Source organism: Rana temporaria, chromosome 3 (genome assembly GCF_905171775.1).
Source record: "Rana temporaria chromosome 3, aRanTem1.1, whole genome shotgun sequence".
NCBI classification, from domain to species: domain Eukaryota; kingdom Metazoa; phylum Chordata; class Amphibia; order Anura; family Ranidae; genus Rana; species Rana temporaria.
This window is the reverse complement of record NC_053491.1, coordinates 380,914,313-380,986,401: the sequence shown is the minus strand read 5'-3', so window position 1 is coordinate 380,986,401 and position 72,089 is coordinate 380,914,313.

Genomic DNA, 72,089 nt, shown 5'->3' with positions numbered 1-72,089 from the left:
ACTCCCATATAGGTTCATGCACATGGACACAGACAAACAGCTATTTCTTGGGAATACCAAAAAGTTGAAATCTGCACAAAAGTTTGGTAAAATCAGAGGGGAAAATAATTATTTGATCCCCTGCAGATTTTGTAAATTTTCCCACTTACAAAGAAATGAGGAGTCTATAATTTTTTATCACAGGTGTATTTTAAATGATAGAGACAGAATATGAACCAAAATCCAGAAAAAAAAAATTATACAAATGTTATAAATTGAGTTGTAGTTCAGTGAGTAAAATAAGTATTTGATCCCCTACCAACCATCAATAATTCTGGCTCCCACAGACTGGCTACAGTATGTGCTTATGTGGTACAGTCCTATCAATTTAAGAAGGTGCTCCTAACAACAACAACAACTCAATATGTGTATAAAAGACACCTGTCCACAGAATCTCTTTCTTCCATTCAAACCCACCATCATCGGCTGTCAAAGGACATCAAGGACAAGATTGTAGACCTTCATAAGGCTGGAATGGGCTACAAGGCCATCAGCAAGAAGCTTGGGGAGAAGGAAACAACTGTTGGAGCGATTATTTGCAAATGGAAGAAACCCAAAATAACCATCAATCGCACTTGGTCTGGAGCTCCATGCAAGATTTGAGGGATCAGCCCAGAACTACATGGGAGGAGCTTGTGAATGATCTCAAGGCAGTTAGGACCATAGGGCCAAATCCTCAAAAGAGATACGACGGAGTAACTGCTGTTACTCCGTCGTATCCCTGGTCCTAACTATGGAACTGATCCACAGAATCAGTTTCCCATAGTTAGGACGAAGATCCGACATGTGTAATTGAATTACACTGTCAGATCTTAGGATGCAGTACCGCATCCGCCGCTGGGGGCATTTCGCGTCGAAATGCCGCCTCGGGTATGCAAATTAGGACTTACGGAGATCCACGAAGCTTTTCAGCTTCGTTTTTTCTCCGTAAGTTTTATTTTGCAAACGTAAAATTAGGGCTGCTTTTACAAGGTGTAAACTGTTTACACCTTGTAAAAACAGACCTTTCTTGCTAGCGACGCAATTTTTTTTTAATTTAAAATTTTTTTTTTTGGCCCGACGCAACTTTATTGTCCCGTCGCGATCCACAAAGCCCGGCGTAACGTAATTTCGCGCTATGCACTTTGTTAAAATTACGTCACGAGCATGCGCAGTACGGCCGGCGCGGGAGCGCGCCTCATTTAAGGAATCGCCCCCTGGAGAAGAGGAACGCCTTGCGCCGGCCGGATTTAAGTTACACTGCTCAAAATTTCTAGGTAAGTGCTTTGTGGATCGGCACCTAACGTGGAAATTTTGCGGCGGTGTAACTTAAATCCGAAAAGTTACGTTGCGCCTCTTCTTTGTGGATTACCCCCATAGTCTCCAAACAAACCATTGGTAACAAAATATGCCACCGTTGATTAAAATCCTGCAGCGCCTACAAGGTCCCCCTCCCCAAGAAGGCACATGATCAGGCCAGTTTGAAGTTTGCCATTGAACATCTAAATGATTCAGAGGAGGTGATTAGCGAATCAGAAGAGCTATCCTGGTTTCCCATAGCAACCTGGTTCTCCTTCCTTGTGTTAAAGGTAGGACCTACCTAGTCTCTAAGGGCAATTAGAGCCTTTGTACCTTTTGTAAGGTTTAATCCTTTCGGCTGGCCAAATTTTATATCATCATACATATTTGTTCCTAGATAATGATTTATTATGAAGGCAGAAGTCTCATACGTGTGGCAGTCTGTGTTTGAATTGCCATAATGTCACTTTACTAAATAATCCATTGTTACATTCCCTCTCTATCCTGCGGCTCTTTATGCTGCTCTCATTTTCTGCATGATATAATAACATGGTGCGATGAAAGGCTCTATTGTCATTGTTGGGAAATTGTAAGGGTTTCGTGTCTACTTGAGGGGTAGACAAAGGACCGTAGAATCGAGAAGCCAGATGGAGAAAGTTTGGAAACAGCCGTCAAAGAATGAACACCTATCAGGGAATTAGTTCAATAAATTCACAGGGTATTTTCCAAGTCATCATGAGCAAATGAAGAGACTTCCCTAAATGATCACCTCCTGGCTACACGGAAATCGATCTGGGAGTTGCTCACAGTATCCAGGAGGTGTTGCCGCTGTGCTAAATTTGGAATGCCCTCTGGTTTTACTTTTATTCCAAGTTATATTTAATCCATAGCCAGATGCAGCAGGATGTTATGATGCTTCACGTGCTCCTAGGCAGGCTTGCCCAGAATTTTATGTGATTCTGTTTTTTACAACCTCCCTCTTCTGTTCCAGTTTGTGAAGATCAGGCTAAAGAGCGTTCAGAAAGTAGAACGAAATAGATTATAGCGAACACATACAAAAATGACATTAAATCCTGCAAGGCTATTTAAAAAACCTTAACATATTCAAAAATATGGGGATTGGTCACACCATATGGCCATACAGCGCTAAGCCCACTACTGAAGTAGACAGATTTACTCTGTCTGGATAGATATGGATGGTGGGCCCTTGTTACATTTACTGGCTCTGGCCTTAACACTGTTGCTCTACTGGCACCCTACACTTAACGTGAACTTTACACATACCTCCCAACTTTTTGAGATGGGAATGAGGGACACCTATCAGCAAAAGTATGCAGGCATAGGACACACCCCTTGCCAGGCCCCCTTAAAGAAGAATTGTACACAAAAAAGGATTGGTTAAATCCACAAGTGCTTTTTTTTACTACTACTATTCCTCTATATTGGCTTTTGTAATTTACAAATGCAGAAATTTAGAAATCAGATGAAAGGTTTAGTGCTGGAAAACACTTTTTGATAGATAAAAAGTGCATTTTATATATATATATATATATATATATATATATATATATATATATATATATATATATATATATATATATATATATATGTATGTATGTATCAGACCAAAATGAGGGACACATGAGGAGGAATGAGGGACAGAGGGACACTGTTTCAAATCAGGGACAGTCCCTCGAAATCAGGGACAGTTGGGAGCAATGCTTTACATAGTTATTGAGGAAACATTTAAGGACATAATTGATGACTTGGGGGGAAACTAATAAGACCCCCCCCCCCCAGTTTACAATCTTTTGTTTGCACTTTTTCAAACAAACCAAATTTTGAAGATGCACACAGTGGGTCAACATGTGCTATCTGCCATCTCGGGATATCTATGTACGTGTTTGCACCCACAAAACATGTCCATTGATCACCTATGATGGCAGATAGCACATGTTGACAATAGGGATCAGGAGGGAAATACCCATTTTTAACCCTAAAAAGACTATGTGCATCTTCAAATTTTGGCTTGCCCATCTTATTATGGACAGGTAGACAATTTAATAAAATTTGAATGTCTGGGTTATTGCCTAGAGGTTTACATTGTTGTATTTTGTGGTATGTTTTTTTTTTTTTTTTTTTTTTTCATTAAAAAAATGCCAGTTTATGGCAATTAAAAAAAAACATGTGTGTGAATATGCACAAGGTAATTTTTTTTTAAAAAACAACAACAAAGTGTGTCTTGTTTTTCTCAAATCCCCTAGAACTTTTGTTGTGTTTAGTTTTGGTGTTACCAGTGAAATGGTTGTTAGTTCATAAAGAAAATACACTTGACACTACAAGTAGTACACTAGAAAAACTATGATATGATATTCCACGTACTTATCCTGGACTGCATGGGCACTTTTGGGGGGGCAAGCCAGTACGGGCATGTTCTAGGCCCGGCAAGGCGATTTCAGCTGAGGTAAGTCCGGCCTCGGGCCCAACTGTGGTCATATACGTTGGAGACTGTCTCTGTAGAAAATTATGGAGAATACAGCAACAAAAAAATATATAGTTCCATTTATATTCCGCCATGTGCATAGAGGTTAAAAACAGGCGGAACCGGCTGGCCATTATCCCAAAGGCGTTCTCCGCAACTCTTTGGGCTCTGGCCAGCCGGTAGTTGAACACCCTCCTCTCTGGGGTGAGGGTCCGCTGGGGGAATGGCCTCATTAGATGCTGTCCCAGGCCAAAGGCTTCATCAGCCAGAAATACAAAGGGGAGTCCTTCCACATTCTCTGCATCTGGTGGCAATGCAAGGTCATCACTCTGTAGACGAAGAGAAAACTCTGTCTGCCTGAAGGCTCCCCCATCTGACATCCGGCCATTCTTCCCCACATTCACATAGAGAAATTCATATTGTGCTGACACCACCGCCATCAGCACAATGCTATGAAACCCCTTGTAGTTGTAGTAATGGGAACCCGAACAGGGTGGTGGCACAATGCGGACGTGCTTCCCGTCAATGGCTCCACCGCAGTTGGGGAAGTCCCACCGCGTAGCAAACTCCGATGCCACAGTCTGCCATTCCTGTGGCGTGGAAGGAAGCTGTGGAATCAAACAAAATAAAACAAAATAGTACTTTTGCACATAACATTGCAAGCAGATTATACAAAAACATTATTGGCCAACATCATTATAACATTTATTTTAAGGAGCATTTAAATACAAAAATAGAAGACCCAATTATTACATTCCTCACCCCCTCTGATGGACCATTGTAACATTTTTAGGGGAAGGGGGCTAGATGAGTTTGGGACCTCAAAAAAAAAAAAAGATGAAGCTATACTTTAAAACACATTTTGGGGGGGGGGATAAAGCACTGCAATGGATCTTACAAAATACATTGTTAACAGGCTAGGCTAGGTGTGTTTGGGCCCAGGATAGCATGCTGGAGAGGTTAGTGAAGGGAAATATGCATGTAGGCCAAAAAAGGAGCATTAAAAGCTTACAGCATGCATGGGGGCAAAGGGGACATTCACAGCATATTACAATCATGGTAATTAGGGAAGGAGTAAAAAAATACATTAACATACATTAAATACAAAGAATGTGATATTAAAGGAGAAAACTTACCTTCATTAAAGTCCTCCTGCAGGACTTGTATAATGGAAGAACAGGTATCTGGGATTATGAGGCCCAGAACCTGGGTGGAGATGCCTGTCGTGAACTTCAAGTCCTGCAAGCTTCTCCCAGTTGCCAGATAGAGTAACGTGGCGACTAGCCTCTGCTCAGCGCTGGTGGCATCCCGCATAACGGTATCTTGCCTGGTGATATCGGGCAACACCAAAGCCAAGAGCTGCTGGAAAACGGGGTCAGACATCCTAAGGAAATTCCTGTAATCATCAGTATTATTCTCCTGGATCTCCTGCAGCAGAGGCATGAGAGAGAATTGGTTCCTACAGAGCAACCAATTCTTGGTCCATGAACGCCTCCTCGCCCTGTTCATGGCCTCGTCTTGGTCTAAAACAATAAGACCAACACACACCGATTGCAAAAAACAAACTCTACGACGAGCAGGTGCCTGCAACATGGCTCGAAAACGAATGTCTAATTAGAACGAATTAACTAAACAGAACGCACTGAAGAACAGCAAGTCTTACAGGAACGCACTGTAAAACAAATACGACCTGACTACACGCCATGAAAGACAAAATACAAGCCCACAAGCACAAACTGAACCACAGAAAAACGATAAAAAATATAAATAATAAAAATGCTATAAATCTATACCCTATTTTGTACACACTATGGCCCGGATTCACGTAGATCGGCGCATATTTCTGTCGGCGTAGCGCATCTCATATGCGCTACGCCGACGTAACACAGAGAGGCAAGCAAAGTATTCACAAAGCACTTGCTCCCAACGTTGCGCCGGTGTAACGTAATTTCGAAGGCGTAAGCCAGCGTAAGTGTAAGTGGGTGTGACCTTATGCTAATGATGGTCTGAGCGTGGAGCAGTGTTTTACGCCCGGCGTATCATGAACGGAGCATGCGCAGTGACGTGGGTGTATGATCGCTCCCCTGTGCGCATGCTCACAACTACGCCGGCGCAACTTCCTGGGATACGCCGGCCCACCGGCTTACGCAGAGCGCATAAATACGCCCAGCCATACGCCCGTCCGGCGCAAAAGTACATCCTGCTTTTTCCCCTCCCTGAAGCAAGGTACTTTTGCTAAGCGATGGCAAATGTGGAGTCTGAGAGGGACAGGAGGAAAAAATAATTCTCCCCAGATGAGAAGGCTGTCCTCATCTCTGCCATCGAGAAGTATAATGTCTTCCTCCATGGCGCACAGAGTGGCCAGACCAGCAGGGCCAAGAAACAAGAGATCTTGGAGCAGATCACCGTTGATGTAAATGCCCTTGGGCATGAGTCCCGGACCAGTAAGGACATTACGAAAAAAATTAATGATCTGCGTAGGCTTGTCCGGGATAACATGGCCGCCATCAGAAGGCACCAGAGGGGCACAGGGGCGGACCACCATGTGCTGTGCGGTTGTCCCCGGAGGAGGAGGTGATTGCCAGGTGTCTGGAGAGGGAGCAGGTAGAGGGCCTGGAGGGCTTTGACTCCATTGACCAGCCCTTGAGGACAGATAAGTGTTTTTTATCCCCCATCCGGTGTGTAGCATGTGAGGGGGTGGAAGGGAATATGTGACAAGTGTGTGGGTCCACCAACATGTGAATGCTTTGTGTCATCCACAGATGTGCTGGAGGGAGCTGGGCCATCTGCTGCCGGTGGCCGTCCCACGCCATCATCCCCGGAACATCTGGCTCAGCCTGACCCCCTGGGAAGCCAAGAGACAGCGGTGGAGGGGAGTGCCCACACCTCTCCTCTAGAGGTGGTTGAGGAGGAGATGGTGGATATGGATGAGGAGGTTTGCCTCTACTTTGAGTAGTCTTCCCTTTTCCCCGGGCCCTCACAGACCTCCCCGCCCATCAGTGGAACCCCCTCCTGGGCTACCCCATCCAGGGGAACCCCCTCTCGGGCTACCCCATCCAGGGGAACCCCCTCCCGGGCTACCTCATCCAGGCCTGGTACGTCCAGACGGACACAACCGGCTACTTCCCCTAGGAAGGCTCTGGCCAAGGCTCTGGCCAAGACTGGACCGGCCCACTGTGGCAATTGTAGAGCTACAGGCAGAGGTGAAGAGCCTGGGGAGGTGATCCAGGCAAATACTGCTGCCATCCAGGAAAATACTGCTGCCATCCAGGCAGAGGGTCGGATGAACAGACGCCACCAGCGGCACACCACCACCCGCCAGCTGCGGATGCAGGCTCAAACAAATGCGGTCCTCACCCGCATCGCCCTTGCATTGGAGGGCAGGCAGCCAGCCAGGGAGAGACCAGGGGATGATCCTCCTCCTGATGGCCCCCACCCGAGGCGCCCTCCAGACAACTGAGGAGCCAGAGCCGTGGCACCAGGCGTAGCCCACGACAGGGCAATTGAGTGTTTTTTTTAATGCTTAGAGTATGAGCTTATTTTCTTTTTTTTTATGCTCAGAGTATGAGCTTATTTTTTTTTTGTAGTGAATGCACACAGTGAGGAGTGCAGGCTACAGTGAGACTGGTGTGTGAATGTGTGGGTGACAAACCTGCCAGCAAGGCGTGTCACCCTGGGTCGTCAGGGAGAGGTTATCCCCACGACCGTTTGAATGTGGTATGAATGGACAGCAACACCATTGGGGCCTTGGCGCGGCGTTTCTGCTCCCAAGTCCTGCATGGTGGGCTTGGGCTAATCCAATGTGAGGTGGATGTGGTGTGTGTGAGCACAGGACCACACTGGTGTGCATGAGTGCATTCTCCTTGTGCCATGATGAATGTGTGTGTTTAACGTGCGAAGATGCGTTCCACGAGGCAACTCCTGACTGCTGTTCCCTCAGCAGATGGGGTAGCCTCGGTTAGGGGGGGACTGTGTGGTTGGGGGGTTAGGTCATCACATATGTCAATCTCCAGGCCCTTTCTCATGGCGTAGTTGTGCAGCATGCAACATGCACTGATGATCTGGCACACAAAGTTTGGGGAATACCACAGGGTCCCCCCGGACTTATCCAGGCATCAGAAACGGGACTTCAGGATGCCAAATGTGTGCTCCACCACTGCACGGGTATGTATGTGTGCAGCATTGTATCTTCTCTCTCCTCTGGTTTGGGGATTCAAGTATGGAGTCAGGAGATGGGGCCCAAGTGCATATGCCGAGTCACCTGGAAGGGAAAAGACAGGAGGATGTTAGTCGTGAATGTGCCCCTCGTGATGTCTGCATCATGGGGTCGGACAGTCATGCCTGACTCCTATGTCACTCACCAACCAGCCAGCTGTCCCTGTACACGTTCTGTTCGAATTCTGTTGGGATGTTGCTTTGACGGTATATGTAGCTGTCGTGGCTGGCCCCAGGGTGTTTGGCACGGACGTGCCATATGAGGCATTGGGCTATCACCTGTACGTTGATGGAATGCCACTGCTTACAATTGCGGTATATGTGCTCTGTGGCACAGGGGGGCCGTAGTGCCACATGTGTGCAATCATTGGCCCCCACGGTGCGTGGGAATCCTGCAATTCTGTAGAAATCCTGCATTGCCTTCTGCCGCAGGTGCTCATGGGTGGGCTTGATGATGTGGTGGGACATGCGTGTGAGGATTGCGGGGACAACCTGGTGCACACATCTGCTCATGGTGGATTGTGACATCCCAGACACGACTCCACTTGTACATTGAAAAGATCCACTTGCAAGGAAATGCAGTGTTGCCAGTACCTTGACCAGTGGCTGCACTGCATGTGAGCGTTGTGTCTGGCTGGTGATTTCATCATGCAGGGCTGTGGCTAATTCCAGGATGGCATCAGGGCTGAATCTGAAGATGCGATACACCTCCGCGTCCCCCATGCCAAAGACGTTCATGCGCGTTCGGTATATCCTCTCCCGTGCCCTCCTACGTGCCTGTGGACACAGTAGTAGTGCTATGACCATGGCTGCCCCTGGCATGTTGGCATACAGATGTGTTGTCCTGCAAGTGTGGTTGCTCAGCTCGTCCGTAACGGTGCTGCTGTAGCTGCTCTCCAGCTGACCTGTGCACGTCTGTTGCTGAGTTACACCTCCTTTATGAGGAATAACTTTAGGCCGGACGTACAACTTGAGCGCACACCGCGTAGCCTGCCCCGGGCGCATGTACATTTGTGAATCGCCGTATCTCCCTCATTTGCATATTTGAATAGGAAATCAATGGGATCGCCAGATGCGTCCAGCGTAAATATGCGCCCACGATACGCATCTAGTTCTGTGGGCACAGCGCACAGATACGAGGGTGCATATTTACACTTACGCGGCGTATATCGAGATACATCGGCGTAAGTGCTTTGTGAATCCGGGCCTATAACTTTTGCACAAACCAATCAATATACGTTTATTGCAATTTTTTTACCAAAAATATGTATAAGAATACATTTTGGCCTAAACTGAGGAGGAAATTTGTTTTTTTCTATACATTTAACTGACAACTGGGCAATTGTCAGTTAAAACGACGCAGTACCGTATCGCAAAAAAAATGGCCTGATCATTAAGGGAGCAAATCTTTCTGGTCCTTAAGTGGTTAATAAATTAAAGAAAAACTAAACAGTAAAGTTAACCCAATTTTTTGTATCATGTCAAAGATGATGTTACACCGCAAGAATCGTGATCTTTTTTCAAAGCAAAAAAATTGTGATTCTCATATTAGCCAGAATCGCACAGGTGTGTGTGTGGGGGGGGGCAGCTGAGAGTGTACAGGTGTGTGTGTGTGGGGGGAAGATGAGTGTGTACAGATGTGGGGAGCAGCTGAGTATCTACAGTGTTTTGGGGGGCTGAGTGCGTAGACATGTGATGGGGGGCTGAGTGTGTAGAAGTGTGAGTGGGGCTGAGTGCATAGACGTGTGAGGGGGGATGAGTGCGTAGACATGTGAGGGGGGCTGAGTGCGTAGACATGTGAGGGGGGCTGAGTACGTAGACATGTGAGGGGGGCTGAGTGCGTAGACGTGTGAGGGGGGCCGAGTGCGTAGACGTGTGAGGGGGGCTGAGTGCATAGAGGTGTGAGGGGGGCTAAGTGCATAGAGGTTTGAGGGGGACTGAGGTTATAGAGGTGTGAGGGAGCCTGAGTGCATAGGGGTGTGAGGGGGCCTGAGTGCATAGAGGTGTGAGGAGGACTGAGTGCATAGATGTGTGAGGAGGGCTGCATGCTTAGAGGTGTGAGGAGGACTGAGTGCATAGAGGTGTGAGGGGGACTGAGTGCATAGAGGTGTGAGGGGGACTGAGTGCATGGAAGTGTGAGGGGGACTGAGTGCATAGAAGTGTGAGGGGGACTGAGTGCATAGAGGTGTGAGGGGGACTGAGTGCATAGAGGTGTGAGGGGGACTGAGTGCATAGAAGTGTGAGGGGGACTGAGTGCATAGAAGTGTGAGGGGGACTGAGTGCATAGAAGTGTGAGGGGGACTGAGTGCATTGAGGTGTGAGGGGGACTCAATGCATAGAGGTGTGAGGGGGACTAAGTGCAGAGAAGTGTGAGGGGCACTGAGCGCATAGAGGTGTGAGGGGGGCTGAGTGCATAGAGGTGTGAGGGGGACTGAGTGTAGAGGTGTGACAAAGGGGATGAGTGTGTACAGGTGTGAGGGGGGCTGAGTGCATAGGGGTGTGAGGGGGGCTGAGCGCATAGAGGTGTGAGGGGGGCTGAGTGCATAGAAGTGTGAGGGGGACTAAGTGCAGAGAAGTGTGAGGGGCACTGAGTGCATTGAGGTGTGAGGGGGGCTGAGTGCATAGGGGTGTGAGGGGGGCTGAGTGCATAGAGGTGTGAGGAGGGCTGAGTGCATAGAGGTGTGAGGGGGGCTGAGTGCATAGAGGTGTGAGGGGGACTGAGTGCATAGAGGTGTGAGGGGGACTGAGTGCATAGAGGTGTGAGGGGGACTGTAACGGCTACCCAAGTAGTGTGAGGGTCTCAGCCGTTGGAGACGTCCTTTTCCCTGGCAAAATGCGATATGCAGGTACCGCCGCTATATCCCATCGAACGCCCTTCCAAGAAACGAGACGGGCTACGTTTGCAGAGTCAAGCAGACTGACTTTATTTGCCACATTTTTCCTCCTTATATCTGGTTACAACTGTACAGAAACAAATGACACTCCCCCCCCCCAGGGGGGACTTCAATACACACACACTTTGAAACAATGACACTCCCTTGAGCCAATCAGCCGCTAGCCGTTTTGGCTCCTTAACTTGATCAGACAATAGAATTCAATTAACCTTTAAAACAATTATCACACTCACACATAATCCCCCTCAGCAGACACCTCACAGGGGGGCTGTTTACCTCCACAAAAGAGAGGTAATGAAAGAGCAATGAAAGAGACTTGTCCAATTAACCCTTTGAGCTCAGAATACAATGTGGTACATCCAATTGTGACAAGCCATGCAGTTCCTTGTAGTCCTCATGAAGATTATAACTGTCCCGGCAGCATAGTCCATGATCCGTTACACTGCCCCCCTTTTGTGGAACACTCCGGCAGACCCGGATTGATCCTTTTCGGATCAACTTGGGGATGTCCGGTCTGCTGTTAGGGTAAAAGTTCCGTTTGCCTGGACAGTCCGTCGGCCTTCCCATTGGCTTACCAGGTCGGTAGCTGATGGTGACGGTGAATAATAGAATTCAATTCTGGAACAGTCACTTGCTTTGCTCTCTCAATGGCTCCCAAAACCTGTTGCTGATGCTCTTGGGACAGATACGGCACCACCTGGATGCAAATCCCATTTAATCTTTTGACAATTTCCGCATGTTTGTGCATTTCAATGTTCAAGCCATGGGACATCTCATAATACGTGACATAGTGTCGTTGCATCTCTGATTTCTCACTGGCCAACTTGTCACATTCCCATTTTAGACTGTGATATTGTGCCGGATCTACAGTACATGTCGGGGAAGGTAGTCTTACCCGGTTCTCAGCAGCAAGTGGGTTGATTCCAGCAACGCGGGTGGTCACGGCACAAGCAGCAGCAGGTGTAGGTAAATAAGCCGAAGTCAGAGGGCCAATGTCGTTGCCCAGCACCACCTCGGCAGGTAGGTTGTCCATGATACCAACTGTGGTCTTTCCTGACCCGGCTCCCCAGTCTAAGTGCACCCGGGTGGTGGGTACGCGAAATACAGCACCCCCTGCGACCCGGACGGCAACTGTGCGAGTGGACACGTTCTCTGGCTTTACCAGATGTTTTTGAATCAGAGTGATAGTAGCCCCGGAATCTCTTAGGCCTTGTGCTACTTGTCCATTCACTCGTACCTCCTGACGGTGATGCTGACGGTTATCCGGAGAGGCCGCTTGTATTGGGTCTGCCTCATACCAAATTCCCAGACATTCCTCAGGGCCCCCCTCGGTCTCCAGGCAGTGGGCCGCAGAGGGACGTGATGGAGTGACCTCTGTGTTGGGTGTTGTGCGTCTCCAATTGTTATTTGTAGCTCTCAAAGGGCAATAACGAGCAATATGTCCAGTGTCGCTGCAGTGATGGCACGTCACCCTAGGCGAATCCCGGGGGTAGTTGCTAGGCCCCTGAGGACGTGGTGGGACTGGAGCCCGAAACTCTGGGCGTGGGGTGACGGTTGGAGTACGCGGTTCTACCTTCTGAGCCAGCTGCATAGTACTCTGGCTTACTTTCCTTGTCTCCGCGTACTCATCTGCTAGCCGAGCCGCCTCGTTTAAGTTAGCGGGACGGCGATCTCGTACCCAGTCTTGTATGTCTGCGGCCAGGTCTTGAAAGAAATGTTCCATTAGGAACAGCTGCAATACTTCCTCCCCGGTGTTGGCCTTGCACCCTTGGACCCAAAGGGATGCCACCCTTTGTAACTGGTTGGCCCATTCCATGTGGGAGTCCACAGCCATCTTCTTGGACTCCCGGAAGCGCCGGCGGTAGGCTTCTGGAGTTACGGCGTATCGGGTTAGCAGCGCCTTTTTAACTTGCTGGTATTGTAAAATATCCTCTGGAGCAAGAGCCCGAAAGGCTTCATTGGCTTTGCCCGACAATTTCCCCGACAAAATAGTGACCCATTGGTCTGGTGGTACCTGGTGTAGTGAGCACTGCCTCTCAAAGTCCGCCAAATATCCATCAATTTCCTCCTCACTTTCTACAAAAGCTTTAAATGCAGTGAACAGTATTTTCTTTCCTGTAGCAGCAGGTGGGGGGGTAGGAACTGCAGGTGTAATGGGCTGTCTCGCTCTTACCAGTTCCAGTTCTTGTCCCCTCTTCGTTTGTATCTCTTCCCTTGCTTCCCGGAACAGCTGGTTGATAAGTTCCACGGACGTTTCTGGATACAAGGATAATCTCCGCTGTACAATCCCAATAATTACATCTTCTTTGCTGACAGGTGCAAGGGGCTCCGTTCCTTCCATGGATCCATCCATTTCGTCCAGCTCCAGCAGGTCAGCTATCAGCTCCGTCCGTGGTCTGTTGCTGGCGCTCCTACCACGACTCTCCAATAGATCTTTTAGTGTGGATCTTTTCAGCCTGGCGTACTGCGACTCCATTCAGCACTTGCTCTTTGGATAAAAGGACCATCCCACCGCTGCCAACCTATGTAACGGCTACCCAAGTAGTGTGAGGGTCTCAGCCGTTGGAGACGTCCTTTTCCCTGGAAAAATGCGATATGCAGGTACCGCCGGTATATCCCATCGAACGCCCTTCCAAGAAACGAGACGGGCTACGTTTGCAGAGTCAAGCAGACTGACTTTATTTGCCACATTTTTCCTCCTTATATCTGGTTACAACTGTACAGAAACAAATGACACTCCCCCCCCCCCCAGGGGGGACTTCAATACACACACTTTGAAACAATGACACTCCCTTGAGCCAATCAGCCGCTAGCCGTTTTGGCTCCTTAACTTGATCAGACAATAGAATTCAATTAACCTTTAAAACAATTATCACACTCACACATAATCCCCCTCAGCAGACACCTCACAGGGGGGCTGTTTACCTCCACAAAAGAGAGGTAATGAAAGAGACTTGTCCAATTAACCCTTTGAGCTCAGAATACAATGTGGTACATCCAATTGTGACAAGCCATGCAGTTCCTTGTAGTCCTCATGAAGATTATAACTGTCCCGGCAGCATAGTCCATGATCCGTTACAGGGACTGAGTGCATAGAGGTGTGAGGGGGACTGAGTGCAAAGAAGTGTGAGGGGGACTGAGTGCATAGATATGTGAGGGGTACTGAGTGCATTGAGGTGTGAGGGGGACTCAATGCATAGAGATGTGAGGGGCACTAAGTGCAGAGAAGTGTGAGGGGGACTGAGTGAGGTGTGAGGGGGACTGAATGCATAGAGGTGTGAGGGGGACCAAGTGCATAGACCTGTGAGGGGGGCTGAGTGCGTAGAGGTGTGAGGAGGACTAAGTGCATAGAGGTGGGGTGGGCTGAGTGTGTAGGGGTGTGAGGAGGACTGAGTGGATAGGGGTGTAAGGGGGACTGAGTGCATAGAGGTGTGAGGGGGACTGAGTGCATAGAGGTGTGAGGGGGACTGAGTGCAGAGGTGTGACAAAGGGGATGAGTGTGTACAGGTGTGAGGGGGGCTGAGTGTGTACAGGCATGATCAGTGAAGGGGGGTGCCAAATATAAGATCCGTCCCGAGGGCAAAATGTTCTAGGTGTGCCCCTGAGTTTACTTCTACTTTATTATTATTATTAGTATTAATATTATTATTATACAGGATTTATATAGCGCCAACAGTTTACGCAGCGCTTTACAACATCAGGGAAGACATTATAGTTACAAAACAATTCAATACAGGAAGGATCAGAGGGCCCTGCTCGTTAGAGCTTACAATCTAGAAGGGAGGGTCAAGTGGAACAGAGGGTAGTAGATGTGGGGGGTGATCAGATGGACAAAACTAAAATACAGTTGTTAGATGTGGGTAGGATAGGCTTCTCTGAAGAGGAGGGTTTTCAGGGATCCTCTAAAAGCTAATAGAGAAGGAGATAGACGGATAGTTTGGGGTAAGGAGTTCCATAGGCTTGGAGAGGCTCTGGAAAAGTCCTGTAGACGAGCATTGGAGGAGGTGATGAGAGAGCTAGAGAGCAGGAGGTCTTGAGAAGAACGAAGAGAACGATTAGGTTGGTATTTAGAGACTAGGTCAGTGATGTAGCTGGGGGAAGAATTGTGGATGGCTTTGTAGGTTGTAGTTAGTATTTTGAATTTAATTTGTTGGGCGAGCGGAAGCCAGTGGAGGGATTGACAGAGAGGAGGAGCAGAGACCGAGCGTTTGGAAAGGTGGATGAGTCTGGCAGCAGCATTCATGCTGGACTGAAGGGGGGATAGAGTATGCAGCGGTAAGCCAATGAGAAGGGAGTTGCAGTAATCGAGGCGAGAGATGACCAGGGAATGAATTAAGAGCTTTGTGGTGTCATTGGTTAGAAAGGGGCATATTTTGGAGATGTTGCGAAGGTTGAGGCGTCAAGATTTGGACAGTAATTGAACGTGAGGCTTAAAGGACAGTTCAGGACTACTCCTAGGACCTTGACATGTGGGGATGGGCTGATAGTTGTGCCATCAATTTTGACAGAGAGATCAGGGGAAGGGGCACATGGGGGAGGGAAAATTATAAGTTCCTTTTTGGATAGTACTTTGAAGCAATGCTTAAATTTACAGTGAGGACAAACGTTTTAGGTACAAATGTCCAAACTCTAGCCAAAACTGCCCTTGGAAATTGCGAAAATTAATGGCCTTGTTTAGGTTAATAAACAGTTTTTCCAGCAAGCTCTGATTTTCACTACTCATGATTCTCAGGCTGAAAAGCGTTTTATTTTTTGCCTTATATCTTGTATCGTGTTTTGTCGAATTCATGGCAGACCGTTAGCTTTCATGTCCTCCAACGCTCCCTTCATACTTCCGATTGCTTGATTACTTTCCATTAGGAGCTAAGAACCTGCGATTTTTTACCTCTAGTAATTTCTTTTTATGCTGCATTAGTTTACAGACGGCAGAGAGAAAATCACTTTTTGCTCGACATATTATTTTTCCGTCGTGGCTTTCCACCTTTTCATAATAATCAATTTTTTTTATACAAAGTGCTGACAAAAGTACAATACCCAGCACGGAGCACTATGATATGTTAGATGTGATACCCAAATAAATCCTGGATTTTGTTATGAAGATAAACAATTCTACATGATTCTTGTAGATTATGTTTGATGAGGATTAAAGCACTGGTTTTATGTGTTAAAGGGAAATGACACTCCACAAAGCTACTGCTGTTTTTATAACGTTTAGTGTGCATGAGGCCTATAAGCTAAACTTTAGGTAGCTAAAATAGGCACAAATTAAAATCAAATCACCATCAATACTTAAAATAATCATAAATACAACATCAATGCATTTTTTTAAACGATGACTACTGTATAACAGAAGGAAAGAAAACATGCACTGTAATGACAAAGCTCTTAAAATGTACAAAGGCATAAAGCACTACAAAGAAAGCAGAGCTTGTTAAGATGGGTCACTTAAAGCGGGGGTTCACCCTGTTAAAAAAAAAAAAAAAAGTTTTTTTTTATTAGACCATTAAATTCGGCATCGTAGCGCGAGCTACGGTATGCCGGTCTTACATTTTTTTATGCCCGTACTCACTGTGCTATCGATGATTGAAGAATCCGGGGAATGGGCGTTCCTATGGTGAGAGAAGGTGATTGACGGCCGGCCCTGGCACGTCACGCTTCTCCGGAAATAGCCGAAATAGGCTTGGCTATTCACGGCGCCTGCGCATAGCCTGTGCGCAGGCGCCGTGAATAGCCGAGACCTACTCCGGCTGTCTTCGGGGAGCGTGACGTGCCAGAGCCGGCCGTCAATCATCCTCCCTCTCCATAGGCACGCCCATTCCCCGCGGGAGTCGGATTCTTCAATGAGCGATAGAACAGTGAGTACGGGGATTAAAAATTTAAGACCGGCATACCGTAGCTCGCGCTACGATGCCGAATTTAATGGTCTAATGATGGAAAGGAGCAGGGCCGGATTAACAATGGGGCTGATGGAGCTGCAGCTCCAGGCCCCTTTCTCAAGATAGGCCCATTTGCCCAAAAAAAAAAAAAAAAAAATTTTTTTTTTTTTTTTAAGAATTTTTTTTTCTAAGATCGAATTTGGGGGGTTGTAGCTCGATGACCAGAGGTCACAGAAACCCCACATTTGGGTGTAGGCATGGGAAGACCTACCCCACAACTGGTGAAAATATGGGACGGCTATCATTTATGGTTCCGGAGATACGGGCCTGCTTGCACAGCCTGTCAGAAGCTACATTCAGAGCGGCCAATATAAATACAAGCTGACACACTACAGCAGACTGATAGGATCACAGTGCTTATAATAATTATTTGTATATTACTCATGGTAATTAACCCCTTGCCACCCAGGCCAATTCTGACACTTCTCTACTACATGTAAAAATCATCATTTGTTTTTTGCTAGAAAATTACTCTATGGTGGTCTTTGCACTTTTTATGTTGCAGGGTACAGAGCTGCACGATTCTGGCTAAAATGAGAATTGCAATTTTTTTGCTTAGAAGATAGATCACGATTCTCTCACGATTGTTGCGGCGTAACATCATCTTTCACATAAAAAACTTCACTGGGCTAACTTCACTGTTTTGTTTTTATGGTTTTTATTATTCATTGAAGTGGGAAAATGCAGTGTGACATAAAATAATGCAGCAATAGCCATTGTATTCCCCGGAGTCTCTGCTAAAATATATATAATGTTTGGCAGTTCCAAGTAATTTTCTAGCAAATAATATTGCTTTCTAACTTAAGAAACAAGTGTTGGACTTTAAGTGGTTAAATTTAGTTACAATGTTAGTTAGTTACAATGTTTCATTTTGTTTACAAACTTCGCAGACTGCCCAGATTTTTTCTTTACACACAGAAGTTTATCCCTTTGATCTAAGAAGGAAGTGTCAGTTACAATGTTTCCTGTTAAAAACTTGGCAGACTGCCCAGATATTTTCTTTTGACAGCTGAAAGTCTCTCCACTTGTTATATGAAAGAATCGGCAAACTCTGCATTGAAGATCGTCAGGGGGGTTGAATCGAGATCACGATTTTTTTAACGATTAATTGTGCAGCTCTAGCACGGTATTTGCGCAGCAATTTTTCAAACATGTTTTTTTGGAAAAAAATGTTTCATTCATTAAAAAAACAGTTAGTTAGTTAAGTTAGCACAATTTTTTTTGGTATCCTAAGCGATGCTTTACATTTTTTTAGGTTACATGTTTAGAGTTACAGAGGAGGTCTAGTACTAGAATTATTGTTCTCGCTCTAACGATCGTGGCGTATGTAACCTGTGTGTATCTGGCTCTGATACTACCAGTGCCTACCCAGCCACTGACTAGTATCTCTCCCCAGCCTGTCCCCACACACCCTCTCACCTGCTGACCTGTGGATGGGGGAATCACTCCTGCAGTGTTATTGTGTTCTGCCAGTGCGTACAATGATCAGTGTTGCTAACTTTAGCTGGCAGCACTGATTGTTTTAAGAAAAAAAAACAGGCTGGTTGTACTCAAGTTGATTAATAGATTGACTTGTGTAAAACCAGCTAGCCCATACATAGATTGACTATGGCTGGTCTCTGCATAATTGGCGTAATTTCAATCCATGTATGACCCGCTTAACCACTACTCAGTCCCTAAATATCCTTCCACTCCTGTACATAGTGCTCACTGTCATACTCTCCACACTCCTCTCCTGTACACAGTGCCCACTGTCATACTCTCCACACTTCTCTCCTATACATAGTACCCACTGTCATACCCTACACACTCCTCTCCTGTACATAGTGCCCACTGTCATACCCTCCACACTCCTCTCCTATACATAGCGCCCACTGTCATACCCTTCACACTCCTCTCCTGTACATAGTGCCTGCTGTCATACACTTCTCTCCTGTACTTAGTGCCCACTGTCGCACCCTCCACACTCCTCTCCTGTACATACTGCTCACTGTCATACCCTCCACACTCCTCTCCTATACATAGTGCCCACTGTCATACCCTCCACACTCCTCTCCTATACATAGTGTTCACTGTCATACCCTCCACACTCCTCTCCTATACATAGAGCCCACTATCATACCGTCTACATTCCTCTCCTGTACATACTGCCCACTGTCATACCCTCCACACTCCTCTCCTGTACATACTGCCCCATCATACCCTCCACACTTCTCTCTGGTACGTAATACCCTCTGTCATACCCCCTCACTCTTCCTGTACATACTGCCCATTGTCATACCCTTCACACTCCTCTCCTGTACATAGTGCTTTTTTCCGTACCCTTTGTACTCCTCTCCTGTATATAGTGCCCACTGTTAGACCCTCCACATTCCTCTCCCTCACCTGCACATACTTCCCACTTATATACCTTCCATACTCCTCCCCTATGTCGCTTACCCACAAAAACAGTTCTTTAAAATTATACTGAATATCCTCAATGTTACCAGCTCTAGAATGGACACACTTTTGTTAGTTCAACTAAAGGAAATATCAGTTCTCATATGTGTTCTGCCCCATTATTAGTACTCATTTAATTTTGTGATTACTACTATGATGTAGTGATGTAGTGAAGTGAACATCGGGGATCTCAGCTACTCTAAATATAGCACTTATATAAAAAAGTGGCCCTGAAAATATTTTTTAAATGTTGGCAACTGTGCACTTAGGCACTGCCCAAGGGCCACCGTCCACCGGGTCAGTAGGGGGCCCCATGAGAGGCTCCTGGGATCCTGTGATAATAAAGCGGTAGTAAACTTTCCTGACATTACTACTTTTTAGAGGCCCTGGGGTAGGTTATGCCACAACGTACAAGTATGCACAGCATATTAGCACATTAGTGTACACTTCAATTTTCAGACTGAGCCCTCCAGTGCTGCGATGAATCAGGCGGGGCCTGGACACTTCCATCTTCACCCGGTCTTCCTTCTGGGTTCTGTGCCTTTGGTCACTTGCCTTGGCTGGGCTGCGTTCATGTCATTCCCACGCATTTATTTATTATTTATTACACCCCATTCACACCTCCGCGACAAAACGCCCGACGCCGGCCGCTCGTGCCGCTGGAGGGGAGAATTCCCATTGCTGTCTATGAGATGGTTCACATCTCATAGACGCCGTACACCTGCGGCATGAAAAAAAGTCCCGGACCCTTTTTTTCAGGCGGCATTGGCGTTCGGCCATACAAAGCAATAGGAAGGATTTGTAAAAAAAAAAGTTACACTATTCGCGGCAAAATACGCTGCGTACGCGGCGTTACTTGTCGCGGAGGTGTGAATGCAGCCTAAAAGGCCCCACCAAAATCCTCAGCACCAGGCCCATGAAGTTCTTAATCTGGCCCTGGAAAGGAGGGTGAACTACCGCTTTAAAAAAGGACTGTTCTATCTGGAAAGCCGAGCAATGAAAGTTAGAGCACCCATCTTCTATTTGTATTTTGCATTTTTGTAATGATTCTTTTTTAAACCTAATAAAAATTGTCAATTATAAAAAAAGAAAGTTAGAGCTATCCACAAAAGAAAGATAGCCAGATTCAGAGAGAGTTACGCCGGCGTATCAGTAGATACGCCGTCGTAACTCTGATTCTGCGCCGTCGTAAATTTAAGTGTATTCTCAAATTGAGATACACTTAAATCTAGCTAAGATACGACCACGGGCGCCATCGTATCTTAGCTGTCTATTTAGGCCAGCCGCTAGGGGCGTGTACGCTGATTTACGCCTAGAATGCGTAAATCAGCGAGATACACCTATTCACGAACGTACGCTTGTCCGTCGCAGTAAAGATACGCCGTTTACGTAAGGCGTTTTCAGGCCTAAAGTTATTCCACCAAAAAGATGGCGCAGCCAATGTTAAGTATGGACGTCAGAACCGCGTAAAATTTTTAAATTTCTACATCGTTTGCGTAAGTCGTCCGTGAATGGGGCTGGGCGTAATTTACGTTCACGTCGAAACCAATAAGTCTTTGCGGCGTAATTTGGAGCATGCGCACTAGGATATGTCCACGGACGGCGCATGCGCCGTTTGTTCAAAACGTCAATCACGTTGGGTCAAGATTCATTCGCATAAAACATGCCCACCTCTTCACAATTTGAATTAGGCGCGATTAGGCTGGCACATTTACGCTACGCCGCCGTAACTTAGGACGCAAGTGCTTTGTGAATACAGCACTTGCCTCTCTAACTTACGGTGGCGTAGCGTATATGAGATACGCTAAGCCTGCCTAACGTTTGCTCATCTACGTGAATCCAGCTAAGAGTGTATTTCTGCCAGTCAGAGGCTGTGTCACCCCCCTCAAGCCTATTGCCGCGTACACACGATCATTTTTCGGGTTCTAGAAAAGGAAGTTTTTCAGGCTCTAGAAAAAACGAAGTTTTTTTCCACTTGCCTTGCCTAAACACGATCGTGAAAAAAAATGCTCTAGCAAAGCGCTGTGACGTACAACACGTACGACGACACTATAAAGTTCCATGCTGATGACGCCACCCTTGGGGCTGCTTTACCTGATTTTGAGTTAGTAAAAGACGATCCGCGTTTTTCTGTCTGTTAAAGCGTGATGAATGTGCTTACTCCATTACGAACGGTAGTTTTACCAGAACGAGCACTCCCGTTTCATAACTTGCTTCTGAGCATGCGCGGATTTTTCACGTCGTTAAAGCCCACACACGACCATTATTTACAACCCGAAAAACGACAACGTTAAACGTTGTGAAAAAATAGACCATGTTCGAATTTTGTTTTGCCCATTTATTAGAACCCTAAAAATTCTCTGAAGCCCACACACAATCGTTTTTAATGACATTAAAAAAAAAATTATTTTTTAGAACCCGGAAAATGATCGTGTGTACGCGGCATATGTCTTAGAATAAGATGGAGGCGAAGCCTCCATCAATCTACATGTAATATCCCCCCTCCCCATTGTGACTAGCTGGTTAGTGGGCATGGAGAGGAGGGAGGGAGGGAGTGAGCTGTCATTTACCATTGTGTATACGCCCACATGTCTGACTCTATAGTCACATGGGCTGCTCAGATGTGATAGAGAGGAAATGCTTAGCATAGAAAACTGAGCATGTGCAGAGCTGCCAACGCTGCTCTGCAAAATACCTAGCTGAATTGGGGACTTTGACAGAAGGGGGAGATAGAGAGCAGCAGGGTCAACCTGTTTTTTTGTAGAATACAGAAATTTAATCTCAGAGACTGAGTGAGTATAAACAGCATGTAAAACACCATTTATTGATAGTTTATTATGATGTCGGTTTAGTGACACTTTAAATGTCTAAGTGGTAGAATGAGAGGCAGTATTACTTTCCCCAACCCCCTGCTACAGCACTGTCTACCTCTCCCAAATGAACTGTGGTGTATTTTTTTCTACTGAAAATGTGTGCTTGATAAACCATTGTGCAAATATTGTGTGACATTAAAAACTGGAACTGCCACCATTTTATTCTCCACAGTATTTACAAAATATATAATGTTAAGGGGTTTTACAAAAATGTAAAGCCTAAAATAATTTTTTAAACATGTCTGCAAAAATGGCTCTGACAGTGAAAGGGGTAAGGGGACTGTGAGCTACATTTTTGCATGACTTTTACCATTAAACATGATTAGGTGCAGATAATTCCACCATTCTGTCTACAAACGCAAAATATGTGTGCAGAGCCAGAAGGACACAGCAAAGTGAAGAACCACATGTAGGAGGAAATGTAATTAAATATAACACAGGAGAGGACAAATGCACGGCAAATAAGTTACAGCAGAAAATGTGATAAAGTTAAACCAGGACTTCAATTCCACCCTTGATCACAAGAGTGACACTGAGTTTGTTATTATCCTGGATTTTGGAAAGTCCCATGGCCCATTGCAGATACTATTCCCTCCAGCTTGGATGTGTCAATGTAATATAGAAGAAGCCTTCAAAACACTAAACCCTGGCTTCCATTATTAAAATGCACTCGAGAAATAACTCTTCTCGCACTGCGGCGCTCTGTAAAGACTCCCAGTAATGTCAATGATTCATGCAGACGGAATGTAATTGATAGAAATGAGCGTGTGCAATGCATCATTGAAAGTGAGGACTTTAATCTTCCCGCTGCTGTAGGAGTTTTGCACAGCCCTGGTTTTAGCACCAGGGAAGGGATCACAGCGACTCCATGAGGGTTTTTGGAGATCTACCTAAAGGGGACACAGACAGCAGGTCTAACCCTTCCACTTTGTTTCAAGTGAGTTGAAAGCGTTTGTTAACCCCCAAAAAATAAGTATACAGATCCTGCTCCTTTAAAGCATTTTATACAGCGCAGTGCGTGTGATGTGTAATTTGGACCCCTGTAACACCTAAAAAACCTGGCTGATCCTGCCAGTTTCTCTCCTCCCCTCTGTAAACAGACCACGATAATCAGGACTGCTGAGCCCCTGACATCGTGGTCTATTTGCGTACCCCCGTCACCCGCAGTTTGCTCTCCTGTGTCTGTCTCCTCTGTTCCCCCTCCCCTCTCTGCATGCACTGCTGCCCGACCCCCCTCCTGCTGCAGGAATATACATTATATTTTAATACTATCTATTTTGTTTCCAAATACTGTGCCCCCCTGTCTGTGTTTTATGAAAAAAAATCCTCCTTTACTGCATCTTACGGCGGCTCCCTTTGGTCACGTGACTGGCCGTGTCGCCTCTCTAATCTCCTCCCACTGATGTCAGCGGGGAAACCTGGGCCCGCCCCCTGCTTCTGCAAGACAGGCAGAGAGAAGACACAGCCAGTGGCATTAGAGACCTGGGTGCCGCCGTAACATATGGTAAAAGAGGATTGTTTTTTAAATAAAACACAGAGACAGGGCGGCACAGTATTAGAAAACAAAATGGATAGTATTAAAATGTCAAAGTGGGTTAACAACCACTTTAAGGGACCTTTGGGATACTTTAAGGGTTTGTCCAGTTATCCAACTCTACTCCCAAATCTTCCTATATCCCTCTAGATCATGTCTTTGCATGTTTTTTTTTTTTTTTTTACACTCTTCTTATAGCAGAAAAAAATAAAATACTTCCACATCACTGTGCAGCCTAGAGTCCTTGCAAGAACAGCTGCTGGGGCTCAGTTCCTATTGACATAGGCACACCCTCAGAACTACATCACCCAAGAGTCCTTTCCCTACACACAAGGTGTGGGTGAATTAAGGCAGCAACATTGTTTAGCGGTAAAAATAATAATAATATTAGAGTGACCACGTGTCCCGGTCTACCCGGGATCGTCCCGTAATGTACATATTTGTCCCTGGTCCCGGACACCTTCATTGCGGGACAATACAGTGTCCCGCAATAGAAACTGACAGTCTGGGAACAGGGGAGGACCGAGCCGCCATAGTTCTGGCTCTGCTTCCACCTGATCACTGGTTGCTATAGCCGCTTGGCGTCTGGCAACCAGTGACGTCACTGCCCACGTTGAAAGCAGAGGAGGATTTCACTTCTTCCTCCTCCTCTGCGCTAGTGCTGCTGGGGAGTCACTGCTGGTTCTGTCACCTCCGCTCCAGTCACTGGCTCGCTGCTTCTGTGAGGTGTTTCTGTTCCCACAACTGTGAGGCATCTCTCCCTCTCACTTCCTCCCCCCTCCTGCCCTGCCCTCCTCACAGTGCACTAACACACGGACTGAAGTCCCCCTTCTCCTTGGCTCGGATGTCAGGAGGGAAGGAGGGGGAGGAGAATGGACACGCAGGAGGACGGGACATGCTGATCTGAGGTTAGTACACAAAATCTTAATGCTTGGCACTAGCAGGAGAAGGAGACACATAGACAGGGGGCAAGTTGTCAAAAAATAATACTTGCAGTGATTTTGGGAGATAAGAGCATGCTGTATGTGATAGGGGGGCACTTTAGGAGGGGAGAGAAATTGTTTTTTATTCACCCCCCCCTTCCAGAACAATTTCTCTCCCCTCCCAAAGTGTGTCCCCCCTAGCACATACAGCATGCTCTTATCCCCAAAATCACTGCCAGGATTCTTCTTTGACAACTTGCCCCCTTCCCCATCTTCAAAGACAAGCTGTCTGCTATTGAGGGGGGAAACTTTGCTAGACATTCAGGGCAATTTCTCCAGGTGCCAATGCCCCCCTGTCAGGCAAGTTAGTGAAGCCAAGTGCCTGACCTTTTTTCAGCAATGGGCTCCAAGACTCAGGACTGGTTCACACCACAAATCACATAGGAACACGCTCTGCGTTTCTTTGCGATTCACGTGCCTTCCAGATTCTGTGCGATTTCAGCCCTTTCATTTGAATGGGCTGAAACCCATCGGTCTGCACCAAGAGCTGTGCATGCGCTACTTTACAAAACGCACAGCAACTGGATCGCATGGTACTGCTGATCATACAAACACTACATTTGCTACCTGCATTTGGGTAGTCATTAACCCCTTAGTACCAGCCACACACAAATATGCGGCTTCTCTGTGCCTGGGCCTTGGCACAGAGAGGTCACATATTTAAATGAATTGCGATCAGTAGCGCTGTGCCGAGAGCGCACTCCCTGAGCACCCCCTTCACAGTTACCGGCGTCTAAGTGAAAGCTTGCGATCGCTGCAATCGATCAGGAGTTTTTGAATCGTGTGTGCCAGGAGGTAAAGAGGTTAAGTTGACACCCACAACAGATCGCTATGGGACACAAAACGCAGGATTCCCTCACAGCATTCTGGTATAAACTGACCCTTAGTCCGGATACACAGGATTTCATTTGTATCTCAGAAAGGTCCCACCAAAATCTTGCACATGGGCCCGCTGATTTCATACGCCCCTGCCCCAAAAATCAGCAAAAAATAAGTCAAAAATCATCTTTTTGTGGGGGGGGGGGGGGGGATGTCCCTGAATGTCAGTTTGGAAATGTGGTCACCCTAAATAATATATGCATGTGGGACAGAGAGGGGTGGGGGGATAAGCACAGTTCTGTTCTCCAGAAGGCAGTGCTGACAACACTGCTTGATATTTCAAAGCAGCAGAGGCTGTCAGCCCAAACAGGAAGTTAGCAGCTCACTTGATTTCTGGCAGATCATCTGTTTTTTCTTTGTACTGCATGGAGAAATTTTCATAAACTGTAGAGATGTACAGAATTGGCTTTTTTTAAATTTTTCCCTGACATACACATACAGTAAGACCCCTTTCACACTGGGGCTATTGCGCTAAAAATAGCGCCTGCAAACCGACCTGAAACAGCGACTGCTGTTTCTCCAGTGTGAAAGCCAGAGGTCTGCGCTGGCAGGATGGAAAAAAAAGTCCTGCTAGCCTCATCTTTGGAGCGGTGAAAGAGCGGTGTGTATACTGCTCCTTCACCGCTCCTGCCCATTGTAATCAATGGGACACTGCGGCTATACCTCCGGCAATGCGCAACTGCGTAAAAACCACCCTGCTAGTGGCCGAATAGCGCTACAAAATTAGTGGTAAAATGGCGGCGCTTTACCACCACTGCACCTCCCGCCCTAGTGTGAAAGGGGCCTTTGTGTCACAGGCACATACTGTACAGTAAGTGTCAAAAACCAATTCAGAATAAACATTTAGAGGGGGGGGGGAAATGTAGCTTATTTGCTGTAAAAAGTAACAAAAAAAAAATCAGTAGAACCAGGTATAGAAAGGGCAAATTTTGAGTGTAGTTCTACTTTTCCTGGCAATCATCTTTTATTAAAGTGGTTCTATAGGCTGAAGGTTCTTTACCTTCATGCATTCTTTTCAGTATGTAGCTAACCCCCCCCCCCCCCAAAACTTACCCCAGCCCAAACAAGATTTAGCAATGTGCACAAGAGCAGCTGCTCTCCTGAGTCTCTGCCTCCTTATTGGCTGAGGAATAGCAGCAGGAGCCATTGGCTCCTGCTGCTGTTAATCATAGCCAGTGAGGAGGGGTGGGGCCAAGTCCTGTTCTGTGTGTCCTATGAATACACAGAGCAGGGCTCATCAGCGAGCACAAACTAGTGCCCCCATAACAAGCTGCTAGCTATGGAGCACTCAGAGAAGAGGAGGATCGGAGCTGCTCTGTGCAAAACCATTGAGTAGAGCAGTTAAGTATACCATGCTTGTTATTTTTTTTAAATGACTTTTAATATCACTTTAAATATCTGAGGATTTCTTTATGATTATTAAAGCAGGAGTACACCCAGAATAAAAAGAAAGCTATAAGGCAAAGGCATAATGAGCTAGCATGCACCGCTAGAAGAAAGCACCATCTACCAGTCACCGCTGAGGGAACTGACATTTTGCCTTGGGATTTTTCCAGATTTGCTGTGAGTGGCCAGAGCCACGATGACGTCACTCCCGCACATGCACGTGGGAGCCCTCCGTTCTGGCATGATACGCTGGACCTTTGCCAGACCTTCTCTGTGCATGCACCACTGATGTCAGCAGCTGCATGCAAGGTGAATATCTCCTAAACCATACAGGTTTAGGAGATATACATTTTTTCTACAGGTAAGCCTTATTATACTTTTTTTTACCTACAGGCTTACCTGTGATAATATTGAAAACAGTATAAACAATATTATATTTTAAAGGATGGCTCCCTGTAGCAGTTCATTGCAATTTATGCAGATAGGGAGAGGAATTTATAACAAAAAGGGGTGAAAGAGGATTGTTCCTTAAAATCCAGATGTCTTCGGCTAGCCTCTTATTTTTGTTGTAAAGAAAATTATCCAAAAGAGCAAGATGTGGCAAAATTAACAAAGATATGATTTATCCTGATAATAGTATAGTTTCCTTCTTTATTGTAATCCTAAAGATGTCACCTGCTGTAGTTACTAGAAACAGTAATGTGTACTAAGCATAGGCATCTACTGTCTGTGTCCTGTATAACAGAATGTTTAACTTCCGTGGGACCACCAGCCGATCTGTATAGGTGTTGTTTAACAGTAATGTCCTCATCTATCACAAGGACTATGCCCGCTCACCACTCCAAATATCAGATGGAGGAATCACGGTACAGAAGATGAGAAGACTCCAGCTGGAACTCTCTTTCTCTGTGTCTTTGCTCTTTAAAATTGGCGGCCGCCGCGCCACGTTGAAGCTCACTGAAATCTGGATTGCAGGTGCATTAGGATGAGCCGGAAAACAACACGCAAGTCCGCTGCACTGAAGTAGCAATGCTACCCACAGAAATCCCTCTGGGTATAGCTGTCCGGCTCCGCGCTATGTAGGCCGCAGATCGTCAGCACTCCCTGTCACACAGACCTCATGCTGGCAGAGTCAGAACGGTGTCCAGAGAGAGCGATCTAGGCCCTTTTTATATGCTCTCCCAGCAGTCTGTTTGGTGCACTCAGCATTCTGTTCTCTGTAGTTCAGATTAGTCCTGCTGGCAGTGTCACTTCCGCATTCTGTTCCATGATGCTTTGCTCTGAGTCCTCACACAGGAAGAAAGAAACACACATAGAGTCTAGCATACATTAGAGGGAGCCAACCCCACATTAAAAACAGAGAAATTGGCTCTAACTCACAAGCATAAGCTGACCATCGCTACACTATTCCTATAATGAACTATCTGATTTTTTTATTGACAAAATCAAAAACAATCATGGGAAAATTTAACAGAAAAAAACAACCAACCTCACTCGGCCAGAGCAAGAAGAAAAAAGCCACATAAATACTCTACAATCAACGAAAATCAGTCTGCTCCTAACCACCATCGACACCACCAATATCATCATCAGTATCCTCCAAGACAGCACATGACAAAATGACATTATTTCTACAAAACCTCTGAAAGAATGTTCCGACATGTTGCCGATCTCCCTCAAGCATGGCATAATCAAACCCCTCCTATAGAAAGCCAACCTCGACCCCAAAGACCCAAATTACCGCAGACCAGTAACAAGCCTTAAAGCGGGGGTTCTAACTTAAAAAAAAAAAAATTTCTACCATGCCATCCAGCATACTAGCGCGAACTACGGTATGCCTTTATTTTATTTTTTTGCGCCGTACTCACAGTTTAATCCCGTAGTTAGGTTTCAGACTCCCCGTGGGGAGTAGGCGTTCCTATGCAGAGGGGAACATGATTGACGGCCGGCTATGGCGCGTCACGCTTCCCGAAAATAACCGAAATAGGACTTGGCTCTTCACGGCGCCTGCGCAGTCAGCTCCTAGTCTGTGCGCAGGCGCCGTATAGCGCCGTGAAGAGCCGAGTCCTACTCCGGCTATTTTCGGGAAGCGTGACGTGCTATAGCGCCATTCCCCTCTGCATAGGAACGCCTACTCCCCGCGGGGAGTCTGAAACTTAACTACGGGATTAAACTGTGAGTACGGCGCAAAATAAATAAATAAAGGCATACTGTAGCTCACGCTAGTATGCTGGATTTCATGGTAGAAACTTGTTTTTTAGGGTGAACCACCGCTTTAACACCATCTTGAAGATCTTGGAGAAAGCGGTAGTACAACAGTTACAACTCCATTTGGACACCTACAAACTCCTGGACCCACTACAATCGGGTCAGAAACGGGTCAGGAATGACGCCCTCGAATCAACAGATGACAGAGAATCATGGTGCCTGGTGCTACTAACCTACAAACCTGGTGCTACTAGACCTCAGCGCAGCTTTTGACACAGTAGACCACAAAACTCTGCTCACTCGGCTCACCAAAGTAGCCGGAGTCGCAGACTCAGATCTACCCTGGTTCGCATCCTTCCTAGAGAATCGATCCCAGACAGTGATACTAGATGCCTGCACTTTGGAAGCACGTACAATTACATGCAGAGTCCCTCAAGGATCACCCCTGCCACCCGTGTTCTTCAACATCTACCTCCGCCCACTCCTCAAAATCATCAGCAAACAGGACCTGCTCTATCACTCCTACGCTGATGACACTCAACTCTACCTTCGTCTTACCGGAAAAAAAGACCAATACCACGCACCAGAAAATTGCCTCTTACTGATCGATAATTGGATGACGGAGAGTTCCCTCAAACTTAATGGATCCAAAACAGAACTTCTCTTTCTCCATGCAAACCAAAAGAAAAACTCTAGGACAACAGGCACACCACCCACCATCCTTGGACAAACCATTGCCCCAAGCGCTAAAGTCAAAAGCTTCTGAGGAAAAGCCCCGCAATAGATATGCAAGAAAATAAAACACTACAACCCTAGTGGCGCCCTTTGGTCAACGAATCAAAACCTCCACTGCATCCCTAAGACCTGCTACAAATCTAAAGGAGAACGAAGATTTGCAGTCCAAGGGCCAGGGCTGTGGAACGCGCTACCAACGAACATCCGCATGGAAGAAAACCACCGCACCTTCCAGAAACAACTTAAGACCCACCTCTTCTGAAGGATCAGGAAGGCACTGGATGCAAAGCGACTTGAGGCGATTTAGTTCGCATTTGTAGCGATATACAAGTTACTCACTCACTTACTCACACTCACTCTATACAGTATTTTGTATTTTTCCCAAAGACTTAGAAAATAAAGAATTTAAGAAAAAAAGAGGGAAGTGTTCCAAGAGGGAAAGGTTAAATCACTGGGAGGTTTGGAACTGAGTGTGTGGCTCTCCAGAGCATGAAACAGGGTTCTTTTGTGCAACATCATGAAATATTCTACCTAATTTAGCCCCCAATTTTTCTTGCAAACAAACTAATGTTAGAAAATAAACCAGCGAAATGTACCTTGCAGACTGGATTTTGCATTTTTTGGAGCCAAGAGTTCTTGCAAAGCTGTTATCACCAAGTTTCTACACGGTGGACATCTTTTTAGCAAACATGCCTTTAGCTTTACTTCTCTGTGATACAAGTTTGTGTTCCAGCTCGGTTTATTGTTATGGGCATATAAATAAGAGGAGGGAATGCCAAAAGTCAGGGTGAAGGTAATGTTACCGCTGCAAAAAGAGGAAGCAGAGGAGACAGCGGGAAGTATACAGCAGGATAGAAGTAGTAGCTATAAAAGGTGGGTAATTAAACACAGGAGGTCACAGAGACCTTCACTTAACGCTGACCAAGCTGCTTGCTGGCCCAATTTCAAGCAGCGTTTTCCAGTGCAGCAAGAGATGATGACTCTCGGGGGGTGTCAGAGTTGATAAATTGTTAGATAGAGAGCTGTTCACGGTCCTGAAAATCTGAAATGCAGATCGGCTTTCTGTTTCCTGATGTACACGTTAAAAAGTACACGCCAGTCAGACATGAAAATTGTGCATTAAAACTCACCCATGGGATGTGTTCTGCTTGTTCAGTGTCTCCAATTTTCATCTTAACATTAATCTTTTGAAACTGTCTGTCCTGCGCAGTAAAGTATATCTAAAGCAAAAACTTTACAAAAACTATACTATACATGCTTTACATACTGAGCATTCATATCAGTCCCTGCTCTCAAGGAGCTTACAATCTAAGGTCCCTATCTCAGGACCATAAAGGAACCAGTTACCCTACAAGCATGTTTTTGATACCATAGAGAATTGATAAAATTCCTGCCTTTTTTGCCTTCTATGTCCTATTGGGAAGAAGAGAGAAAAAATCCCCTCTTATTTGTCATCGGAATAAGTGTCCTCATTAAAAAACTTTCTTCTAATCCTGTTCTGATGTTTTAAAACTTTAGATTTATCTTTTTGTAAAACTCAGCTCCAGTGACTGTGGTCTCTAAAAAAGAAGAAACAGTGAATCTCCCCAGTTGGGGGACACACACCAATAAAGATCCTCTAAAGTGCCTCTAAACCCCAAACTTTTGATTGGTTTTCACCAGAATAGAGAAGAGATAGACTCTTCTCTATCCACTTCCGGACCGACCACTGTATATATACGTCAGCACTTTAAAGATGGATATCTCTGTTTTTAACTTGTAAACACAGATTCTGAAAAACAGGCTCGGTCCTCAAGTGGCTATTCTGGTGAAAACAAATCAAAAGTTTTGGGTTTAGATGCACTTTAGATCTATTTTGATTAAGTATTTACAGCCTTTAATTGGCAATAAATCTAGTCCTATAAAAATCCAGCTAGAATGTAATTCTGAACAGCCAGTCTTGTCACTTACATAATTCTACCACACTGCATAGCCATAAATATGGCTATGCTTTCTTCATTCAGCTTTACAGTTTCCTGGGTCACTTTTTTGCACGAATGATACAACTGATGAAGTAAATTCATTCTCCAATGAGCAGGGTGGAGGAAGAGCAGTGACACTGGAAGCTGCAAAGCTGAGTGAGGTAATAAAGAAGTCTCTTTGCCTGGCCATGCAATGTGGCAAACTTGTTTAAATCACAACTCTGGGCAATCAGAATTACAAGTCCCTTGGTAAGCACAGTTCACCCAGGTAATTTCAACTGTGTATTTAGCTTAGGGTGACTAGACACCCCCGGTTTCCAGGGACAGTCCCCGGATTGAGGACACTGTCCCTGGACCAAGTCTGTCCCCGGTTTTGTCCCCGGATTGGATTTGAACAGGGGCTGGGGCAATTTCAAAGGCAGTCAGTGCAAAATGTAAAAAGAAATTCTGAATTACACACCACTGCTCCACCGCTCCTACTAGCTTAGGGGGGTGTATTTTTTTCCCATTATCTGTGCCCCTTTCTGATGATTATGTGCTGGTCAGAGCGGAGGGATTATTTCTTCAGTTTCGGGTGCATGCCTATTCAGCTCCGCTCGCATGTTCTTCTGCCTTGGCTGAGGTCCCGGCCAGCCGCCTGCCTATCTTCTTGCCTTCCCTGGCAGGGTGATCTTCCGCCGATCCCCACCCAGTAGTAGCCGGGTCCGGAGATTAAGACTTGACAGACTGTGCGGCGGCGTTGGCGACGAGCAGCGATGGACTGATTGCCGCCATTACTACAAAAAAATATGTCCCCTCAGTCAGCTTCTTCTAAGCTTAAAAACACCTGAGGCATCCACATGGGAGCCCGAGAGGGCAGGGTGCCCCCTTCAGGCTGGACTTCTCCACTCTGGTACAAGACACAGACCTTGTGTGTACTAAGAATAAATACAGGATGTAAGGAAGCAGAAGGAACTATACTGCACTTTTTTTTGTGAATGTGCGAAAATCAAAGAGTTTTGGAGAATGGTAGCTGAAACTATTGCTTTAATAACAGGAATGCGGTTAGGAGAAAACCCGGCTGCATTTCTGTTATTAGACATGCCTATTTCAGCAGAAAAATAAAAAAAATCTCTGCTGAGACATTTGATGGTGGCAGCGAGGGCGTGTATCCCTGTCTTGTGGAAATGCCAAAGCCCCCCATCAAGAGCGCAATGGTTTACGAGGATTGTAGAAATCCAACAAATGGAGAATCTTACTCTGGCAATGAAGGATCAAGACAGTTGGTACCTTAAGACATGGCCCCCTACATGACATATAGAGAAGAGACAAGAGTTTATGAGTGAAGGGAGGCGGCGGTGGGCAACAGGGTGAGGGAGGTCTGGGGCACGGTTAGAGGAAGGGGGTTTCTTTTCTTTTCTTTTTTTTGGTTTTGTTGTTTTTTGTTTTTTTTTGGGTGGCAAAGAAACAGAAAGAAGAGTGTTATGTACCACGTACCTGGTACCCAGAGCCTGGTCGTAGGAGGAGGCCTCTCTTACGGCTCCGGCTCGCAAACAGCAGGCTCAGGAGCGCGGCGGGGTAGGAGTGCCGGTGTAGCGTGCAGTTGCTGCGGGGTGCTGATTCCTTCTGGAGCGGTGGACTGGAAACCACTGAAGCGGAGGAAGTGGGTCAGCGACCCTAACTGAAGGTGCTGGTACACGGCAACAAGCTGATAAGGTAAGCCGGTGAGTGGACAGAAGATGATAGCAAAGTCAGACAAGCTGGGTCACAACGGGTAATCAGGTAATCAGGTACGGAAAGCAGGAGAGTAATCGTGGTACAGGCAGGAGGGTCTGGCAGCGGTGGATCAATCAGAGAAGCAAGGTCAACAGTAGCCAAGGTCAGAGGTTGGAGAGGTACGGATGGTCAACAAGCCGGGTCAGAAGGTTCAAGCAAACAATCAGGTTTTCAGATGCGGATCAGTACTCAGAAGCTGCAGATCAGACAGCAATGTGCTGGGAAGACAAGTGAGCTTTTAAAGGCGTTTTGGCGCCAAGCTGAATCAACGTGCACACGCGCGCCATTGGCGCATGCGCACGCACTGGACACGCGATGGCGCGCAGATGAGCGCTTCTGCCTCAACTAATGGTGGACTGGCAGGATTGTAAGGTAAGTCCCTGACAAAGAGTTTGTAATAAGTTAAATGGTAATACAATGTATATAATCAATAGGATGTAATATAAATGTGGAATTATGAACATGTATGATTATGTCTATTTGAAGCTATGATGAGAAACTTATGAACGAAAATAAAAAATTTATAAAAAAAAAAATACACTCTGAAAGCCCGCCTTCAGAGCCGGCCTCTCTGGGATAGGCAGAGGCTGTATCAATATTCACACTGCCACCCGCATAGCTATCATCCAGAAACTTCTCAAGTTGCCTGTATACAGAGGGAGCTATCCAGCAGACTAGCAGCAGCAGAGCACACAGATCAGGCCTAACTAATAAACTGCAGCTCACTGAATACAGTAAGCCAAACTATTAAAAACAAACACTAACATCTGTCTAACTTCCCTAGTACCTACCTAGGAGGGTGTAACATGGAGAAATGTTTATTAATAGATAGCAGATTTTATTCCTCGATCCTGTGATGGGCGCTCATGGCCCACAGTAAGCTCTCTGTCCTCCATCCTGACCCAGCTACTCACAAATTCTCCCATTTCATTTATCGTTTTATAGTACATGATTTTATACAAAATGCTAACACAGCTATGAATTTATAAGCCTTGTTTTTATCGGTATCCATAACACTGCTTTATAGAGTACATTAAAATCGCCTACGAATAATTACTTATTTTATGTATTTACTTTTAAATACCTCAGCTGGATTTCCTGGTATCTACTTTTAGAAATATTTCTTTAAAAAGAAAGGGAAAAAGCAGTCTCGGTGGGTAATACAGCACAGACCATCACAGTGATGAGTAACCTCAACCTTATGCCAATGCTTTGAAGGGTAGGTATTTTTTATGTGCTCCTACTTGGTTTTATGCTTTACCTCATCTTAATTATCAGCCCCCCATAGTGCTTTGAGCTCCATACATATGTGCAGCAAAAAAAAGAGATATGAACTTGGCAGTTGGTCAAAATATCTGGCGCAAAACTCAACTGGTGTTCGGCACACCAGTAGTTTGGGAAGTTCTGCAGTGAAAAAATGCAAAAAATACTAATGTACCCTTGTGAAAACAACAAACAACTTTATGTATAGTCATTGCACTTAGCAATACCTGCGTAACCACCATCAGAAGGTTTTACGCTCCTTCATGACCGGACCATTTCTTGCTATTCAGCACTGTGCTATTTTACCTGGCAGTTGCGTGGTCATGCAACACTGCAACAATTTATATTGTTTTTGTTTTATACAAATAGAGCTTTCTTTTGGTGGTACTTGATCACCACTGTGTTTTTTCTATTATATGAACCCCAAAAACTTTCTGTTATAAAACGTATCTATTAATAATAAAAAAAAAAAATATATATATATATATATATATATATATATATATATATATATATATATATATATATATATATATATTCATAAATTTAGGCCAAAATGTATTCTGCTACATGTCTTTGGTAAAAAAAAAATATCCCAATAAGTGTATATTAATTGGTTTGTATGAAAGCTATTAGCATCTATTAACTGTAGTATATTTGTATACTGGAATTTACACAGCTATACATGCTATACAGTAATGGCAGTGATCACGCTGTGACTGAGATAGTGTGGCAATCTGGCGTAAACAGACACTGGCTGGGACCATCACAAAATAACTAACTGACACTGATGTCGCTAGTGAGACTAATACAGTGATCAGTGATAATATTGTACACTGCCAGATTGCTGTTCTTAACCTGTACATTTGGTGTTTGTAAGCACAGAACTCTTTGTGTGATTGGATACAGCCGATCAGCAGGTTTCAGCTAAAATTATTGACTGAAATCTGCTGGCAAACTAATGCTGTGTCTAATCACAGCAAGGGTTGGAAGGGGGCACGCACATGCAAACCCGAACGCAAGCCAGCAATGTCAATTTACGTTGCCAAGCCTGCACCTGTCACATGCTTGCAGTATATTTACTGTGAGCAGTCAGCAGTCAGCAGGTGGTTAAAGGATAACTCTATTTTCGCCCCAAATTGGTTCTTACAGCTTCTGATAAAGAAAACAAAAACACCACCAAGAGGTGTTACCTTTACTGAAGCCTGACAAAAGTTTGACCTTATGGACACCGAAAGGTACATGAAAATCAATGCAATCTGCTGAGTCAGGCCCCGTACACATGGTCGGTTTGGTCCGATGAAAATGAACGGAAGTTCATTTTCATCGGACCAAACCGACCGTGTGTATAGGCTATCGGTCTGGTTTCCTTCGGTCCAAAATTTTAAAACATGCTTCAAAACCGAACCGATGGACCGCTGCCTGATCGGACCAAACCGATGGTTAGTACAGAAAAGCATCGGTTCAAAACCCGCGCATGCTCAGAATCAAGTCGACGCATGGTTGGAAGCATTGAACTTCGTTTTATTCAGCACGTTGTGTGTTTGACGTCACCGCGTTCTGACCCGATCAGATTTTGGACTGACGGTGTGTACATATCAGGCCGTACGGCCACTTCAGAGGTGAACCGATGAAAACGGTCCGTCGGACCATTCTCATCGGTTTTGTCCGACCGTGTGTACAAGGCCTTAGAGGGAGGACACCAGCCAGTGGCAGGATATATATTATATGGTGTAAACAGGGGATATGTAGAGTATATACTACACTGCAGAGTAGGGAGTAAGGAGCATTCTTCCCACTGACCATCACTCTAATGTATTATGAGTTGTAGATATAGTAATTTTTATCAATGGTTCTGTGAGACAGGAAAGTTATTTTAAAGGTCCCTCTGAGTTGAAAAAGTTGAAAAAGTCTGATGTACAGAACAGTATTCCATTAGAGGAGATACCACATGGCCTGCAGCCTCCTGGCTGTGTGTGTACAGCCTTTTCAGCTGCAACTCCTAGTGGTCCCAATAAGGCAGTATTGTAAGGCAGAAGGCTGCACTATTTTCAACTCTAGTTAACTATAGCAAGGATCTGATTGGCTGTTTTCAAACCTGCTAGAACAAGGGAACATACAGTATATTTGCAAAACTTTGTGGGTATCTGACCCTCACACCTATATGACCTTGTTGGACATTTATTTTTAATACCATGGATTTTAAGGTGAGTTCCCTACTCCCTTTCACAGCGATAAAAGAACTCAATTCTTCTGGAAAGGCTTTTTCCAAGATGTTAAAGTTTTTTTGGGGGGAATTTGTGCCCATTTGGCCAAAAGAATATTTGTGAGATTCGTTACTGATGTTGTATGATAAGACCTGCCTTACAAGCTGCATTTCAATTCATCCCAGAGATATTCAGTAGGGTTGAGGTCAGGGCTCTGTGCTGGCCACTCAAGTTCTTCGCACCAAACTGATCAAACCTAGTTCTCATGGATCGGCTTTGTATGCAGTCATGCTAGAACAGACAAGGGCTTTCCCCAAACTATTATCACTAGGTTGTGTAGGCAGGTGCCTACTTGGGGTTACGCACCTCACCATGTTCTACTTCATATACTGCTGCACTGTTTTATTCATTAACCACTTGCCGCCCGCCAATGACAAATTGACGTCGGCAAAGTGGTTGTAGAATCCTGAGTGGACCTCATATCCCCCCGGGGGCGCGCATCGCGGCGATCGTTGTTGCAGGGTGTCAGTCTGACACCCCGCAACACCGATTAAGGTAAAGAGTCTCTCACGGAGACTCTTTACCACGTGATCAGCCGTGTCCAATCACGGCTTATCACGATGTAAACAGGAAAAGCCGGTAATCGGCTTTTCCTCACTCGCGTCTGTCAGACGCGAGTAGAGGAGAGCCGATCGGCTGCTCCAGTGACAGGGGGGGTTGTGCTGATCGATTATCAGCACAGCCCCCCCAAGGATGCCCACTGGACCACCAGGGATGCCCACTGGACCACCAGGGATGCAAAAAAAAAAAAAAAAAGGTATGCCACCCTAGACCACCAGGGATGACAATGACACAAACAATGGATGCCAATCAGTGCCGCAATGGATGCCAATCAGTGCCGCAATGGATGCCAATCAGTGCCCACAATGGGCATCACTGATTGGCAGGCATTGTTTGGCACTGATTGGCATCCATTAGTACAACGCATATGATGGTGCCCATCTATGCCCATCCTTGCCACCTATCAGTGCCCATCCATGCCGCCTATCAGTGCCCATCCGTGCCGCCTATCAGTGCCCATCCGTGCCGCCTATTCGTGCCCATCCGTGCCGCCTATCTGTGCCCATCCTTGCCGCCTATCCGTGCCGCCTATCAGTGCCCATCCGTGCCGCATATTAGTGCCCATCAATGCCACCACATCAGTGCCACCTCATCAGTGCCCATCAGTGCCGCCTTATCAGTGCCCGTCAGTGCAGTACCATCAGTGCCTATCAGTGAAGGAGAAAACATACTCATTTACAATGTTTTATAACAAACAAAAAAAAATATTTATATGTTGCAGCACCCTTCACTGGAAACACCTAAACCTAAGCATTTTAAACATTCTTTTGGCCATCCCGTAAACAGTTCAGTGTCATGGTCAGTTGTGCACAAATGTTTGGCCATATAGTATATCTAATTCAAAACATAAGAGCAGTTATCCTTGAAATAAACCCTGCGTGTCTGCTATTACATCCTGTACAACTAAAGCTGAAGAGGACCAACAGGTTATGAATACAATTTCTTACTTTGATGACCACCCCGTAGTGGTTTACAATATCAGATTTTCCAAAATACAAAGTGAGGTGGAACTAAACTCTAAGGGGCAGATCCACAAAGGTATTACGCCGGCGTATCTCTTGATACGCCACGTAATTTCAAATTTTGCATGTCGTATCTTTGTTTTGTATCCTCAAAACAAGATAGGACGGCATCTCGGCTAGATCCGACAGGCGTACGTCTTAGTACGCCGTCGGATCTAAGCTGCAATTCTTCGGCAGCCGCTAGGTGGCGTTTCCGTCGAATTCCGCGTCGAGTATGCAAATTAGCTTGTTACGGCGATCCACGAACGTACGACTGACAGGCGCATTTTTTTATGTCGTTTGCATTCGGCTTTTTCCGGCGTATAGTTAAAGCTGCTGTTATGAGGCGTACTCAATGTTAAGTATGGCCGTCCTTCCCGCGTAGAAATTTGACATTTTTACGTTGTTTGCGTAAGTCGTTCGCGAATAGGGCTTTGCATAGAATGACGTCACCGTCGGAAGCATTGGCTTGTTCCGGGTTAATTTCAAGCATGCGCACTGGGATACCCCCACGGACGGCGCATGCGCAGTTAAAAAAAAACGTTCTTTACGTTGGGTCATGACGTATTTACATAAAACACGCCCCCATCACAGTGATTTGAATGGGGCGCCATTACGCCGCCAAAGATACACTACGCCGCCGTAACTTACGGCGCGAATTGTTTGAGGATTCGGAAAAAAAAAAAGTTACGGCGGCGTAGTGTATCTTAGATACGCTGCGCGCGGCGGAAGATTACGCGAAGGTACGTGGATCTGCCCCTAAGGATATATAAAAAATTTCAATGAACACAGTTATGGGTTTATTGCAAAATAATCATTAAATGTAGATTTAGCATCTTGTAATCCCCTGTATAACATAGCTTAGACTGCAACAGGGAGAAACAGCACTTGGGTCCAATCAAGTCTCCTACAGGCACAAGGACTGACAAAGAACATGCTGATAGGAGATACGAGAAAGCAGAGAGATTACTGTATCTGTCTGTTGCTGTTATTTCACTATCCAGTCATAGGCTAGGGGTGGAGAGGTGACCAGGCTGTTCTGAGTAACTACAGCAAAAGACAGGTTAAAACAAATCTAAATCTCAGGATTGGATGGACAGAAAAAAAAACAAATTCTTTGGCAACTGCCATACAGGTATTTCAATGCTGTATTTAGCTGTTTGCCTGGAGTTCAACTTTAGCACAGAAATGATGGGGCTGTCTGCATTCTAAGCCCAGCAAGAGTTAAGCTAGAGAAAAGGACAGAGACAAATGACCAATTCTCGCCCCAGCAGACGCTGAGTGGGCCGCCTGGCTCTTGTTTTCCTTTACATGCACCAACAGCAGCACTCCAGAATCATCGAGCTGTGAAGATGCCTCACAATTTGTCTTTTCTTTAATACAAAAAACAGAATGTACGCCCTCTTCCATTATAATGGAAGAGGACTGAATGGAACTGCTGACCAGAGAAGATTTAGAATGGGAATGGGTTCCTTACGGATAACATGCAGGAATAAACCAATAAAATTATAGTATTTCAGCAAGTAAGAAGTCAAGGACCAAGTTCAGCCACAGTCTATTCTCTGTGTATATGGTAACAGTCCCTGTTTCCAAAAAGAGTCAAACAAAGGTCAGGAGTATGTAACACACAGAGCAGGGGGTTAGGAGTGCATAACAGGTCAATACACATAGCAGAACCAACAAATTTCATCCCAAGTCAAAAACCCTCACCAGTTTAGATCTCCTTACCCCTAAATGTTAGAAGCTTTCCTTAATCAAATATCTAATATTTATCCATTAACATTACTAACATATGTATGAATGGAACAGAAAATCTTTAGATTGGCAGCACACCCACACATAGAGTAAAATAGAAAGTCTTTATTGAAGCATAAATATTAAAAGCACTGGATGAGTACAGCCAGGGGAAATGCAGGTAGGTTGACGCGTTTCACACTATGGAAGTGCTTTGTCAAAACCACATATGTATGAATGGGTTGGGTCTTTATAGTATGATTGAGTTGTATATACCTTGGATTAAGAGCATAATTCATTCCAGAAGCATGCTTGTTATCCAAAGCACTCGTATAGCAAAGTGAGTTTCCCCATAGGAATGTAGAATGTAGGAATGTAGACTCAGATAATTAGATCTAATGTCACTGCTAGTGTATGCAGTACCGCATATGGCCACAGGGGGGGAGCACCAAAGACACTCGGAAACACTTGGAAACGCATGGAAACACTCGGAGACACTTAATCACTGTGTGTCTCTGAGCGTCTCTCGAGGCCTCTGATCATCTCCGAGTGTCTCCAGTGCCCCCTTACCTCTGGCCACATGCAGTACTGCATACTCCAGAGGCTTAAATCCTGCTCATCTTGTGAGACAAGGCTCGCAAATTGAGTCAGGATTAAAAAAAAAAAAGCTTGGATTGCGAAAACGCTCGTAAACCGCGTTACTTGCAATCCATGGTTTTACTGGATTTACCTCTTCTAGATTTGGAAAAGTAACAAGTAAGATTTTACAGTCTGTGCTTCTCTTTGGAGAGCTTGCATATGGTAGTAATTAGCCTTTCCTTTCCCCATTGCAAATGGGATAAGGATTTACATTTCTTAAAGTGGTTGTATACCCAAATTTGATACTTTTACCTACAGGTAAGCCTATAATAAGACTTACCTGTAGGTAAAATTAATATCTCCTAAACCTGTATGGTTTAGGAGATATTCCCTTTACATGCAGCCGCTGATGTCAGCAGCGCATGAGCTCTTAATGGCCAGCTGAAGGTCCGCGGGAGTGATGTCATTGTGGCTCCAGCCACTCACAGAGCCAGAGGCGCAAACCCGGAAGACACGCCGAGGACAAGATGTCAGCTCCCTCGGCGTGGTCCGGGCTTCGATACAGGGGCTTCATTCTGAAGTAAGTATATGCCTTTGCCTTGCAGGGTTTTTATTTTTTCCTTTTTTTTTTTTTTTTAATGTGCGGGTTTACAACCACTTTAAGATGCAGAGGTTTGAGTTAAGAATATTAGTTCTTTATACGGTAATATTTCTTGATTAGGATATTAATAAGAATATGTGCTTTTCAGTGAATATATACATATATTGGTATATGTATTATTTGATTTAGATGATAAATAGTTAGAATTGATTCTGTATAGAATTAGTTGTTTAGTTGAAAGGTACTCCTCCTCCATAAGCAAAAACATTCCTCAGGATAGAATTTCAGGAGCTAGCTTTCTGGTCAACCCCCACTATTACATGAACGGGGTAGGTGGTTGAATTGAAGCCCGCATTTATTGACATTTGTTCAATACATTTGTCACTAGAGTTTGTGGAACTATAAGACAAAACCAGCCCTTATGAGAAGTTTGGGGTTTGAATTGTGGAGTAAAAGCTATGAACAAAAAAACTTATGGTCAGACTGCTAGACACGAGGGAAGCTATCATTAGCTTCTTACACAGACACGCATCTGACTATATACACAATCTTCATTTCAAGAATATAACTACATTATTATTGATATTATTTTTACATTATGCATTTTAATATTATTCTTTTAATATTTTTGCTATTTTATTATTAAATCCATATTTTTGAGTTTTTACATAAGAACTAGAAAGGTCTTTCTTGGGACTCTTCTCATCAATATAAGTTACATAATATCGAGACAATATTCTTTTATTCCACAGTGGCACCCTTTCGCTTTGTCCAAATATCGAGCATTTTAGTTTTTTGTTTTCACCTTGACAAAAGGGAACGGCTGTGCATTATCAGCAAACTAAGTCAAGCTTTCAGAAGAAATAAAAACAGCAGATGAACTTTCGGCATCATCGAATGAACCTAAAATCAGAATTGGTGAGAGCTTTGCACATGTGCAAGAAAACCCTGTTTCTTGAAGAAAGTCCTTCCTAAATGTTGGCAAGTGATACATTTTATTGATGAATCATATAGAGAGAGTAAATTAGAATTCAAAAATCTGTCAAACTTTGTTAAGGATGATTAAATATGGCAATACATGTTCAATGAATGCTTACAGGGGAATATTAAGATACAAAATTCTAAATGTAAAAGAGATTCAGCAAACAGGTTAGAAATGTAATGAAATTAGTTAATGTTTTTAATGCAATGATATTAGAAGTTGTTACTAGGAATGTTGTTTGTACAGAAGAGAAGACAAAGACTTAGCCCGATAATAGTGTATGTGCTAATAGATGACTTGCAAAGTGTAATTCAAATAAAAGATACTGAGTTGTCTGAATTACAGAATAATGTCAAATGGATTTGTGTAAATTCTAAAGGAGAGACAAGCAAGAATCAAGCAAGAATTCAGAATTTAAACAGAAGCCTTTTGTATCAGATATGTGGTCTACAGAAATTGACAGGACGAGGACCATGAAGTTTTGCTTACAAGAAAACTAATGGATAAAGCTGCAGAATTTAATTTTGAAAATATTTGATCAGCTCATGAAAATAGCTAAAGAGATTCCGCCTTATGACGAGAATAAGAATGTATTGGATAATGCAGAAAATTTTTAATTAAATTCAGAAAGATCGAATCCAAATTAAGAAAATAAAAATATTAGTTTTAAAATATGGCTGCCATGGAAATTGCTGCCAGCAGTTCAATCCACTAATAGTAAAGGATGATAGACAAACAATGCATTTCAATGAGTCAGGCAGATTAAAACAATGAATCAGTTTTTATACAGGAGAAAAAGATCATACTACAGAGATACTTGATTGTTTTAAAAGTTTCAATTGATGACCAACCATTTTTTTTTTTTAGGAAGTTTGAAAAGGCACATAGAATTGTTTTGGGAATTGCACAAGGTCATACTCCTACTGCCACGATTAAAAGTTTTGTAACAAAATGTACTTTTTTGACCCAGCTTCTGTTGTGTTAGATACTCAAGAAGCTTTAGAGATTATTGATACAGTTAGAAGGCAAATCTGACCAAACAAAAGGAAGATGATGATCAGAGAGTTACCACGTGTATGGCCACACCCAATCATGGTGAGATACATGTCACAGGCAGAAGCAGACAGGAAATGCCATTTGCTTCTACTGTCAGAAATGTGGGCATATGAGGAGGGAATGTTTAAAATATAAATTAGATTCACAAAGGAAAATTTGTGAATTAGATTAGAAAACTAGAAAATTAGAAAACCTCTGAGCAATCTATTCATCCTTGTCCAAACAATAGGTTGATTGAAATGCCTCAATATGACAAACAATGCTGTTACTGAAAGGGATGGTTTGCTTCCATTGTCAAGATCAGGATTAAATGAAGTTTTGACGCCTCCAACATTAAATTATGTTGCTCCAATTTTATTGGATAAAAGTGGAAGAACATATGTACAAGGTCTATTGAATGGTAGGAAAATAGAATGGTTAATACATTTAGGCGCTGAACTCAGTTTAAATAAGCATAAATTACCTATGAATGATAAATCTCCAAAATGCAACTTAATTGGTTTTAGTGGAAAAGAAAATGCAGTTGCAACTAAAGTTTTTGATGTGACTTTTGAGATTTCTTGACTTCTGAAAACTAACATTGACATCTGGTGTTGTCAAGGTACAGAGAATATTCTTGGCATGGATGTGATTAGTAAACTAACTTGGATTATTGATTTGAGCAATTCTACTATATGGAAAGATTCATCTAGGCCCAAATCTATGTTAATTGATCCTTTCATGTACAGTAATTTTGGAAGTATTTGTACAGCTGACATATTTTCAGATTATAATTGGCCACAAACAGGAACCAATCTTGTATTGGAACAAATCCAATATAATTTGCAACAAGAATCAATAGGTCCAATTTCTGCCATTATACACAAGTTTTTACAACAAGGAATATTAAACAAAGCACAATCAGTGGTAAATGTGGGGGTGGGGGCGCTAGTAGTTAATGCTAAATATATATGAATAACTAAATAATATATATACTAAGCTATGTGTATATATACTAAGGAAAATTTTATAATCAGATCAGGGGCGTAGCTATGGGGGCGAGATATGCCCCCAGCGTGGCAAACATGGTACTTGACAAGTGGGAGGGGGTAACCATTTACCAAGCCAATCATGAGTCCCTGATGTATTATAAAAGATACATTGATGACATTATCCTTTTATGGGAGGGGTCATGGCCCACATGAAACTTTTTTACAAGGATTATACATTAGCCAGTATGGGCTCAAGTTTACAGCAGAGTCTAGTCTGGTTTCCATTAATTATCTTGACCTGACCTTGGTAAAAAATGGTGGTAAAATAAGCACAAGGACCTTCTTCAAAGCCACGGATAGGAATGCTTTTGTGCCTGTAAATAGCTGCCATCACCCGCAATGGCTGGGGGCTATCCCTAGAGGACAGTACATTCGAATTCGTCGGAACTGTGATAACCAGACTGATTTTGAATCCCAGCCCGCCATTTTAACGGAAAAATTCAAAGAAAAAGGATATCTCCCACAAGTGTTAGACAAAACAGTAAATGAAGTTTCCATTATGGACAGGGAATCCCTTTTGGTCTCCAAAAAGTAACCCCCATTTTCAGGGGATGTAGCATTTTTTTCAGGATTCCACAGACAGTACAGAAGTATAGAGAAAATTTTCAACAAACACTGGCCAATCTTATTGAATGAATGACTTGTATAGCGCTACACATGCAAACTGAATCGCCTCTAGGGGCTTTTTCCAGCCAGAGTCTGCTTGGCTGGTGCGGTCATTTTACCCCGTAGGATCTCGACACGCTTGGGACACACAGTCATACACACAGATATACATATATATACTGGGATATTAACTACTAGCGCCCCCACCCCCACATTTACCACTGTTTATAACCATTGACATTTATTTATTATTATTATTATTATTATTTGGCGCAAGATACTTTTTTCTTTCAAAGCACAATAAGTGGTAAATAATTGTATTTGGCCTATCAAGAATGCTGATAATTCATATTCTTTATCAGTTGATTTAAGATCACTGAATAAATGCATTACAAATAACAAATTTGTTGTTCCTGATTTAAACCTAATGTCACACCAGGATCAAAGTATTTTATGTACTGAACTGGAAATCTCTAACAGGCATTTTTCAGTACCATTAGCTAAAAGTTGTCAATAAAAACTTGCCTTCAGCTTTAATAAAGAAACCTATGCATTCACTTGGATAATCGCAGAACTGGGCATTAGTGATGGTATAGTGCACGAGTGTTTAAAGAAAATATTATCAAAATTCTCTAGACCAGAATGTATTTTCCAACATGTGGACAAGTTTTTGCTGACTACACAAAGTATAAAGGAACATATCACTCTTTTGTCTCAGTTATTTACTTCGTTACAAATGGCAGGGTTGAAACTGAACACAGAGACAGTTCAGTTGATGAAAAGTCAGGTAGCATTTCTTCATATGCAAATTAGTAATGGACTGAGACAATTATCACAGGAAAAAGTTAGAACCATTTCTGCAATTCCAACAACTCAGAAGGCATTACATCAATTTTGTATAGTGAAGTAAATCATTGCAGAGAATTTGTACAGAAATTTAATGATAAAGTTAAACCACTTGTATTAGATCTTTTGAGGCAAAAATGTTGGGCCAGATTCACAGAAAAATTACGCCGGAGTATCTACTGATACCCCGGCGTACTTTCAAATTTGCCGCGTCGTATATTTATTTTGAATTCTCAAACAAAGTTACGACGGCATTTGGCTAAGATCCGACAGGCGTACGGCTTCGTACGCCTTCGGATCTTAGGATGCCAATACTTTGGCGCCCGCTGGGTGGAGTTTGCGTCGTTTTCCGCGTTGGGTATGCTAATTAGCTGTTTACGGCGATCCATGAAGGTACGCGCGTTCGTCGCATTCTCTTACGTCGTCGCTAGTCGGCTTTTCCCGACGTAAAGTTGCGATTGCTATTTAGGTGGTGTAAAAATAGACAGCCCATGTTAAAGTATGGCCGTCGTTCCCGCGTCAAATTTTTTATTTTATTTTTTGCGTAAGACGTCCGGGAATAGGAAAGGACGTAACGCACGTCGCCGTTCAAAAAATTATGTCCGTGCGATGTCATTTTGCACAAAGCACGGCGGGAAATTTCAAAACGGAGCATGCGCAGTACGTTCGGCGCGGGAACGCGCCTAATTTAAATTATACACGCCCCATTTGAATTAGGCGGGCTTGCGCCGGACGGCTTTACGCTACGCCGCCGCAAGTTTACAGGCAAGTGCTTTGTGAATCAAGCACTTGCGCTGAAAACTTGCGGCGGTGTAACGTAAATGACATACGTTACGCCGCCGCAAATGTATGTGAATCTGGCACGTTGTGTTTGACCAATGGGGTTAAACCCAGACAGATGCCTTTGAAATGTTGAAATGTTGAAAAGGGATATACAGAAGGTCCCTTTATTGAATACTGTTGAATTTTGTTCTTCTATTTCCTTTGTATTGCAAACTGATGTATCTGAGAATTCGATCTCAGTGACTTTGTCTCAATTAAAAGAATTATTATTATTGTTATTAATCATATTTATATATATATTAATCATAATTATTGTTGTCTTTTCATGTTCAATAAAGTTTTTCCCAAGACGAAAAAAATATCAAGACCTCTCATAAGAGAGGAACTTATAACAAACAATGACTTTTGACCATTGATGAAATCATTCATCCATCAGATATATTGCAGTTTTTATGTATACTGTACATATGACCTGATATGTACAGTATACAAGGTGAGATATTTTTTACACATTAACTTTTACAATCACATGTTGTGTATTTTCAGAGTTTAAAGGGTTAAACCACTTTACAATAGAGTCACTTTAGTTAGGAGGAACATCTGGTGTTAATTAAGATAAGAGTACATTTTTTAGTTCATTCAGACAAGTTAGGACAGGTTTTACATTGTTATATGTATTTTTTTTTTAAATGATTTCACATATATGATTGAATTGAAGTTAGGAAACCTATTTTATGTTTAGATTTTGACAAAGTTATTTGAAAAGTTGTATGGATCACTCCCCTGCCGCAATATAGATCTCCCTTTGCAGTACATGGTGGCCTCACATGTGCATTCTCTGACCAGAAGTGCATTCTTTGATCAAAAGTGCCGGAGTTAAAAACCAGGAGTTTGCTATCAACTGCTTCTGTTTGCAAGGGTGGATTTTTTTCCCCTCTTTTTCTCTGACACTTTTTAAACCGCTTTTTTTCTTTTTCCTTTCTGCTAATTAAGGGGAGGGTTTAATTGTTCACAGGTGTGGGTTTGTTCACAGGTGAGTATAAAGTGGCTGTACCAGCTCCCAGAGGAGCTGGCTCCCAGTTGATGGTGGCCTCACATGTGCATTCTCTGACCAGAAGTGCATTCTTTGATCAAAAGTGCCGGAGTTAAAAACCAGGAGTTTGAAACAGGAGGTAAGACAGGAGTCTTCATTATTTTTTTCAATCACTGATCCAGAACAAGCTTGCAGCTAATAAAGTTGGAACTCTTGATATACCGAGAGCCCCCGGCGGCAACTCTGTATTCCCCCGGCTTGGCGCCCCCCCCCCCGATACACCATTCACCTGCCAGCTGCACATCAATCCCCCCTGACACCAGCAGGACCCCCCTCTTCCCTAGGGCCAGAACTGCATCCCGGCAGCTACCGGCGCACGCTTCCTAGGAGTAGGACGTGTGGCCCACGGGATGTAGATAGGTAGGGCCCCATCCCCCTCCCTTCATCGCCGCGACCGAGTGGTTCCCCACTTCTCCCCTCCAGATACCAGCCTGCTACCCCCTTGTAATTGGGTCACCTACCACCATCTCCTAACTCAATAACTACCAGTTGGCTATCCCCCCCCCTCGAGGTCACCATCTTGGCTCTTTGCAGCCGGAGTGGTGGCCATCTTGCAACACCCTAGCCCCACTCCCCCTCTCTCAAATACCATTTGTACTTGATCCAGGGTTCGCCCGATCGCCTCTCAAGGGGTCAGGAAGGAATTTTTTTCCCTGTCGTAGCATATTGGCGTAGCACAACCAGGGTTTTTTTGCCTTCCTCTGGACCAAGTCAGGATCAAGGATTAAGTTAATCCTTGATTAACCCCCCTCCCTCCTCCCCCTGGTGTTTGGCGACTATGGTTAATCTGCAATATTCTGCAGAAACCATTGGGGATCTGAGACAATTTGCCGCAATACTACCAGCCATCACTAAAAAAGCCCTAAGAACTGAGCGACTTTTGAGAATCGATCGACGATCGACTATCAAAAATCTCAGCCGTTTACCCCAGCCTAAGCATATATCGTGTGCTTTGATCAACACAAGATCGGCAGTAAAACACCGACTGGAAATCCATGATTTCATTCTACAATATGATTTAGACTGCCTCTTTATTACAGAGAGCTGGCTTACAGCTGACTGTAACACCATTCTCGGAGAACTGGTGCCAGAAAACTATTGTATCATAACTGAAAACAGAATAGGGCAAAGAGGAGGAGGACTGGCGGTGATCCATAAGACTCATCTTGCAATCACTAAACCTGTCCTTCAAAACCCTCTTCCATTTATGGAAACCCTTACCCTGCAACTACAAATAAACTCCCAGGAGACCGTCCGGATTCTACTCTGCTATAGGCCACCTGGACCAAAATCGCAGTTTCTCCCATCATTGACGGACTTTATCTCCACCTATAGCCTTAACAGCAAACACCTTTTGCTGCTCGGGGACTTCAATCTCTGGGCCAACTCCCTGCAAGACCCCGTTGCCGACGCCTGCATTGATCACTTCGAAGGATTAGGGCTACAACAACTAGTATGTGGGCCCACACATGCTTCAGGTCACACACTCGATCTTATTTTCAGACAAGATCTGGAAATAAAAATCTTGGAAAATGAACCATTGCCATGGACAGATCACCATGCAATTAAATTCATTATTTCCGATTTCCCACCCTTAACTAACATCAAATCTAGTGACAACACACTGGACTAGATGTCAGAAGAAGCTCCACTCGGAACTCTTCAAAGCCACGTTAAGGAAAAAAATAAATACAATTCAGCCGCATCAAGCGGCTGAAGAAACGCTGGATACCATAAACACAGCCCTATTACAGTCAGCCGACTTAATAGCGCCGAAACGTAAAACCCGCATCCGGAAAAATAACTCCAGCTGGTTCAACAACCAACTGGCATTACTGAAGCAAGAGCGTAGAAGGGCGGAAGCCGCCTGGAAAAGAAGCTCTTCAGATGAGAACCTTATCGTCTACAAAGCAACAACAAGAAAATACCACAAAGAAATCTTCAAAGCCAAGAAAAACTATTTTTCCGAGGCTATCAACAGCGCCCTTAATCGCCCACGCGAACTCTTTAAATTGGTCACTCAGACCATGAATCCAAGATGTCTTGAAGCCCCCAATTCGGACTCACAAGAATTTTGCAGTGAATTGTCGGATTACTTCATTAATAAAATCGAGGGGATCCGACAAAGCATTCAGCGAAATAATTCCCCCCTAAACTCTCCCCGTAATGATTTACACAATACCTGCAGTAATTCACCACAACCAGGTAAGTTCACGCTGGAACCTATCTCTATCCATGCCACTAAAAATATCATCGGTACTCTGCGTAACAGCACCGCGCCGAATGATATCATCCCCACTAAACTGCTGAAGGAATGCGCCGACATCCTGGCACCTCCTATCACGCAGCTTATCAACCAATCCTTCAGGGAAGGCATAGTGCCCTCCCAGTTGAAGGAGGGTATAATTCGACCCATCTTGAAGAAACCCAACCTGGACCCCAAAGACCCACTCCACCATCGTCCAATAACAGGTCTAAATGTACTCTCAAAGGTAATGGAAAAAGTAGTGGTACAACAGCTGCAACATCATCTAGATACCCACAACCTACTTGACCCATTTCAATCGGGATTCCGGCCTGGACACGGGACAGAAACCGCATTGCTCAAAATATGGGACGTCGCTCTCGAGGCCGCAGATGAAGGAGAATCTTGTCTTCTGGTTCTGTTGGACCTGAGCGCAGCCTTCGACACAGTAGACCACAAGCTTTTATTGACTCGGCTAGCTGAAGTAGCCAGAATCGCAGAAGGCGATTTATCTTGGTTCTCCTCTTTTTTGGAAAAACGATCGCAAATAGTGAAGTTAGGACCTTTCACTTCTGAGAAACGCACGGTATCGTACGGAGTCCCTCAAGGATCCCCCCTGTCGCCGGTGTTATTCAACATCTATCTTCGCCCTCTTTTTGAGATTATTAGCAGTCAAAAACTGCTCTACCACTCATATGCAGACGACACGCAACTATATTTCCGCATTTGCAATAAAAAGGATCATCACCTCAATCTAGAGACATGCCTCTCTTTGATAGAGGACTGGATGACAAAGAGTTATCTTAAACTCAACGGAGAGAAAACAGAACTTCTCCTGTTTCACGCCAAGCATATGAATCAACCTACAACAACTTGGACCCCCCCCGCCCATTCTGGGCAAAATCATCACCCCTAGCGCCAAAGTCAAAAGTCTCGGGGTCATCTTTGACTCTCACATGACATTGGACGCACAAATAGGGTCAGTAGTCAGCGGATCTCACCATCTGCTGCGCCTACTACGCAGACTTACTCCTTTTATTCCCAAGGAAGACATAGCGGTCGTGGTGGGAGCTATTGTAAACTCAAGATTGGACTATGCAAATGCCCTTTACCTCGGACTCCCCAAGTACCAAATCGCTCGTCTACAAGTCGTTCAAAATACGGCCGCTAGACTTGTGACTGGGAAAAAACCTTGGGAATCAATCTCACCTTCACTGAGAGCCCTTCACTGGTTACCAGTAAAAGACAGAATCACTTTTAAAGCACTCTGTCTAACGCATAGATGTATCTATGGGAATGCTCCCCATTATCTATGCGAAAAAATAAAAGCTCATAAACCCAATCGCGTTCTGCGTTCCACCAATCAAAATTTCCTCCAGATACCCAAAGCCAGATACAAGTCCAAAGGAGAAAGGAGATTTGCGGTCCAAGGGCCTAGACTATGGAACGCTTTACCAACCAGCATTCGGTTGGAGGAGAATCACTTAGCATTCAGGAGAAAGATCAAGACTCATCTCTTTTGATACCAAAGGAGACAGGAACAACAGGCGCCCAGAGGCGATTAAATTCGCATGTGCTGCGCTATATAAGTTTTCATTCATTCATTCATTCAGTACAGATTCCCATAGTACAGCTCCCACCTCAGTACAGGTCTCCCCTCAGTACAGATCTCCCCACTCCCAGTGTAGATCTCCCCCTCAAGAGTACAGATCTCCCAAATACAGACCCCCCCCAGTACAGATATCTCTCTGTATTGATGTCACCTCAGCACAGATCTTTCCCCAGTACAGCTGCCCCACCACTACAGCTCTCCCTGTATAGGTCCCCCTCAGTACAAATCTCCCCCTGTACAGATTCCCCCACATAGAATAAATATCACAATACAAGGTCAGCAAAATGCTACAGTATTCCTTCAGCTAACCATCTCATTGGGGCCCAATTTTTACGGTGGAGCACACAAGGTATTTCCCTGATGTAGGTACTGCCACTGTATTTCTTGCAGACAGCTCTGTCTTTCTTTTAACAAGGTGTGGTGCAAGGTTGGCCAGCAGCTTCTTAGCAGAGGACCAAGAGATCTTCCTCTACTCACTGACATAGTGTACCATGGTCAGTGTCCAGCTCTTCAATTAGGCAACAGGCTCAACCAGCATCTAGTGCGTTCTTTGATGAATGGCTGCAACTGTGTCTCTCTTTCACTCAGATGCAGCGGTCCGCTTGCTGCCTTAGTTTCTCTGCAAGTCATCCCAAGCTCCCCTTCTCAGCCCAGGAAAGATAAAACACTCTCCCTCCTCTCCACCCCGGAAGCCCGCAGCAGGTGATGCGAATCTTAAAAGGCAGGAAGTCACAGCAGGTTGCAGGGACGAAGTCGCAGGAGGTTGCAGGGAAGAAATCGCAGCAGGTTGCAGGGACGAAGTCGCAGCAGGTTGCAGGGACAAAGTCGCATGTACCCGGGAAGTTGAGCGGAGCAAAACAGGAGACAGGAGCATGGTCACATGGGAAGCCGGGTTCAGCAGCGGGCAGTGAGGCACAAAGTCATCAGGCAGGAAGCAGGGTCACGTGGGAAGCCAAGATCAGGAACCAAGAGTCAGAGATGAAGCGAGTCCAAAAGCAGGGTCAGGGGAGCCGAGTTTCAGTAACCGGAATCAGAAGCACAGGAACAGGCACAAGTAACAGGGACCAGAACCGCTGAGCACTAGGCTGGGGTCAGTGCACCCTTTAAATAGGCCATTAGGCGCCAAGGACACGCGGGCGCGCTCCCGTTCACGTGCGCGTCGCCGCGAATTCGCGGGGACAGCTCTAACAGTTCTCTTACAGATTTCCTATAATATGTCACACATTGCATCTGGAGCCCTCTCTTCCCTCCAGTGTTCTATGCTGTCATGTGACATGCCAGCAATACATTGAAACAGTGATGCTGGAATCCCAGGACAAGCTTTGGCACTTACTCTCTACATGTCCAATGACAGCGTTAATCTTTTTGTGTTTCACTTTATTAATAGTATTCTCATAGTGTAGCTGACAAGTGTGGCACTGGCAGGATTAATTCTTCTGTCGCAATACACAGTGCAGATGGATTGTGCTGTCTGCAATGTCTGTGATCAAAGGAGGGTATGTGTTAGCAAAGAGCACTGATGGGATGCTAAACTGGGGCTCTACAGTCCCCAGTGTTTAACTAACGCATTTCAACAGAAGATGTAAAAATGCCTCCACCCCTCAGCATAAACTATGTCCCTTTTTAGGAATGGAAACATGTTTGAAGAAATCCTGTCACCAACACTCAACCACACTTAAAAAAAAACATATTTTCCCCATATATTCTAATGATTGGATGTTAAAGCTAACAAGTATACAATTTAATAGTAAATGTCTTGCCTAAGAGAGCACACTGCCATTGCCTTTTGGGAACCAGAAAAGCCTCATCTGTGTGCCCCTCTGATTTTGTTTCACTTTGTTATTGTAGTATGAGTTTGGTTAACTTTTTGCCTTAGCTTGACCAACCGCCATCTACTTTTGCATTTAAACACCACATTTTTTATGAAAAAAAAATATATAAATATTTCGCCCAGCAGGTCTAAATAAAAAAAAAAAACCTTTTCCCTGACACTGTCCCCTGCAGACACTCTGCTTGTTCACCTGATGGTGCTCATTATCCAGGATGAAGGACATCCAATAAAATTCAACCCATTTCCCATGAGCCAGATAGTCACGGACCAGCCCCTTGTGGGCTCATCATCATGATGCCCTGGGCTAATAGTACCATTACAAAGATTGGCTTCCACATGGCGCTACTTAAATGCAACTATAAGGACTACCCCAGGGCCATCTTTAATGCGGGAAGCTGCCCCGGGCACAGTCATTGTTGGGTGGCTCAAAGCAGCAGCCTCTTGAGCCTACGCTGGCCGCAAATATTTCCCCCTTGACTCATCTGCCTGCCCTCACTTGCAACTTTCTGGGATACATCACAGGTCCCAGAAGATGGGACTATTCACAATGGGCAGCACAGCTCACGCATGCGCAGTGGGCAGCTGAATGTGAAGCCGCAAGGAGTGACAGCATGGCTGCCCACAATAAACATACCAGCACCAGAGATCCAAAGACCGATGAAGAAACAGTTCAGGTGAGGATGGCGCTGGACCCCTGGACAGATGAGTGTCCTTTTTTTAAAAGTCAGAACCTACAGTATTTGTAGCTGCTGGCTTTAAAAAAAAAAAAATCCAAACAGGGCGAAAAAACACTATAAAGTAGGCCTTTAGTAATTTTTTCCACTTTTCCCTCTATTAAACCTTCTGCCCTTGTTTAAGCTTTGAGACTGAAAGAGATAAACTGATTGGTTGGCACGCACAGCTGCGCCAGTTTTGAGTAATTCCACTCATTGCACCTCTACTTTTAAAACAATCATGGAAATGTAATTGAAAGACTTTCACTCATTCATTTCCTGTGAGCTGACTGTAAAATTAAACTTCCATTAACAAACAATAACACTTCCAATCTAAACATAACCTAATAGCCTATCTTGTTTTCCCAAAATGTAAGCATTCAGGATTACACAGAGGGATGCTTTTGCTTGCGTCAGCTTCCATCGTCCGTGTACACAAGGTCTAAGAGTCGAGAGATTTGCCTTCCTAATCAGTAGAAATAGGAAGTAGTGCAGTGGAGCAGACAGGCGTAATGTACACAGCTAGGAGAATATATTCACAGGCAGAGGAGAGGGAACAACAAAATGGGGAGAGTAATATTGGAAGGATTACAGAAATAGGGACGGATTTTCCACCTGAGGTGAGATCTAGGCAACTGAGCAGTGTACAGTTTACACAGCATACACGCAATGCTGTAACCATGTGTGATGGGACCCCAAGTAAAACCGTTAAGGCAGAACTCCAGTCTTTCTTTGAGTGATGCACAGTTGTATAGGCTCCTCTTCTGCATTGAAATAGCTTACTCTGATTTCACTGCACACTGTGAGCTTCTCACAATCTGCATTAAAATTGCAGCAAGCCAAATAGGGCCAGCAGCCATTGGAACCAGCACTCCCTAGTGCAACAGAAGGTAGTGTTGTCCTGGTACTTTGGGCTATACAAGCACAGTGTGCACACTCTCCTGTCATAGACTGGGAGAGAATATTGCCATCGATAAATACAGAACAGAAATGGGAATTCTTCAAAAAAACTGTTTGTGAACTCACTGCAAAGTTTATTCCCATGGGCAATAAGTTTAAAAAGCTAAAAATAAAACCTATGTAGCTCACAACCAAAGTTAAAAAAGCTATAAACTATAAGAAAAGAGCCTTTAAAAAATATAAAAATTAAGGAACACTAGTGTCATTTAAATGTTACAAAGAATATAACAGAATATGTAAAAGGGAAATCAAGGATGCAAAAATTAAAAACGAACGACAGATTGCAAAAGATAGTAGGACAAACCCCCAAAAATTCTTCATATATATTAATAGTAAATAGGTCAGGTCTGAGCATGTAGGCCCTTTACAAAATAATCTGGAGTGGGTGACTGGGGACAAAGAGAAGGCTAATGTATTAAATACTTTCTTCAGCTCTGTGTATACAAATGAGCATGGGGGAGCTCGTGTCCATAATGGGGGTGGTAGTGACACAGCCCCAAATGATTCACAATGGCTTGAAAGTGATATGGTCCAGAAATATTTAGACAGAATAAAGGTGGATAAAGCACCAGGACCAGATGGCATCCACCCACGGATCCTAAAATAATAAAAGACCACATAGATGAGTTCTTGCTGAAAAAAAAACTTTTTAAGCAACAGCCAGCATGGATTCATGAAAGACAGAAGTTGTCAGACAAACCTGATTTCTTTTTATGAAGAGGTAGGTAAAACCTTGGACAGAGGGGTGGCAGTGGACGTGATATACTTGGATTTAAAAAAAAAACATTCTATACAGTTCCCCACACACATGGCTAATGTGTAAGGTAAAGTCTACAGGACTGGAAATATCAGTTTGTAAATGGATAGAAAACTGGCTGAAAGATAGAATTCAGAGAGTCGTGGTTAATGATTCTCACTCTGAATGGTCTAAGGTTACCAGTGGTGTACCCCAAGGTTCAGTGTTGGGACCCTGTTTTTTTTACATCTTTATAAATGATATTGGGTCTGAGATCAAAAGTAACATTTCTGTCTTTGCAGATGACACAAAGCTATGCAGTGGAATAACGTCCTTACAGGATATCTACACTTTACAAGCCAAACTCAATGCTCTGTCTAATTGGGCGACTAAGTGGCAGATGAGGTTTAATGTAGATACATGTAAAGTTATGCACTTGGGGGCTAAGAATATGCATGCATCATACATACTAGGGGGAGTACAACATAAGCAGGGGAAGTGTCAAGCCTCGTACACACGACCAGTTTTCTTGCCAGGAAAACAGCGGGGGGAGCTTTTGGCCGGGAAAACCGGCCGTGTGTATGCTTGCTCGCAGTTTTCCCGACAGGAAAACTGCCGAAAATAGAGAACCTGCTCTCTATTTTCCTGCTGGGATTCCCGGCGGTTTTAAACCTTGCAGTTTTCCTATGGGGAAACACTGTGAGGGAGCATACACACGGCCGGGATTCCCTACCAAAGCTCTCCCTGCAGTTTTCCCGACTTACCGAGCAGGTTCTCGGGTTTCCCATCGGGATTCACGGCGGACTTTATACCCCCGTAATCCTGGTCGTGTGTACAGGGCTTCAGACTTAGCAGGGGAAATGTCAGTCCTCTGCACAGAGACCACTGCTTCCAAACAGAGAACAAGGGTCACCATGCTGGCAGGAGACATGCTTTTCTACTCATAGGGGGTTATTTACGAAAGGCAAATCCACTTTGGACTACAAGAGCAAACTACAAGTGCACTTGGAAGTGCAGTCGCTGTAAATCTGAGGGGTAGATCTGAAATCAGGGGAAGCTCTGCTGTTTTTTTATTATTACTGTGCCCCATTAAATGCTGCCAGTGTGCATCCCCCGCCCATCCGGCACTTACCTGTCTCGGTGGGGCATTGGGTCACAACAATGTCCTCCATGCTCCTCAATGTCTTCTCCCCTCCTCTCTTCCCATCCTCTGCTATGATTGGATGCCTGATAGGCATCCAATCACATCGCCTGTCGTTTCAGCCAATCAGGTAACAGATCCGAGCACCTGATTAGCTGAGAGGCAGTTCAGTGCTAGGAAAGCGAATATTAATTTGCTTTCCTAACACAACATTGAGTGAACAGCGAGCACCCAGCATGGCACCTGCTGTTCATCTTTTTGGACGCCTATTCGAGTCTATGGCTCTAATTAGGTGCTTCCAAAAACGACCCCGCCACTGTAATTCAGGTGCCCGGTACCCGAAAAGGTGTCGGGCACCTAAATAGGGGGTGGCAGCGGCGACCGAACATAGATTCATGCAATGCATGAATCTATCTATGTTGAGAGAGAAGAGGCAGGAGAGAGGGGGCGGCGCCCATGCACCCCTTATGGACGCACCGCCACTGATGGCCACCATTATTTTCCAGCACTGCCTTAACCCTCTTAAGCATGGAGTTCACCAGAGCTTCACAGGTTGCCACTGGAGTCCTTTTCCACTCCTCCATGATGACATAGAGCTGGTGTATGTTAGAGACAAAAGAAAAAGGTGAAAAGAGAGCCTCACCTGCAGTAATTACAGGGGACTATGCAGCTTATAGATAAGGGAACTTTATTACACAAAAATATCAAATGGTAATACAAAAAACCCCGGATAAAAATCCCATCACCAGCACCTCACCTTACTGAGTTGCTGGTGATCGGATTTTTATCCAGTGTTTTTTGTATTACCATTTGATATTTTTGTGTAATAAAGTTTCTTTATGTCTTGATAGGTTTGCAGTTGTGCCATACTCTTTCCATTTTCAGATGATGGATTGAACAGTGCTCCGTGAGATGTTCAAATCTTGGGATATTTTTTTTTAACCTAACCCTGCTTTAAACATCTCCACAACTTTATCTTTGACCTGTCCGGTGTGTTCCTTGGCCTTCATGATGCTGTTTGTTCACAAAGGTTCTCTAACAAACCTCTGAGGGCTTCATAGAACAGTTTTTTTTATACAGAGATTAAATTACACACATGTGTGTATTTACTAATTAGGTAACTTCTGAAGGCACTTGGTTCCACTAGATTTTAGTTAGGGGTATCATAGTAAAGGGGGCTGAATACAAATGCATGCCACACTTTTCATATATATTTTTGTAAACATTTTAAAACCATTTATCATTTTCCTTCCACTTCAAAATTATTTGCCATTTTGTGTTGGTCTATCACATAAAAATCCCAATAAAATACATTTAGGTTTTTGGTTGTAACATGACAAAATTTGGAAAATGTCAAGGGGTAGGAATACTTTTTCAAGGAACTGTATATTGTAGTATGGGGGAGCCCCAGGATCACCAGCCAGACAACTTTTTAAAAGCAAATGGTCTTTTATTGTCCAAACAGCAAAACAATGATTCTTTTCTTCAGTATAAAGCAAACAAAATAGTGCATACACTTCTGGTACAAAGCAACCACTTGACTCACCGCCAGTATAGACCTATCCCTCAACAGGGTTTTCAGTTCCCACTATCCCAAACAGGTCACATGGCCAAGCAGAGTCTCAGCAAAGGGCAGCTCACAGCACACTGTGTCCAGCTCCAAAAAACACCTCACAGACACCTGCTGACTGCTTCCTGCCCTGCCCTGTTCAGGCCTGCCTTGCAGGTGGGTTAATCCTGAGCAGTTAAACCCACCTCTCTTGTTGTCCCCTTAAAGGGACCACAACAAAAACACTTTATATATCATATTAAAGGAACACTAAAGTAAAAAAAAAAATTGGGGAAAAATAACAAACATGTTATACTTACCTCCACTGTGCAGCTCGTTTTGCACAGAGTGTCCCCGAACCTGGTCTTCTGGGGTCCCTTGGCGGCTGTCTCGTCGCCTCTTCGCAAGAACTTTTCACCTTCATGCGAGCGAGATCGCATGGTGCAAAGCTTTTGCGGGCGCGCTCCTGTGATACAGCGGCGGGCATAGCCCCCATGTTCTATCCACACCAGTGCTCACTCAAAACGAAAATAGTGTTGCATGGAAGTTTCTTTTAACAAGCCCTCAAAAGGGCTGCTTGCATTTTGCTGTAAGGTACACTTTAAGCAATGTTTTTTCTGTCCGTACGTCCGCTAAGATGTTTACTTCTTGGAATGAACTATTCCTCTAGCAGAATACGACAATCAATCCCTCTTCATTATGCACAATAAGTGAAATACACACAGCCGGGAACAGAATCACATTTTTCCCCTGACACAAAGCGTCCTCTCTGTCTTTCTTCATCTTCTCGCACATAATTCTCTCCCTTTTCATTTCGTGCCATGGGCAGGATTAATCAGCCAGGCACACTTCTTGTTGGTTGGCATCGTACGTTCCTGAGGCTGCGGCACGTGTCAAAAATAACTACGCCGGCAGAGGTTTATGGCAGTGCTTAGCCAGAGAGCTTTTAGCGCCTGGGCTGTTATTGTACTTTGCATTAGTACGCTTGGTTGTCAGTATTCATCATAGTGTATATGCTGTCTACACATTTTGGAGAAACGTGATATTGTCAGTCAGGGCACTCAGATAATTAACATTGTAAATAGAATCCATTACAAGAGATGAGATGGCTGAACCACCTAGATCGAGAGTTTATTACATGTAAAGAACATTCAGTCTGTCAGGTAAATCAATTTTCTTCTTTTTTCCCTCTCTAGGTAGTTAGTAAAGTAGACCAGTTTTAGTCCTGGAAACTGCCATGTGGCCTAATTAGAGATGAGCAGAGTGATTTAAAGTGATTTTAAAATGAAAACGTTTTTTTACCTTAACTAGTTCAGCTCTTTGGTTGTTCTATGTCGCCATAGTGACACTGTACCATTGGGGGGGGGGGGGGGGGCGATCAGTTTTTTTTTTACACTATTATTGCTTATAACAGTGATGATCAAAAGCAAAGTTTTAGCTTTCATGAAGGGCTTTCATTCATGACAGATTGCTTACTATTGTGATCTACGATTGGCTACAGATAATCACATGGTACAGGGTGCTGTGATTGGCCCATGTACCATGTGATAGCTGTGGGCCAATCAGAGCATTACAAAAGTAAGCAAAACAGTCATGAATGGAAGACATTCATGAATGTTTTACTTACATGTAATCATGTGATCACTATGATTGGTCATAGTGATCGCATGATACCCTGGTCGTTTACAGCAGGTACTGAGCACTGTCGTACTCTGTGTCCACAGGATACTGCAGTCACTGGCTTGCACCGTTGCATGCCCCTGGGGGTGCGCCAGTGCACATGTACTCAGCGACGTTCCATTACATCACGGTGCCTGCAGCTGCCGCCCACTCACAGTAAATGTAATGTGGGCAGGCAGCAAGTGGTAAATTATTATTTTTTTGTATCTGGGTCTTTTTTATTGTATTTAACAAAAAGGTCAAAACTGTTTGGCCAGCCAACCAGAAATCCCTCCAGGGTCAGTCACTGGTATTTCAGGTAAAAGTTTCAGGGCCCATTCACATTAGAAACTGCACATAACTGTGCGTTTTTAAATTTGCATGTTTACATGCATTTAAGGCATGCTTGAATGTGTTTTGCATGCGTTTTGCATGCGTGATGTGAACTATACCCATAGGATTACCTTGAATTTGGGCTGTTTGTGAAGTTGATGTGCAGTTCAAAATGCATCCAACTGCATTCAACTGTGTTCGGTGTGAAAGGGCTCTTAGCTGCTAGGAAAATGGAATTATGCTACTGAGAGTGTTTAGAGTTCAGGAGTGGGTTATGTACAAAGCAGGGGCGGACTGACCATCCACTGTGTACAGAGTGCAGAGTTCAGGGGTTCCCTGTGTGCAGGGTGTGCAACCCCAACCCCCCCCCCCCCTTAAAGCTTCCACAAAGCTTCCTCACATCTCTCTCTACTACCTGGCCCAGCTCTAGCTCTAGTAAGAGCCACCTCACCATCAGAATTTGAGTCCCCCACTCTCCCTTACATCACAGTGCACCCCCCTTTCCTTATGCTGCTGCTAGGAACAAGCTGAATGCATTGCTTGAAAACAGAAAGTAAGGGTCAGAAGTAGGACCAGGGGAGGGCTGGAGCTCTCCTGCAGCTGCAGGAGAGGTGCGAGGGCCACATGAAATGGCCTGGAGGGCAGGATTCGGCCTGTGGGCCTTGTGTTTGACACCTGTGTATTAGATCCAAGAGCCACTGAGCAAAGCTGTCCCTTGTAAACACAGAAAGCTTCAGTGTTTACACGTGATAGCGTGGAACAGGAGCAGAGGGTAAGAGCCGGCTGAAAAACTGAGTAGGGCCACATGACAAGGTCTGGTGGGCCGGATTTGGCCTGCGGGCAGGGGCATGGGACAAGGGGTGGGCAGGAGGGTCGGCTGCCCTGGACACTGTGGTATCATGTGGGGTGGGGGGGCACCTCAAGGAGATTGGGGGGAGGGGATTTGTGTTGGAAGGGGGGATATGGGGGAGGCAGGGGGTAAGTATTGTTCTAAGAGGGGAAATGGGGAGGGAGGGTAGTGCTAAGGATGGTAATCTAGAGGGATTTGTGCTGGGAGGGGGAATGGGAGAAGATTTGTGCTTGGAAGGAGGATTTGAGGAGAATTTGTGGTGGGAGGGAGGGATTTAAAGTGCGGGGGGGGAGAGATGTGTATCAGGAGGGGAACATTTAGGACTAGAGGCTTTGTAATAGGAGAGGGTGCATTTTTTGTTGAAAGGGGGCATTTAACCCGGGGGGGGGGGGGGGGATTTGAGGGCAAGGACTTTTGCTGGGAGAGGGGATTTCAGCAGGGGGGTGGATTTGTACTGGGAGGGGGGGATTTATGCTTAGGGGGTAATGCAGATTAGTGCTCAGTGTTTTTGTGGGGGGACTTGTGCTTATACATACTGTAGTGCTCATACAACTTGAGGGGGGGGGCAGATTTTGGCATGTTCGCCCTGGGCTCTACATGACCTTTTTCCGGCACTGCCTGCGGGCCTTGTGTTTGGCATATGTGGTCTAGAATATAGTATAACATATTGCATGCATGGAAGCTACCTAGGTGCATATCATAGGTCAGATATGATAGATGGATGGACTGTCTATACTCTTGCTAATGTATGACAAGAGAACGGGATACTCTGGAGGCTTCTGATGATACACAGTACCTTAGCAAATTAAATGTCATGCAGTTAGGGATTACTTCCACTTTAATATAAATAGGTGCATTGTGTCTCTGCTGAGCTGCACTGTGCATGACTTTCATGGGTTACAATCAGGTTAGGGTGATTGCATCTTGATTTACTCTTTTCGTCACTCCCAAAGTCTATTCTCCATTTTCATCAATATTTCAAGTCCTGACAATGTTGTTCTTGCCCTGGAAATGCGATGGAAACATAAATAGAATGTACCAGACTGAGGGAATAAATTGGAACTTTGGGTGTTGGTGCGTCTTCTGTCCTTGTCCTTCTGATAACTCAGAACTGACAAATTATCACAGAACTGTTAGGTCTCATGCACACGGGGCATTTGAATACCTTTTACTCCTGATAGGAAAAAGCAGCTTAAAAAACATGCCTAAAGCCTTGTATCGCATATACTTTTAGGCACATCAAGTGTTTGAGCGGTTATGGATTCCATTGCCCTAAAATATTAATTTGTTCTTGCCATTGGAATGATTGGAATGAATGATTGTTCAAGCACTAAATGTGTCCCAAAAAATTCTCTCCTGAACGCACTTGTAATGTTTTTTTTCCGCCTGTAAAGGCTCCTCTTCTAATACACTATAAATACTCAGGTATTAATGTACACATAGGGGTTGATTTACTAAATGCAAATAGACTGCACAGTTGCTCCAGAGCTTACTAAATAAGGGAAAGCTTCATTTTGTAAAGAGTACCCAATCACATGCAAGGAAGATGAAAAAAAACAGCATTTTTGCTTGCACACGATTGGATGATTGAAGTCAGCACATTCTATTTGCCTTTAGTAAATCAACCCCATAGGCTAACTGAAGTAACTGCTGCAATATACAAGGCTAATATATATACACAAAATTATTATCCCGAAAAAAAGTTTACGGATTCCCTCTATCTATTGCATAAATGGATTGATTGGTCTACGCCTATAATTAGCTAGTCTATTAAGACACACACGCTGCTGCTAGTAAAACAATATTTTTTATTTATTTCCCATGAAAATCTAACATCAAACCTTAAGCAGCAGAGTATATATACAAAAGAACATCAAAGATACTTATCACACATGGTTTCATCAGCTGGGTTCTGGATGGTGAAAGGGAATGAGCCAAAGGCTCACATGAGCATGACAGGAACCAAAAGTGGACAAGAGAACTCTTACTCTTCAGTATGTGCTTTTAACAATCATTCCCCTCACCCATAACCACCCTCACTTGCCTCCTGTCCAATCAGATAATGCCAAGCCATTCCTTCTTCTCTTTTTGAAGCTTGCTTGTAGAATCACTGATTCTCATCTTATTGTCATAGACACAAAGAAGCCGGCCCCCCCCCCCCCCCCCCGCTATGCAGACTTGGGACCGTCTGGCTGTAACCAGGAAGCGAAATTCCAGATTACCCCATCTTGCTTCCAACATATGATGCCGCTTTGCGTCTAAAGGGCGCATATCACCCTACTTCAGACATGGCTTCCAGAGAAACAGTCCCTATGGTCTTAACGCCCAACATGTATTTCCGAACAGTCCTTAACTGTCTTAATGTGTTGCATTCTTCAACATGCGCCTCAGAAACCGCTCCTATGGAATAGTCCATAACTGTCTTCCAACATGTGCTTCAGAACCAGTACCTCTGGAACAGTCCATAATGGCTTTACCGTGTTGCGCCTCTCAACATAGGCTTCCGAACCAACTCCTATGGAACAGTCCATAACGGTCTTAACGTGCTGTGCTTCCCAACATGTGCCGCTTTGCTACTGGGTGACACACCAACATCATTCTTCCGTGACAGCTTCCATGTCACCATTCTGTGTCTTCTGTATCTTCTCCTTTCCGATATCTTCAGGACGGGGTGCGGTATAGGCAAGGGGTGTCCATTCACTCACCATTCACCAGCACACACTCAGAGCAGCATATCTCAACCAGCTTTCAGATATAGGGCCTTTTTTGTCCATCTTACCAGCCTAATATACACCTTTATCACACTACCCTATGACATAAATCAACCCATTATCATAATATATGCATATATATGATCCATCCAATCACACCTCCCACTCTCAACCTCCTATAACTCTTTATTGTAGATACAGGTTGGGATTGGGCAGGCTTGCTCACAGTGGTCTTTCCTACCGCAACGTGGCCTGTCTACGGTACCTCAGGGCTCTAAATTAGCAGAAAAGTCTCTAATTTGTACGAAGAGATCCTACCGTCAATTTGTCCCTCAACTTGCATACTTGGGCCCCCCCCTTCTATGCAGACTTGGGACCGTTTGGCTGTAGCCAGAAGCGAAATTCCAGATTTCCCCATCTTGCTTCCAACACTTACATAGAGGTGTGTTTACAGGCTAAAAAATAAAAAAAGTCAAAGGCTGTGTAGCGGGTGCACCCCCCACCGGCCGCCATCAGGACACACACATTGCCTGGCTCCAAGGGACACAGGAGCCTGTCAGCAGCTGTGGGGGAATTCCCCCTCTCTCTCCACACTGACACTGTACAATGTGCAAGGAAGCAGGAGGAGGTGAGCCTATCACTGTGCAGAGCTGCTGCGGCACAGGATCCTGGGACATGTAGACCCTAGCACCAGTGACCCCATTGTAATCCCTGAGGGGCAGAACTAGACACACCAGCATGCACTGGAGAAAGAAGGAAAGGACACCAAGAGGCTGCCTGGGGAGAGGTGCTGCCTTCTCAGGGTCGGTGTGCCTTTTCTCCCACAGATCTCTTGCCAGTTAGGGAAATCCTGCCTGAGTGGGGGAACCCCGGGTGCATCTCCAGGCGCACCTGTACAGACAGTGTGACGCTTTCCGTTAGTGAGGTAGCCTAGTCGGGCTACTTGAAGAGCTCACTTGCCAGGACATCTCCTTTGGGCCTTGGTCGCAGGATTGGTGAGCAAGCACTTGCCGATCTTACAGAGACACAGAGACACTGCATGCAGACGTTGCCTATTTTTGCCTACACTAGTAGAACACCGTGCTGCACCTATCCTCTGCCAGGCAGTGAAAGTGTTCTTTCTGTTTCAGGAGTTCCACAGTATACTGTACATCACTCCTGCCAAACAGGACACCTAAGTGCACCAACTAAAGTAGCTAGCTGAAGATCAAAGTCTTTCTTGTCTTTTTTCCATTTACCCTCAAGGGACTGAAGTCACTGGTGCCATACAGGCACACACATACACCCAGGGCTCAGGATATGTAGTGAATGAGCGGTATAATCTGGCTTGGGAGTTACACTATCGAACACTGAACTAGGTACAGGTTCTTTGGGCCTGTGGTGTCAGGGGACAGACGGGAGAGGTCTGACATGAAAAGAGCACCATTTTATCTCTGCTAATTTTCTCTTTGCGCTGATTGTATTCATTCTGTTTCAAAGCATTTGCTATTTTGTGACCTGTCATTGTTAGTCTGGTCACCTCTGCTTTCAGGTTTATTCACCTTGAGGAGTTACCTGAAAGCAGCCAGATGACATTCAGTCGATATCGCACAGTAGATTTACTTGACATATATTTGTCTATTATTCAGTTGTACTGTTACTGTTTGTTCCATTTCTAAGAATTTTCACAGTAAAGATAATTTCTGTGTTTACTACAATTTGTTAAGTTCGTACTAACATTATCACCGGGTGTGCCAGAGGGGCTAAAACTGTTCTTGGGGTTGAGAGGCAGAATACAGAACCAAATATACTCAAGCGGCTCCTTCGGGGGGTAGCGCTACACCTCTAAAAGGGGATTTTTTTAATTGGTAGTAAAGCCAATTGGAGATTTTAATAAATATAATAAGGCTTATCTGTAGGTAAAATTAATATCTCCTAAATGTCTCGTACATACGATCGGATTTTCCGACAACAAATGTGTGCTGGCAGGGTTTATTCTGATAATCCGATTGTTTGTATGGACTTTCCGACAACAAATGTGGGATAGCCATGCTCTCAAATTTTCCAACAACAAATTTGTTCCGTCGGATTATCCAATCTTTTGTACACAAGTCCGTCAGATTAAAATCCAAAGTACAAACACGCATGCTCCGAAACCAATGCTAACCATAAGACAACATTAGCAGAAGATGCCCAAAGGGTGGTGCTAAAGAGCAGAAAAAACACGTAGTTTCGTGGATGTTGGCTTAAAAAGTTCTGCCGTCTGTATGCAGAGCAAGTTCACGGCCAACGCCCTTTACAAAAAATTCCACGGATTGGAAATCCGACCGTGTGTACGAGGCTTTAGAGTTCTTCTCTTGGTGACAGTACTTTTCCGTGTCTTATTGTTTCTGAGTACACTGTTTTGGTGCAAAACTATTGTGTACCAAAAAATTCTTAGCCCATAGGGGCAGAGGAAGCTTCTCTTGGACTCTTAAGCCTCGTACACATGATTGGCTTTCCATAAAACAAATCCGTGAAATTTTGTCCGAAGGGCATTGGCCATGAACTTCTTCTGCATACAGATGGCAAAACGTCAGCCAACAAATATGAAAGTACGTGGTTTCTCAGCTCTTTAGCGCCGCCCTTTGGCAACTTCTGCTAATATGCTATGGTTAGCATCGTTTCTGAACATGCGTGTTTGTAGGAACAAAGATTGTCTCTGGACAGCCACACTCTGAACAAATTGTAGCCTTTTATTAAAAGAAGGACAGCACTACAAGTCAGAGCAAAATAAAATAAAACCTGACTGCTGACACGTTTCGCACTGAAACTAGTGCTTAGTCATAGCTTATGCGTGTTTGTACTTTGGATTTTTTTTCCGACTGACTTGTGTACACACGATTGGATAATCCGACGGCACACATTTGTTGTCGGACAATTTTAAAGCATGCTATTAAACATTTGTTGTTGGAAAATCCGACAACAGTTGTCTGATGGAGCATACAAATGGTCGGATTTTCCGACAAAACCCTGCCATCGCACATTTGTTGTCGGAAAATCCAATCGTGTGTATGAGGCTTTAGAAAGACAGCGTAGCAGCTATTATACACAGTGCAGATCCATCAGACAATACATTCTTCCTCCTTCCACTTCCCTTGATTAGCAGTTGTTCTTGGCTGCTGTAAAGGGATTTGCAACATTGTAAAGTGATTTTTTTTTTGCAGCCAGAGTTGGAGCTCTGCTGTTGCTTGGCGGTCCTCTAATTCACATGCCATGTCCTAATGTGTCTAATCCGAGGTGTCCACCTACCTCAGGCTCATTTCCTTACCTTTTATTCCTTTCACACTTAATTCTTCCTTCTTAATTCCCCCCTTTTTTGTCTGCCACAGCTGCAGGCCCTGCGTTTAAATGGAGCATGGAATGATGAAGAAGGCTGAATGAGGTGACAAGACATTTAAAATCTCATTTGCTACGGGTTTCAGAGTGGAATATTAATGCTGATTATGGGAAGACGAAAGCATTTACAGCCAGAGTCTCAGCATTAGGGCTGCATAAAGGTTAAACACACAGCACTGCACCTCCATTTACTACTAAATCATACTCCTGGTTTCAGGTTTAAAAAATATAACCACCTGGAATAGTCACATGGGGCTGAAAAAAAGATCTTTTAAAATAGATCTCCATAGAAAACAAACAAAGATGAACAGATAACTAAAAGATATAATAAAAAGGCATCTTAAAGTGCCACTAAAGGCAATAATTTTGGATAGAGTAAGGGAAGGTTATAACCCTTTGGCAGTGTTTTTTTTTGGGGGGGGGGGGGTTGCCATCTGTGTCCCATTGGAGAGATTTCCTTCCACTCCCTGTCCCAAAGCCAATACAGGAAGTGAGAGGAAATCCTTCCAAAATCCTGGGCTGACACAAGGGTAACCGAAACTAGTGTCTCTAATGGAAAATATCCCTTCTATTACAGTTCTGATGTCAACCCAACTGTTATCACTTTAATTAAAGTGGAGTTTCCATCCCAAAACATTTTTTTTCATTATTGTGCTCATTAGACCTAAAAAAGTAAAAAAAAAAATGTGTGTCATCATTTCCCAGGATGCAGTGCACTGTCCAATTATCACTCCCCATCCAAGACTTCCAGGAAGTAAGTGCTTGTAGGTTTCACAATGCCCACAAGCAAAATGACAACGGTGTAGACATAGTTTTATAAACTATCTTTTTTTAATATCTATGCGGATCGGTGGCGGATTGTAAAATAGTAAGTGACCGGATTTATATTATAAAAACGCAGGATGAAAGGACATACATTTAAAAAATGCTAATTGTGGTTGGAACTCCGCTTTAATTAACAGTTAACAGGACAAATAGGGAGGATGAATCTCCCTAATGGGGGCACAGACAGCATTAACCTCCTGGGCGGTGTTCCCGAGTCTGACTCGGGGTGAGATTTTTGGGCTAGGATCGGTAACCCCGAGTCAGACTCGGGCTTGCCTCGCTGGATGTACAGGGAGTTTTACTTACCTTGTCCCTGGATCCAGCGATGCCACCGCGCTGTGTGAGCGAGCGGGACCTCGCTCAATTCACACAGCATCCTCCTGTGACGCCGATCTCCGTTCCCTGCGACGTTACGACGCACGGGGACGGAGAACGGCGCCAAATTTAAAAAGGTAAACAAACACTTTACATACAGTATACTGTAATCTTATAGATTACAGTACTGTATGTAAAAAAAAACACACCCCCCTTGTCCCTAGTGGTCTGCCCAGTGTCCTGCATGTCATTTTATATAATAAAAACCTTTTTTCTCCCTGCAAACTGTAGATTGTCCATAGCAACCAAAAGTGTCCCTTTATGTCAAAAATAGTTTTAGATCAGCTAGAAAACAGCGATAATAAATTATAATCACTTGCAGAATTGTGCGATAGCGATTTGTGGGGAAATTTGTCATAAAAAAAATAAAATAATGACAACGACAATTCTGCAACTGAGCAAATTTCAGTGATTTTGATTTGATTACATTATTGAATAATTTTTATTATAATTATATTATTATTTGTTATAATTATTTATAGTTATTTATTATATTATAATTTATAATTTTGTTTTTAAAAAAATGTCATACCCGGGATGCCTATTAGAATCTTGTTTGGTCAGATTTAAGTGAGTTATTTCTAAAAATTACAGGCCTACAATATAAAACGCCAAATTTCCTTGCAAATAATGGTACCGCTTTCAGCATGTTTTTTCTGAAAGAATCATACCGCCAGGGAGGTTAAAAAAATTGACAGGTGTTCTAATCCATCTCCAACCTGTCCAAAACAAAAAAAATTGCTTTTAGTTACACTTTAAGGTGCAATACTTACTAGTTTAGAGCTGCCCCTGTAGTACTTCTTGTCATCCAGAAGATGTCCTCAGTATTGAAGACAATCTGCATTTTTCAATCCACTTCCTCTGGGCCCAGCCTGTGACTGGACAGTGAAAAGAGAATACATTACAGCCACAAGCAATTTTAAATGACATGTTTTCCTTTAGAAATTTAGATTTTCTGCAGTACTGTTATAAACATGGGAAAGATGCGCTATTTTACAGGCAGACTAAAGGGACCCCCCAGGCACAATATTTGAAGGAATATTTAATTTCTATTGCTTCACTTTGAGCATTATTAAAATCACTGTTCCTGAGAAAAATGCCTTTTTAATAAACTTTTTTTTGCATTGATACATGTCCCCTGGGGCAGTACCCGGGTCACCATACACTTTTTATGGCAATACCTTGCATATAAGCCTTTAAAATGATCTTCAGTGTTCTGGCTGATGGGGCCAAGATTTTACAATACATGGCCCCTTCCATTGGCCCCTCAATGCGGGAAAAGTCGTTCTGTACCTAGCAGAGAAACAGCCCCAAAGCATAATGTTTCCACCTCCGAGCTTGACCGTAGGGACGGTGTTCCAGAGGCGTATCTAGTGGAAATAGCGCCTATGGCAAGCACTGAAACTGCACCCCTGTCGAAACATTTGAAACCCATCTTTCAGATAACCCTAACAAAAAAAATAGCTAACAAAACTAGTGATATTTATCATCCCTTGTGATACCTTGGGTAGTGACATATCCTCTTTATGGAGAAATCTGGGGTTAAACCCCTGATCCCTCCTCTGCCTTCCAAGGCCAGGTAAATGCAGAACCAATACTGGAAGTGATGAAATCTTCATCACTTAAGGCCTCAGTTTTCACAGAGGATAGGGGGAAACTGATGTTCCTCCTTCTTCTTTGTACGCTGCCAATCCGACCAGATGGAATGGGATAGCCTGGGAGAACAGGGGAGGGCTGTGGCTGAACGCAGCAGTGATAGCACTGCCATTGTCCATTAGCAAAGATGCTGAAAAGGAGATCCTGCCTATGCTTGGGAGGAGGGAAGAAGAGACCCTCAGACCCTGGTAAGTGCCTTGCTGCCCAGCCACTCAACAGCGCCCCCTTCATATGGCGCCCATGGCACTTGCCATGGCTGCCATACCCTAGATACGCCACTGCTGTGTTCTTAGGGTCATAGCCAGCATTTTTCCTGCAAACACAGCGAGTTTCCCTCCCTGTACAGTCATGTTAATGAACATCTAAATGATTCCGAGAAGGATTGGGAGAAAGTGCTGTGGTCAGATGAGACCAAAATTTGGCTCTTTGGCATTAACTCTACTTGCCATGTTTGGAGAAAGAACAATTGCGGACTATGACCCTAAGAACACCATTCCTACAGTCAAGCACGGAGGTGGAAACATTATGCTTTGATAGAGGTACAGGCCGAAATCGCCGCATTGAGGGGCCAATGGACAGGGCCATGTATTGTAAAATCTTGGATGAGAACCATCTTCCCTCAGCCAGGACACTAAAGATGGGTCGTGGATGGTTCTTCCAGCATGACAATGACTCAAAACATAGAAGAAGCACATTAAGGTCATGGAGTGGCCTAGTCTCCAGACCTTAATCCTATATAACATTTATGGAGGGAGCTGAAACTTCCCGTTTCCAAGGGACAGCCAAGAAACCTTAAGGATTTAGAGAAGATCTGTAAAGAAGAGTGGACCAAAATCCCTCCCAACTTCAAGAAACGTCTTCCCTCTGTGCTTGCCAACGAGGGTTTCTCCACCAAGTATCAAGTCATGTTTTGCTTCAGGGATCAAATACTTATTTTACTCACTGAACTGCAACTTAATTCATAGCATTTGTTTTATGGATTTTTGGTTAATATTCTGCCTCTATCATTTGAAATACACATATGATAAAAATTACAGACCCTTCATTTCTTTGTAAGTGGGAAAACTTACAAAATCTGCAGGAGATCAAATAATTATTTTCCCCACTGTAAAGTGCTGCAAAAACTGTCTGTACTATTTAAATACCTGTAATAAAATAAATAAATAAGTGTTAGGCTGCATTCACATCTGTGTGTATTGCGTGTATTGATTTACTAGCATTCTTATTTGAGAGTTTTTGAGCGTTTTTAGAAGTGTATTACAAGCATTTTACGGCTTCAGGCATTTTGTTTTTAACCAATAGAAAGCACTAGGGGGGGGAGAGGGAGAGGAAATTAGGGGTGGAGAGCTTCTGTTTGAGCAGAAAACGCATGTAAAAAGCTCAAGTCAGGCATTTCTATTGAAGTCTATCAGGCCAAAAAAGCTTGTAATCTGCCAAAAAGAAGCTCATGTACTTTTTTGAGGGACAGGCATTGGCTTCAAGCAACAGAACGCTCAAATGTGAACAGGGGCCATTGAAATGAATGGAATTTAGCTT